Source organism: Equus asinus, chromosome 6 (genome assembly GCF_041296235.1).
Source record: "Equus asinus isolate D_3611 breed Donkey chromosome 6, EquAss-T2T_v2, whole genome shotgun sequence".
Classification (NCBI taxonomy): domain Eukaryota; kingdom Metazoa; phylum Chordata; class Mammalia; order Perissodactyla; family Equidae; genus Equus; species Equus asinus.
The window spans coordinates 102314067-102386155 of record NC_091795.1 but is presented as its reverse complement, the minus strand read 5'-3'; positions in this window follow the sequence as shown (position 1 = coordinate 102386155).

Below are 72089 nucleotides of genomic sequence, written 5' to 3'. Positions count from 1 at the left end.
CTGCAAAGAGAGTGGGAGAAACCACCAGCCAGGATCTGCACGTAATCTGTAGGATGGTACAGCTGGGGTGAAGTCCCTGGTTTAGAGAAATGGAGAGTTCAAGGGCTCAAGGAGCCAGCATAGCTGCAGGAGGGGAGGCTTTCCGATCAGAAATCAGTGTTTTAGAGCTCTTGCTTTCAGAGACAGCTGGAGGTAAATGTGTGAGTGTCAGTGGAGTTGAAAAAGACATGATCAGGATGGGGTGGAATGTCTGTGTGGATGCTGGTGTTTCCATGGTGACAGCAGAGCCATGCAGAAAGGAAGAGAGTGATGTTCAATTCCTCAGTGGATGAGGAGAGGTTAAAAGATCAGTTGGCGATGACTAGGAAGGTGATGGAGGTTGGTATAGGTCTTCAATATGCCCCCGGAAGACGACATATTTGAATATTATTGTTTGAAAATAGAAAGGAGGCATCCAGAGGTGTAGGCATCAGGTCCAGGCCGTGGAACATGGAGATTTGGGGATTCTGTACCTGAGAAGCCACTGAGAAGTGTTGTTGCTGGTGTACAAAGGAGGTCGGGTCAAGGCCAGGGGCAAAGGGAACGGCCATGGAGAGCTTAGGGTGAAGGGGTAGCTTAGTCATCATGAGGTAAAGATTTTGGCGGGAACGAGGGCTGGGAGAAGGCTGACAGTGGAGGAAGGACAGGAGGAAGAAGCACATGTCAACGAGAGGGGAACAGACCGTGGGTGCTTGGGTTCACATTTGCTGGGCTGGTTGTGTCTCTCAAGGACCAGAGGCATACTTGGAGCAGCAAAGCCCTCAGTCCCAGACACAGGCTCGGGACACACACGGCAACTGAGGATGCTGTCAGTTTTTTCTGAAGGGAGTGGTTCCCAGTGCCAGAGGACAACAGGTAGCTTTCAGGATTTCTCCACTCAGACAGCCCAGCAGCCGCCCCCATGAAGGAAGGCCCAGGCCTTCATGGGGAAGAAGCTGCTTTGCTAAGTGTCGCTGTTTCCAGCTGTCCGCTGGGGAGGAGATGAGCTTCTGGATCTTAGGACAGAGGTCCTAGTGGATTCCAGTGGCCCACATTGGCTGAAGGCACTGGGCTGGGAGTGGTGCTGCTCTGGAGGTCCAGAGAGGCTGGGAGGAAATTGTGCTTTTTTCGCACTGCTCACAGTGCATTCCCAGGGGTTGCCGTGCAGCCTTGGGGGATGCCCCCAGACTCGAAAGGGCAGGTATTTGGGAACTGCAGTTGAGAGAGGTTCGGGCCACAAGGGTGTTTGATGGCAGAGCTGGGATACAAAGCCGAAGTCCATATCGTCTTACATCATGCTGTCTTGTTGCCACACTGTCCTACTTTCTGATTAAAAATTAAGTTGAATTAAGTTGAAACCCTATCACCTGGTTATGAATACCTCTACCATCAACCAGTTTTTAGAAAAAAATGACTTTGTAGAGCTCCACAATGTTTTTCTTTTAGTAAAATACATGCCGGCTTAAGAGGGCTTTCCTTTCACAGAATCAGCAGAGCTGTGGGTAATGGAGAGAGAATGTGTTAGTATATAGACAGAACCTTCTGCCCTGAGTGGTTGATTGGCCCTGCTCCTTCTGTCAGGACGTGGCAAGGCAACGACTCAGTTTGACATTCCTGGGTGAACTGAACCAGAGCGAATGTTAGAAGAGATTGGTTTACTCATGAACTTGCGAACATGTCAGGGTTCAGAGGCCGTGAATGACTGCACGGATATGTAAAGAACAGTTCACCCTAAGCCTAATGTCAACACAGCCTGAGTGGGAATCCTGTAAAAACAAGCACACTTCTGTCTCCTGCATTCGGAGAGAAAAATGAAACAGTGTAGGAGGTGCTCCCTTCGTCACACAAGCTCCCATCCTGCACACTGCAAATCACACACACACACAGAGGACGCCGTGAAAAAATTAAATAGACAAGAAGCTGATAAGCTTTGTTGCACGTAATTGAGAGAAAATGATTCAAAACCTTTTCTTTTTAAGTTTGCTAAGAGGAGATCCTTAACTTTAACTCTGTGGAGGTCTGCAGATCCCTTTTCCTGAAAGTCTGAGTTATACAGCTCTCATTTTAAGCAGGCGCTTCTTAGTGTATACTGCATTATAATGTGATTTTAAAAATGGATCGATTAGATTCTATGTGGGAACAAGGGTCAGCAAAAGATGACTTGGGCCAAATCCAGACCATGGACTTACTGGGACTCATTCACTGTGTCTTTCTGTACGTATTGTCCACAGCTGCTTTTGTGTCAGAAACCAACTCCTTCACAAAGCCTGAAATACTTACTGTTGGACATTTATAGAAAATTCTGTTAACCCCTGTCCTAAAAGATACACTTTCTGGACATAAATTTTGAAGTGGACTACAGGTGAGGTGAGGGCCTCTTTCTAATATAGAGACAAGTTGGACAAAATATAATTCATTTAAATTTAATAAGTAACTAAATTCATGGGCATGTATTAAAAGCCTGATCAAATACAGTGATGTGGACAAAGATCAGAAGACACTGAGCACCCAAACCCAGAGACTGCATAACTGTTTTCTCATGGCAGGAAAATGTGACACCTACTATCTGAGAAATGGTTGAGAGGCTAGGTATCAAGATGGAGCACTGGATGAAAAACAGCCAGGGATGCATGAGAAGCAGCAACCAGGCGCATAAGGCGGTGACTTCTCTGGGATAACTGAATCAGGACAACAAAAACAACTACAGCATGACACAGCCATATGGCAACAGTCAACATGACACTGCACTCTGACAAGTCCACATGGTGCTGCACTAGGACAACCTGTACATGGTGCTGCACTAGGAGAATGTCTACATGACACTGCACCAGGACAATAGAATACATGACGCTGCACCAGGACAACAAGTCTACATGATGCTGCACTAGGACAATAGAATACATGACACTGGACTAGGACAACAAGTCTACATGATGCTGCACCAGGACAATAGTCTACCTGACGCTGCTCTAGGACAATAGTCTACATGATGCTGCACTAGGACAACGTTTACATGATGTTGCAATAGGTCAATAATCTACATGATGCTGCACAAAGACAACAGTCTACATGATGTTGCACTAGGACAATAGTCTACATGACGCTGCCCTAGGACAACGTCTACATGACGCTGCACCAGGACAACAAGTCTACATGATGCTGCACTAGGACAATAGAATACATGACACTGGACTAGGACAACAAGTCTACATGATGCTGCACCAGGACAATAGTCTACCTGACGCTGCTCTAGGACAATAGTCTACATGATGCTGCACTAGGACAACGTTTACATGATGTTGCAATAGGTCAATAATCTACATGATGCTGCACAAAGACAACAGTCTACATGATGTTGCACTAGGACAATAGTCTACATGACGCTGCCCTAGGACAACGTCTACATGACGCTGCACCAGGACAACAAGTCTACATGACGCTGCACTAGGACAATAGACTACATGATGCTGCACTAGCACAACGTCTACATGATGCTGCACTAGGACAATAGTCTACATTATGATGCACTAAGACAACGTCTACATGATGCTGCACTAGGACAATAGTCTACATGACGCTGCCCTAGGACAATAGTCTACATGATGCTGCACTAGGACAACAGTCTACATGACACTGCACTAGAACAACGTCTGCATGATGTTGCACCAGGACAATAGGCTACACGATGCTGCACTAGGACAATGTCTCCATGATGCTGCACTAGGACAACGTCTACATGATGTTGCACTAGGACAATAGTCTACATGATGATGCACCAGGGCAACAAGTCTACATGATGCTGCACTAGGACAATAGCCTACATGATGCTGCACCAGGACAACGTCTACATGATGTTGCACTAGGACAATAGTCTACATGACGCTGCCCTAGGACAATAGTCTACATGATGATGCACCAGGACAACAAGTCTACATGGTGCTGCGCTAGGACAATAGTCTACATGACGCTGCACCAGGACAACAAGTCTACATGACGCTGCACCAGGACAATAGTCTACATGACACTGCACTATGACAACAGTCTACATGATGATGCAGCAGGACAACGTCTACATGACACTGCACTAGGACAACATCTACATGATGCTGCACTAGGACAACAAGTTTACATGACGCTGCACCAGGACAACACTCTACATGACACTGCACTATGACAAGAAGTCTACGTGACACTGCACTATGACAACAGTCTACAGGATGCTGCACTAGGACAACAAATCTACATGATGCTGCCCTATGACATCAGTCTGCATGATGTTGCACTATGACAAGTCTACATGACACTGCACCATGACAACAGTCTACATGACAGTGCACAGTGACAATCAAGCCTATAGCCCTTGTTATAATCCCCTTCCTGCTCTGATGACACAATTGACACATGGACTTTAGAAAGCAAGCTGTCCACATCTGGAAAAGTTAGGCATGTTTACAACCCATTGCCCACAAACCCTACCCCTGCAGGAATTCTCATATCAGTGCACATGCGACATGGCCAGAGATGCTCATGGTAGCATGTTTGTGAAAGTGGGAAATGGGACAACCCAAATATCTATCAGCAAGGAAATCAATGAAAACATCAAGCTATAAACCACGAAATGTTAGACAACTGTTAAAAAGGAGTGATCTGCATTTATGTGTACACCTGTATGCAGGCATTTCAGAAAATGTAAATTGGTGGACACAGCAAGTTGAAAAGAGAGATAAACGTTATTGTTATGTCAACCTCAATACACATATTGCTTCCTGTTACATTTATAGCCGTAGCAGAAAGCACGTTATAAAAGGGTGCTCACCAAATTCAAAATACAGTGATTACCTCTGGGGAGGGGCTGTCAGGAATGTAAGTGGGGGATGTGTGCTGATATCAATATGGTTTTGTTTTAGTTTCCTCAAAAAGAAAATCAGAAGGAAACATGTTAAAATCTTTTCACATTTGCTACTTATTTTTTCTAAATAGGTATCATATGAATATTAACTTATCCTCTGTACTCTTCAGAGTGGTAAAAAATTCCTTAAATAAGAAAGAGAAAATATTTGTTTAAATTGATAGTGTTCTAGATAAATGAGTCTTCTATTATCATAATTCTATAACTCTCATTGATTTTATTTTATTTCGCATTTGCACGCACTTCACTCCTACAGCTAACTGTCCATTTTTATACCTTTTGGAAGGTATTGTTTGTTCTAAGGTGCTAAAATCATGCGCCATCATGCAGAACACCGTCTTCATGAGGTCACAGGTGCACTGCAATCATAAGCTGGTGTCTGAGGCCGGTCGTTCCCTTCTTCACAGGAGGCACATGGTGGCTAACTCATGGTCACTGCCCAGTGTGTCTGCGCGTGTGTGCACTCGTGTGTGTTCAAGTGTGTATGCACTTGTGTTTGTTTGTGGTGTGTGTGCATGTGTGTTTAACAGAATAGAACGAAATCATCTTGTAGAGCTGACTCAGTAGACAATAGAACTGGAAAATCTGCAATTAGATATACGCTAGGCTGATGCGGACGCAGATCGATAGACGTTCCCCAAAGCTTCTTGTAGCGTGAAGTCAGACTTCTGGTGCAGCGAGGTGGTCCCACAGTGGGGGTTTAGAAGGGAGGGCAGGACGAGGCAGGGAGGATGAGGAGTGAAAGCATGTGGTCTGGCCCCAGAATCACTGGAGTTCAGCAAGGAGGCAATAGCTCCCAATTCAAGAACAGACGACGAAGAGCCGGGCAGCTGGAAGCCCTGTTACACACCAGCTGTCCTGAGGGCCATCCCAGCCTCCACTCTAGAAACTCACCACCCTGCAGAACCCCCGCTGAGGGCCAGCGCAGAGGGAGCGTGTGTTGCTGGTGTCGGCAGATGGAGCCTGCCCTGAGCTCAGTGGGCCTGGGCAGCGTGACCGGCAGGAGCAATGATGTGACCACGATGCACTGGGACCCTCACAATAATGAGCAAGTACTGGAATATCCCCCGATTTAGAGAAGACTGTAGAGCGCACAGTCTGTCCTAAGAGAACATAGGGCATTTTTAAAAAGACCCGTAGCTGATATTAGGCCCTTCAAGGTTTGAAAAGCCCAACTTAGAGAATTTCTAATCAGTTCCCTTGCATTTTGGCAGATGTGCCTTTATTCTTCACGAGCATGTGGTTTGTGCAGCTCAAGTGATTTTTGCACAAGTTTTATGACTGAAATGATGTAGAGATCGTCATAGAACAGTTGAGAGACTGCAGACATCATTTATTTTACGTCTACCTTCTATTTTACAGAAATATGCTGAAATTCAAAAAAAAGTGTTGTGGGATTGCTGGACGGACTTCCTGGCTAAGAATATGAAAGCGAAAACTCAGTTGCTATTTTCATTCTTATGCTTTAGAAAAAATTATGGAACCAGAATGCCATTTAAATTGAAACATGATTGTATGTTAAACAGTCATCTTGAGTCTAAAGGGAACATGTGAATTCTTCATGGAAATGTGCATTTTATTCCCAGCTAATTATCTGTAGCTGAGCTTTTGAGAAAGAAAACCAAGTCGTAACAGCATCAGCGTCTGTGCGGCCTTTTGCCTTCTACGGACCAGCTGATGTTTTTGGCAACATCAGGATAGCTATTTCTGAAAGCGTGAGTTAAGATTATAAGGTTAATTCACTTAACATTAAATATGTATGTGTGTATATGTTTTAAATACATGCGCATGTATGAATGGATAGCTGAAGCTATATAAAATTAAAGTGTTTTTTCTTCACTCCTTTTCTTTCTTGCAACGGTGGATGTTTCTTGGTTGTAACCTGGTATTTTTATGTTTCCTTTCCGTCTTCGGCATTCTAAATTTACCAGATGATGTTTATGAGAAAGTTGTTCATCAACTATTTTGAAAATTTGATTCTAACACTGTTTTGCTTATTTCTTTCATTGTTATTTTTATAAAACAGTTCCTCAGAATCCCTCTATATCAATAATTATGTTTATATATATATCTTTCAGAAATAGATAAAATACTTTAAAAGTTTAATTTTCTTATATTTATTCTGGCACCAATAACTTAACGTGGCTCATTTAATTTTTGTAGTAGATAACAGAGGCACAGAAACCGATTTTACAAGGTAAGTTAGGAGTACTATTAAGGTAGAATTCTTTGATTCTTTTGTTCAGAACTAGAGACTTTGACAAGTTTTGATATGTCTTTCTATTCGTTGATTCTGTTTTAAAAATTATTGTATTTTCATTGAAAAATGTGTATACCCAACTTAAAATACAAGAGAAAATGGGACAAAAGACAACAGCAATGCCACAATCATGAGAGACTACAGCTAATACTTTGTCCCCTCTTCTACACACACATACAGATTTTACTTCAGAAAAGTGGAAAATGCAATGGTACTATATGTATTGGTCAGCCTGGGCTCCTCATGAAGTGCTGCAGACTGAGTGGCTTCTAAACAACAGAAATTTATTTCAGGGGGCCGGCCCTGTGGCCGAGTAGTTGGTTCGTGGGCTCTGCTTCGGTGGCCCACGGTTTTGCCAGTTCAAATCCTGGGTGCAGACATGGCACTGCTCATCAGGCCACACTATGGTGGCATCCCACATGCCACAACTGGAAGGATCCACAACTAAAAATACACAACTATGTACTGGGGGTCTTTGGGGAGAAAAAGGAAAAATAAAATCTTTAAAAAAAAAAAGAGAAATTTATTTCGCACAGATCTGGAGGCTGGAACTCCAAGATCAAGTTTCCGGCCAGCCAGGCTCCTGGAGCGAGCTCCCTCCTGACTTGCAGACGGCGGCCTTCCTGCTGTGTCCTCACACACAGAGAGCCATGGTGTCTCCTCCTCCTATTAGGGCCCTGCACTTATGACCCCATTTAACCTTCATCACCTGCTCACAGACCCTTCTCCAAACAGTCCACTGGGGATTAGGGCCTCAGCATATGAGTTTTGGGGAGACACATTCAGACATTCAGTCTATAACACTATACATACTGTTTTATAATCATTTTCTTAACAATATACTGTGAATAATGTTCCATGTCATGAAATATTTTTTACAATATCATTTGTAGTGGCTATGTAATGTTATATTATATGAACCATAATTTATTTGACTAACTCATTGTTTCCAATTGTTTTGCTAATAAAAACATTTCAGAAAATCATTATAGATAAATCTTTGGTTCATCATTCATTATTATTCAATATTATATCATTATTATATTATTTACTAATGAAACATAAGAATATTTTTAACATTTGTAATATTTACTGAAACTTTCAGCAATTTACTTAGGGGTGCCACTTTCCCAACAATCATTGGCCAACACTGAGGAATACATTTTTTAATGACTTTACAAATATATATAATAGTCTATCATTGTTTTACTCTCATCTCTGAGATTACTTATGATACTGAACAGTTTTTTCACATGCTCATTGGTTATTCATATTTCTTCTATGATAAAGTATGTTTATCTCTTTGACAATTTCTTAAAATTAAAAAATATTAAAAATGTTATTATGGTTTAAAAAGTTATATCATGTTTATTTCAAAATATTTAACAGACCAATATACCTCATGAATATCCATGCATAAGTTCTCGACAAACTCCAACAAATCAAACCCAACAACATGTAGAAGGAATTATATACAACAACTAAATGGGATTTATCCTAGGAATGCAAGGTGGGTTTAACATCCCCAAATCAATCAATGTCATACACCCTATGGATTGAATGAAGGAGAGAAACACATGGCTGTTTCAACAGACGTAACAAGGACAAGTCCTTCGAGCTGTGCTGTGGCTGGCTGGGGCTTCAGCTTGTGCTGCCCTTGCCAAGTCCACCAAGCCTCTGCTGTTGATTTAACAGACACCATGATGAGTCTTGACCACTGGCATTTATGGACCAGAGAACAAGATTGGAGCCTCCTTAAGACAGACTTGGGTCACGTGTTTTGTCCTGGACCTATTGTCTCAGATTGAGTCACTTTTTTTGCATACAGAATAGGCCGTGACTGACACCAGGCTCTAGGGAACAGACCTTACACTGTGGCCACAGGTTCTATGTCTCAACCCGGCATTGGCTCTGGTTCTGAGGAGCATTCAGGGAAGAGGCCGGCAGGCTGTGCAACACACGGGCCATCAGGAGCTGCTCGCTGAGGATGAACAGACGCGGTGCATGTGGCATGCCACTGTCCGTGGGAAGAGCGGATAGCTCTCTGGGATGCCACAGAATGCTTCTGCTGCTGCCCTGCCTCCGTCATCAATACGGATGGCCATCCTCAGGGTTATAGGGAAAATACCCACAGCATCTCCCGGACAGAGCCAACGGGCTGCTTCAAGCCAGATCTAAACCCAGTTTCCTTAAACCCAGAAAACAACCCTTGCCAAGGAGGAGGCCCCTCGCCCTGAACTTACTGATCTCAGAGAGGAAGAGTGTCATAATCTGAGCCGGCTGGAGAGGACATCCTCCACGTGTATCTAGTAACCACCAAAACAAGATAAAACAAGAGAGAACAGAAACCTGAGGACACAGGAGCAGGAGGAAAAGACAGAGGTCTGCAATTTGGTCCACTGAAAATCCAGAGGTTCCTAAGACAAGTTATGCAACACAAAAATAAGATAAAAGCGAGCTGACTGACTTCTGTGCCCCTAAAACACAGGATTTAATCAACATTTAGAAACCATTTCTTCACATCAAGAAAGTGAAAAAGCAATTCACAGACTGGAAGAAATGCTTGCAAGGTATACGTCTGATAAGGAACTTGTATGGAGGATGTGTAAAGGAGGGTTGCAAATAAACGATGAAAGCACAAATAAGCCATTCTAAAAACGAGCAAAGGGCTTGAGCATACATTGGTCCAAAGATGATATACCTAAATCTAGCAAGCACGTGAAAAGCCAGTCAACATCACCAGGCATCAGGGATGCATATCAAAAGCCCCAGGGCAGCCACAGTGAGGAGATGGACAATAGCCGATGGACAATAGCAGCGCCAGCGAGGATGCAGAGCTGTGGGGACCTCATTTCTTGTGGGAATGTCAAATGGTGCAGCCATTTTGGAAAATAGTTCAGTTTTGGTATTTTCTGAAACTGGTAAGTATAGAGTTACCATATGACCCAGCAAGTCTACTCCTTGTACCTGTTCCGGAGAATTGAAAACATATGTCCACAAAAACGTACAAGCATTGTTCATAATATCTAAAATGAGAAAACATCCCAAATGTCCACCAAATGATGAATGGATAAATAAATTGCATTACATCCACGCAATGGAATATCATTCTGCAATAAAAAGAATGAGTGAAGTACTGAAACTCACTACAATGTGGAGGAACCTTAAAACATTATGCCAAGTGAAAAAGGCCAGTCACGAAAGATCACAAAGTCACAAAAGATCATGTGAGCCCATTTATGTAAAATGTCCAGAATAGGTAATTCTTCTGAGACAGGAGTGCATTAGTGGCGGCCAGGATCTGGAGGAGGGAGGGATAAGGAGAGAGAGCTAATGGGCCGATCAAGATGTACTTAGTGGTAAGGGTGCACAATTCTGTGAATTGACTCAGAAACAAACAAACAAAACCCACAACTGAATTGTATATTTTAAAAGGATGGATTTTACAGTATGTGGATTATATCTCACTAAATCTGTTATTAAAAAGGGAAAAAGGCACTTAAAGATATAGAAAGATGTGCAAGCTCACTCATGATTTGAGAAATTCAATTGAAGTTAAAGTGAGATACCATTTCTTACCTAATTAACTGGACAAAAGTAAGACGACATATTGGATTGGGGAGGCCATGGGAAAATAAACACTATCACCATTGCTAGTCAGAATGGAGACTGTGACAACACGTGAAGGAATCTTTGGCAAAATTTATCAAAACTATGTATGCATTGATGCTTTGATTCAGCAATCCCTCCTCGAGGAATTTTCCCTGAAGATTCATCTCCAACAGCGCAAAATGCAGATGCACACGTTTACTAACGGCCTCACTGACACTGCAAAATGTGAACATCACCTGACTGTCCGTCACTGGAGAGCGCTTGAAGAAAGCCTGCCACCTGCACAATGGAGTGCTCTGTAGCGGGACGATAAAAAGGAACAAGGGCGATCTGTATGAAGTGAGTTAAAATGATTCCGGGATATACTACTGTGAGGGACTGGAATTGGCCACCAGAAGATGTGTCTCTTTGGTGTGAGGATTATTTTGGGCTGGTTACTTTTAAAAACTGCAGTCATGAGAGAAACTCTGAAAAGTAGGAGTTACACTTTGTAAGAGACATTTACGTTTGTCTATAAAGGTGTCTCCCTCTCCGTCCAGGACAAAGGGCGGAATGACTTTATCTCTAGAAACTCTCATCAATGTGGAAGGCAGGGACTTAAATCTGCATAATAACCTGACTCTTGTTTACTGTGCTTTCTGGTAATCTCCCATAACTGACTCCCATGCCCCCAACATCCTCTTTCCTCTTTAGCTGAGGAGGGTATTTAAGATGAGAACCTCCGCCATTTTGGTGAGTTGCTCAGTTTTTCTGGGCCTCTCCCATGTATACACGTTATAAAGCTTTGTTTAATTTTCTCCTGTTATTCTGTCTCATGGGGATTTAATTCTTTGTCTGGCCGGAAGCACCCAGAGTGGGTAGAGGAAATGTCTTCCTCCCCTACACTGCTAAGTGGAGAAAAGCAAGAAAAGTGTCTAAAGGGACAAATAAAAATGACAAGCAATAGGATATATTGGACTATATGAGGAAGCCATTTGGTTTAAACCTAATTCGGCCTGACCTTGTCTTTCCAAAAGGGCCTGACCGAGGCCGTTGAGCATGCATTGTATATCTGCTTTAGAGATTCCCTATGGCAAGAACAAAGGCCCTTGAGATAAAGGTGCAACTTCCCTGCCCCTCCCAATGTTGGTGTCTCCTTAAGGATTAAGCATCTTTCCTTAGGCCAGAAACTGATTGCTGCGCTCACCTGTGACCACCCAGCTCGAGACAATAGACTTGCCTCCTGCTATGCCCTCTGAGATAGCAGACCCACTACCTGCTGTGTCCATCAAGCGCTGTGCCAACAGCGCAATCTTGCGACTATTGTGGGAGGGACATTTCAATCATATGTGAAACGTCCTGCTTGGGGGTAGATAACCACTCTGTATACCTCACTTCTTTGGTGCCCTTTCTTCCTTTGGGAAGAAAGGCCCCGGGCCATGGTCCTCAGATTTCAGCTCAGAATAGACTCACCCAAATTTTCATTTATAGATTGGCTATGTATTATTTTCGTCAACAAAAGCATGCCACAAGTTGTGTAAAACAATTGAAAATGAGATACATTGATTGTATAAAACACACACGGGTGAACTGACAATCTCGATGGTGGATGGCAGAGCTTCCAGTGGACACAGCGGGAAATCTGGGGGAAGGACGCTGCTTCCAGCAGACATTTTGGCTCATTTCTTAACAAATACTCATTCACACTAATTTTGTACATTACTGTCTGTTGTTGGTTTTCCCAAGCTCTACCGCCCAGGGCTCAACAACTCGTCTTTGCATTTCTTTTACATGAATGGTAAACATTAATTACTTGACACCATATTTTGTTCAATCACAGCAATTAGTTTTGACCACACCTCCACTTTGATTTTCTTAAAGTAATCATACTGGGGTGAAATGGCTTGTTTGTCCAAACCTGCGCCTATCTCTCGCACACTCTAACCTGGGATGGTCTTTGCATACGTCAATCCTTCAGGCTGCAATAATCTACAAACCCCTTTGTGTTAAATTATTCAGACATATTCCTCACATTCACGTCTAAAAGTTGTCTCCTCCTGAGGTCACTCCCCAATCCTCTGACTGGAGTTGTGTGCCTCGGTGTGTCTACAGCTCCCTGCTCTCCTCCCGGCCCGGCGTTTACTCTGCATGAACCCAGTTCCCATGTGGGTCCACCTCCTCCATGCGGCATCTTCACTTGCCTGTGTCCATGGGTGCATCTGCAGCAATGGCCCACCCTTGGGGAAAGTTCAGTCAAATTTCTGAAAATGCTTTCCCTCTAATTCTTCAGCTTACTTTTCCAGGACATACCGTCCTTATATATAATGAACAATTTTATATTCCAGTAAAGATTTTTTTCTATTACAAAAAAGTCATCACAAACGGTTAATGTAATATCCTGATTTTTTTTAATGGGAAGAAGTAACAGGAAACTAAATATTTATTACACAGCAGGGGGATGCTCAGAACTTGAACAAAAGCCAGGTGATTCATAAAGTGGGGATTTTCCTTCATGTCACCTGCTCAGTTATCAGACTGGACCAAAAGCTGCAATTCCTTTAGGCCATATCTACAGATCTACACAGACATGGAAATTGCTTTTGAAAAAGATTTTGCATAGGCTGCCAAATTCTTTGGAAGAATCAGCCACTCCCACAAGAATTCGCTTGGTCAAATGTCCCAGCATAGAGCACACTCGGCTGTGGCTCGTTCTTGAGGAAAGGATGTCATTCTTCACCCTCGCCCTCCCCATGCTGTTTCTCTCACATGCACACACGTTTGGTCAGCAGCAGTGACTGTTGAGAGAAGGAGCATGATCAGGAAGACTGGAGCTTTATCAAGCCCTCTTGGACGCGTCCCCACCTCCACAAGTTGTGGAGAACCCAGAATGAGATCCTCGTGTGCCACTTCCCACACCGTGCACTCTGTCTTCTATTTGGACTATTTGATTGACATGTGACTATTTGATTGACGGCCTGTGTTGGTGCTGCCACTTACGAGTGGATTCCCCATTCCTAGCACAGCAGCTGCTAAAGTGTGGATGCTCCATACATACTATCTATACTATTTGGGAAAGTTATTTAAATTCTCTGAGTGATAGTTTCCTTGTGTGTAGAACAACAGCAGTAACACCTCAGTGAGTTGCTGTAGAGATGAGATAAGCCGCTAGCACGTCGTCCAGGCCTTTTCCCTCCCCGATAAAGCCCATGATGCTCGGAACCAGATCCACATTCTACGTGCGGCACTGAGGGCCTGCCCCACACTTGCCTCCCTCCCTCACTCCTGACTCTGACACCTGCGAGGTCCCTGGGGGCCAGTGCCACATCCCCCACAGCTCTAAGGCGAGCTCTGTGGTTCACTCTCCAACAGTCCCCCGCTCATGGCCATGGTCCTGTCAGGTCCACGTGCCTCAAACCATGTGGCTGTAGGTCTCGAACAGTGAAGACAGTGAGCTAGCTGGGGTAGCATGTGCCGGGTGGCCACGCTCCAGCTGTGTCACGCTCTCCCACCCGGTGGTCTCCTTCCTCCCAGTCCTGCATGAGGCACACCACAACCGCTGGAAGGGTCAGAGCCAGGACTGACCACTGGCCTTCTGATTCTTTGTGTGATGTTCACTTCGTTATACTTTTCTTGCTCTTTGTTCTTCTCATGGGCTGCTTCTACTTTGTGAGAAGGTGAATAATTTTACTGACACTGCACTATTCATGAACCTCTCAGTTGGTTTAATAATTACATCTTGATTGTAGTAGGATGCTGAAAATAATCTAAATGTCTTTCAGTAATAGAATGGATAAACACAGCGCTACATTCATGACATTTAATTATTAAGTGAACTAGATCTGCGTGTATCACCTCAGAGTGATGGTGAGAGAAAGTTAACTCACAACCACATGTTCCTCCTGGTGCCGTGACATGTTCTGTTCTCATCCCAGAAAAAAGTTCTTCTCTTAAGAGCTACTGGATGAGTTTAGGCTTTTAGGAGGACAAGAAAAAATGCTGTCCAGTCAGAATTTTCAATTTATAACGGTGGTGATGCACGTTAGTTTGATCTGTGACTAGACGACCAACTAATGACAGAGTAGACAAACGCTCCCACAAGCAACGAGAGAGCACGAATGGACTTCCACTGAGCTTCTCTAGACTCTCAGGACCCACGATTTCTCTCCGACTCCTGACAACTGTCAGGCCTGGACTTGTCCTCAGAAATAGAGTGGGTGAACATTTTCTTCCCACAGAGCAATCGTCCCATTCTATGGATCCACATGAAAATAGGTGCATTTTGGCCACATCATCTTCATTATTTGGCAAGTTGGTTCTTCAACTCTCGACACACCCACAGAGCCTCAAGATGCCATCCAAAGCGATCACCAAGACAACAGCATTTAAAAAGCACACACACAAATGACTTAGTAATGATAACAAAGGGTAACGTGAGCTCCGTCGAGGATGTTTTCTAGAGTAGATTCCAATTTACACTTTTTGTTTGAAAGAGTCCAGACTGTTGTCAGGGGAAGAGGACGGATGAGCAGCCGACAGTGTTGAGGACACATGTCACCAACATCAATGCAGGATTGTCATCCCACAACACCGTCAGACACAGGCCTGGTCCTCCTTACAAGGCTATTCATGTTCAGAAGTCAAAAGCATATTTTCTTTGAAAAGAAACTCTGAATAGTCTTAATTTTTAGTCAAAAAAATTGCAAGTTCCTGGTAGAGATCAAGAAAAGAAGAAAGAATTTACTCAGAGAGAAACGATAAATTTGTGATGTCTGCAAAAAACGGGAAAAAAAAGAGATAGAAATTACTTATAATTTTTAATGGAACCTGCTTCTTTGCAGACATTCTTTCAAATTCACATCATTTTTCTTCTTCATCGTCCTATGTTCACAATTCCAAGTAATTTTCACGTTGTTCACTCTAAGCCCATAATGACTGATGTGCAGAAGAAATTCTCTTGAGAGCTGAGTAGGGCATTCACCAAAAATATTATATATTATATGTATTATAATATTATATAGGCATGCAATGATTATTTAAATTATAATAGAATATATTATATATATAATACATACAATTAGCATAGAAAAATGTCTCATAGCTTTTTCCACTACTATTTTCAAGTAAAGCAATTTTCCATGGATTTACATAGTCTATGCCTTTAGAATTATTCTTTTGAAAGTTTTAAAGTTGTGAATCACCGTGTAAGAAGGGCTTTTAAAAACTTAGGGAAAAATCTCCGCTGATGGGCATCTCACTGGCGCACTGATTTGAGTGTCTTCCCATCACGTGCAATTTTGTCTTCTCTTCTTTCTTCTGTCATCACGCCTACCATAACCCTGTGATCTAATCAATAAACACCTACCGAGTCGGAGTCAGGTGAAATGTCCTAAGGCGGCTGTGTTTTCTTGGAGAAGGGAGCAGGCGCGCCCATCAGCTGGCTCCCCTTCAGTGACGACTCATCACCAGCTCCCTCCGGCCTGGGCCAGGCGGGCTCGGAACAGGACACTGGCCACCATGAGCACAGTGCCTGGAGACGGACCCCTGTCATCGGGCCATCCCACCCTTGTCCAGTGTCATGTGACATCTGGCCTCTGCCCTTCTCAAGCCTCCTGCAAACCATCGTGGAGAACCTGGCCCACGGAGGGCAGTGACTTTGTCCTGAGCTGTGTGCCGCACAGAGGAGTGGGGGGCATCTGTCCTGTGGGGCCCCTGCCTCCACACGCTGCCCTCCCTCTTTCCCAGGTGCTGACACACACCCACACGGTCCCTGCCTCACCCACACCGTGAAGATCCCTGAATCCAAGGCTTCTCTCCCTCAGTCGTGCGTCTTGCTCTGCATCCCTTTGTCATGTCATCATCCCCCTTCACATTGTCTCTCCCCTCAGCCCCTCCCCATCTGTCTGCGCCCCCGATGTGGGAGACACCACGAGGTTCTCATTTCTGGGTCTGATGCCGGGCATGGCAGGTGGCAGGTGCTCAGAGACTCTTCCCTTGAATGGACCACTGAAACCCAGAGGCCCATGGCCACCCAGGCCCTATGGACGCCTCATCTCATGTCGAGGCCCTCTCGTCCCCTCTGGGCTCTGAGTTCGCCTGCCCATGGCCTCCGATTTCCAGGGCCCTCTGCCACCAGGCTTCATTTCTCCATGTCAAAAACTGATGAAGAAACACTAACTTCCATGGGTGTGTAAAGAGAATGGGCTAAGGAGTTCCCAAGAGTCCTCCTTACAAGGGAATTTCTTCTTTGCGTCTGTGTGGTATGAGGGGTCCTACGTAAACTTGCTGTGGTCAGTATTTCACAGTGTATGTAAGTCAACCCCTTATGCTATAAGTGTCAAATGTATAGTGACGTATGTCAGTGACACCTCAACGAAACTGGGAAAGGAAACGCAGACGGCCCCTCATTGTCCTAAGGGGCGTCTTCCGGGGCAGGTAGCCCGTCTCTGCTGCTTCTCGCATGTCTGATCTGATGCTAACCGTAGGTTTCCATGTGATGCGAGGGAGTCAGATGTTTTCTGGAGGTGGGGGAGCGACGCCAACAAGTTCCAGGCAGTCGATATGTTCAGTCCGGCTTCGAATCACGCCGTTTAATTCGACACCTACTCTCAGTGTGCGGTGGGTCAACGCTTCCTGGAAGCATCTACACGGATAGAAAAAGCTCTGGAGAATAGGAGGGGGGAAATGCTCTGTGCTGGGAAGATGTCCAGAAGAGCATTTTCTGGAAACTGACTCCTGCCTTGTTCCTATTTTTAAGGGCAGAAGTGGCTCTTTGGAGAGACAAACGCAGAGGGTGTGGGCGAGTCTGTGCTGTGAGCAACCCTGGGCCTGGGCGGAGGCTGGGGCAGCTGCTCTGGGCAGGACCGCGCCCCGACACCTCCACCTTCACCCCCACCAGGCCCACCACCTCTCCCTCTCCCTCGTCCCCGATCTCAGGAAGACACGGACAAACAAACACACGGTAACTTGGTGAGGAGAGTGTCCCGCACACGCTGGGGCTGGAATAAAGGTTCTAGCCTGGTATCCGCTTCCCCCTCCATGACATTAGCATGTTTTCATGCCCAAGCTCAGTTTGGTTCAACTCAAAGAAAATATCACAGTGAAATTCTAGAACCTCACAGGAAACACTGATTAAAACTGTCCATCACGCGGTCTCTGAACCAGGTCTTGTTTAAACAGTGTTGGTTTCACGTCCTTTGATTGCATACGTGCATTGTGGGGCACATACTCGAATAGGTGACAGAATCAATTCTCATCTCCTTTCGATTTTTAGTCCCAGTATATACATAGTTCCAATAGGTTGTTCTAGGAAACTATTGTGACACTGAGGAGAAAAGAAAATATCATTTATATAAAAATTCATTAATTGCATCACATCTGTTCACAGAAAAGGATTGGAGGTGGTTTATATTTAAAATATATATAAAATAGATATATATATAACATGAAGATATATATTTATGTGTGTGTACAGTTAAAATGGGGGAACAAAGTTAAAAGAGATGTGCCGTGGAGAAAGGAGATGGTTGTGCCGAGGCTGGAATGACCCAGTCAGTGTGAGATCTCGGTGTCTTTAAACCTCTGGCATTGCTTTATTTGGTCTTCGTCTGGTTTGTTCCGAGACCCAGCTACAACCTCTGGCTCCAGTCTCTCTCCTTTCTGATCTCGGTGCCACGGCTGTCTTTCTAAACACGCTTTTGGTCAGACCATTTCTTGGTGCAAACTCATTCCAGGACACTCCACGTTCCACAGGGCGGCTGCCAGTCCACTGCATCTCTCAGACCCGCCACTCATCCCGCAGCCCCACGCTGAGAGTGCCCTGAACTCACTGAGTCCTCCCCGTTCTTCTCTCTCTGGGCAAACAGCTCAGCTTTTCCTATATCTTCTGATTTTAAAAAAATGCATTTCCTCACCTGAGTCTAGAGCCTCTCAGTAAAGGGCTCCTCGTAGTTTTCTGACACATCTCCCCCATGGGCTCTGAGCTCCTCAAGGCAAGGGACGTCTCTCATGTGCTTGCATCTCCAGTCCTCAGGGTGGCAGCTGTGCCAGTGGAGTTGGTGCTACATAGGTGTGTGTAGAGTAAATAAATGGACGAACGCAGACGGCAGAAAGAGAGAGAGAGAAGGAAAAAAAAAAAGAGACACAAAGGGTACCAGAGATTTGAGGAAGCCCATTGGTTTTTGGAAGAGAGAAATTCCTTTTCACGTTTTCCTGGCTCTAAGTTCTGGGGTGAGTGCATCATGTGGCCCTGCACATAGAGGACGCGTAAGTAGCTCCACCAGTCTCTCGGCAGACGTTTCAGCTCCCTTGGGACAGCTGTTTCTGACCATGACCCTCAAGTGTAAAAGTGCATGTCACATTGCAACTCAGTGACAGCATCTCTACAGGACGCCAAACTACCGCTGTCAAAGTGGGTTTCTCTCTGATGATTTAAATTGATATCAGATGGGACTCGAAGCCAGAGGAATGAATGATTAGCCTGTCCCAAAGGCCGGAGCCAACAAGAGATAAATAGTATTTCTTCAAGATACACAGGCTTGCAAGTGCCTCGGGAAGCACATGTTCCTTCCTCGTTGGCTAAAAAAGAGACGCCATATGCTTTAGCTATCACTGAGTCGGTCAACAAGAGAACTTTCCAGTATGTAGACAGAAGAGCTGGCTACCTCTTTAAGTAGAGTGTAAATCATGACCTTATTCATATATTTAATTTCTTGAGGGAGCAATAGTTTCAAATTTCCTTCTTACATTTTGAATAATTTCTTGTGCTAGTAACAAGAGAAGAGGATGGCCAAGTTGTTCTCATCTGGGTGCTTATTGCTCTCCCCTCTGGCGTCTCGGGCACGTGAGGGCCGGAGCAAGTCCGGTGAGCCGTGCCAGTGGGTGGGCAATGCTTTCCTTGTCTACTTATTAATTCTACTTCTTGTTCCAAAAATGACCGAAGAATAGAATAAAGTAAGATGCTCACCTGATAGACATTACAAGACTTCACGACATTTAAATCAAACTAAGTGGTTTTGAGAAATAAGCAAATGACGTTAAGTGTTTTCTGATGGAAACGCTACAGAGTTTTCTAGTTTTCTTCGTAATTCCTTCTTCAGACGGTCCTCAGCCTCACGGCCCAGAGTGTGACCCTGACTCTCAACTGAACACAGAGCACAGGGTGGGGGGCTTCTTGAGGAATGAGCGGATATTGATCCTCCGTTTTCATTGCTGACAGGCTGTTGGTCAGCTGTGCCAATGTCTACTGTCCAGACTCCGCCTCGTCTTGGCCTGGCTCCTCAGCAGCATCTAGGACCTTCGTCAGCCCAGGGCTCTGGCTAGGCCTGGCCCCTGGCCCCTCTCTCTCTGACCACACCTTCCACGTGTCTTCCCTCCAGCAAACAAGAGTCTAAACGCTGGTTTTCACAAAAGCCAATGTATAAAAAAGTGTAGATTCTTGGGGGAAAAAAGCTATAAATTCTCTTTGGAATGACTTTTAAATACAAACAGTTACCTCCTGTGTTCAGCTGGTGCGTGTCATGTGCAGAAAATCCTGACACGAACTTCAAGAGTGCAACACAGAGGACACTGAGTGTTGCATGAACAGTACTCGCGAGGTCGGCTTCCACGGTCTCTCTTTCTCTTGTTCTCTGACGTTTCTGTGCAACACGTTGAGCTCATCACATGAGCTCTGAATCAGAAACCCTGAGTAGATGGGCAGCTGGTAGGAGGGGCTGATGGAAATGCGGGTCTGCTTGGTTCTCTGCCTGTCTTATTCTCCAGTAAAGACAGAGGATTTTGTTTAAAAGCAAACTAGCTGACTTATTGGACTCAGACTGTTGTCTCTGTGGACGGGACAAGGCTCCATCATGAGAAAGGAGGACTCACTTACAGGCAACATCGTCTGCCAACGGCCATTGCTCCCACAGTTCTCACGCCATCCTCATGCTATTTCTATGAGCATGCACGTTCTAAAGGATTTTAAAATGCAGAACTGACAAATCACTTATATATTTAATTTACATGAAACCAAAAAAATTGTTGACTTTAAGAAACTAGACTGCATTAAAATTACCTGCTCGCAGAGTATATTATGTGTGATACTTTCAGGCCTACTTAAAGGAGGACAAAACTCATAAAATTCTAAACATCCTATTTATAAATTGCATTTCTATTTAACTTCACACAAAAGAAATATTACTTTGAAATTTTCTGAGATCTTCAAGGAAAATATTCTAGTTGACTTAGATCTTCTTGCACAGCAGCACACAAATCCTCAGAGACAATAACTTGGAGGAAATATGACCTCTCCATAGCATGCATGTTCATCTCCTTCCTCCCAAAATTACCAACTGCTCCAGTCGCTATTTTTCAGCGTATTTAAAGAGAATGAATTATTTATACAGGTGGTTGTTGAAAATGAAACACCCTTCAGAACTGAAACTAAAAATTGTAAATCTGAAAATGATGAGGGATTCGTAAGCCCAAATATTGTAGGGTTTTCCTCTGACTAGAGATCATGGTTTTTAATATTGTCAGTTTTATCATACTGTACAAGTAGGGTTTCTGGAATGCCTCGGCAGGTTCAAAATCCTCCAGAAATTTTCTAAGCTAACTAGCTCATAAAAAACCTAATCGGGATAAAAAGGTACAGCCACATAAAATTACAGTCTCATTTTAATTTGGAAAGTTTTCCCCATATTAACTTTAATATATAGATTGCTTTTTAGAAAACAAGCTCTTAAACTTAAAAAAATATCAATTTATCTGCCAAGTTGTTTTTTGAGGGAGTAATGATTTTTCTATCACATAAAGTTCATGTGCTTCCAAACGTCCCCTCGTGAAACAAGAACCTGCCTGATGTTTTGTGGGCAACTTACCGCAAAACCCATCTTCCAGGGCCTCGCCGGGCGGCCCCCACAGCCTGCCCGTCCTGCTGTCGAATGCTGCCAGACCAGCGTCCCTCTCAGCGACCTCATGTGAGGACAGCTTCTCCCCATTCACACCACGTGCAGGCTGCTCAGCGGAGGGCCCAGCCCGGCACAGCGGCTCAGGGACCAGGCTGCAGGTCCACCATCGCGTTGCCAAGTTGTCTGGAGCATAAGGCTGCGAGGTCGCCGTGAGAGGGGAGAATGCTGCAGGGACGGCAGAGGACGGCTCCTTAGTGCCGTGGCCTGGAGTTCACAGGATGTTTCCTCTCACAGCCCACGGACGGGACAGGTCAGGGGACCCCGGCTCACAGCACAGGGAGCAGGCGCAGGGAGGCACCTGGCAGTCCTGGAACCCATCCTCACCCACCGCCCAGGTGAGGGAAATACCTTCCTTCAGTTGCTTAGGCCCAACAGTGTGAATCCATCTCTACCCTTTTCCCTTTTTTCGAACCCCAAGTTTACTCTTCCAAGAGATCCCGGTGGCTCTACCTTCGAAATATGTACGGAATGGGAGCGAATCTCATGCTTCTGTGCAGACAACCTGGCATGAGCCATGTGGCGTCTCGTTGGGCTCCCGCGGTGCATGCTGCCTGAGTCTGTCCTCTCTCAGCACGAAGCCTGGTGGTCCACGTTGGGGAGTGTCAGGTCACGGCTCTTCTTGCTCACAGCCCCGCGAGCTCTCAGGGTGGACGCTGCCGGTGTTGTCCCAGAACCCCATCAGGGCTGCGGGTCGTGGCGCCCGGAGCTGTCTGAAGTCTCTCCACACCATTCTCCTGGCTTTATCCACAGCAGCTCTCCCTCGGCCCTGCTGGCACACGCCCACGGCAGGTCCCGGAAGCTCCTCCCCAGAGAGCCCCTCGCTCCCGTCTGGGCTCAGGTGTCCCACCCAGCGAGTATGGGCTCAGGTGTCCCACCCAGCGAGGCCGTCACTTAGTATGCACCCTCTCCTGCAGCCTCCCCAGCTGCCCTTCCTCTCCTTTCACCTTAAAAACAAACCAGCAGAAGCTACAGCACCTGCCACTTCCCACAGGTTGCCCTCCTTACACATGACGTGTGTTGACCGGCTTTTACAGTCTCTGCCGGAGGGACGTGAGCTTCAGGGGACACACGCTTTGGCCAGATTTGTTCAATGATGAATCTCAGATCACTGGAAAACAGCTTACAGTACTCAACAAATAAGCAATAATATCAGTTTCCCTGCTGAATCTAACTTTAGCAAATGAAAACATGGTTTCCATTATGCCCCCTGCTCTGTCCCATTCTGACCACCACACGAAAGCTAAAATGTTTGCACGATAAAGTGAACCACTGCAAGAGATCAAATGTATGTTTAAAAATGTAGATTCTCAGACCTCCACGTGCACAATGTGTGTCTTAAGCAGCCTCTGAAGGCAATTTACAAGGAAAGCATGATTTCCTCCCCTCTGGCCAGCCCCTGGCCCCACCCCCACACTGACCAGCGGTTCTACGACAAGCAGAGACAATCGTATTTGATATTAGCTGGATTGAACCGATTGGGAGACAGTTTCGCTGCCAAAACATGTATTCCCAAGTCACAGATGTGCACGGACGCCCCGTGGCGCCCCCCTCTCCGCACACAGGGTCTTCCGAGCTCAGCAGGACCTGACTCCACGTCAGTAGATGAGACTTTTCCATGAAACGCTTGGGGGTGTGAGCAGCAACGACACGTCACGTAGTCTTGTTTCAAAAACTCAATCCCTACAAGGTGTCTTCCTTCGTCCCCGATGGTAGCGTGGGATCCACTTTCCAGTGGAAGTGGTCTGGCCATCCACAGCAGGGCCCGGCTCCCCGTGCTGGCGACCACGGACTGCACAGGGGCGCCACATCCACCAACGCCAGCAGGACAGCCGCCCGGCCCAGAGCACAATCCTGCCCTCACACAGGCTGGCCACGATGTCGGCTTTGGGAAACTAAGCTTGTTCTGAGCTCAGTTTCCTCGTCTAAAGACAGCATCCACCGCATCCCACATCCAACGCGTCGTGAGTAAACGCAGGACTTTCTTCCAACGTTGCTGAGTCTTCTTACCCGTCTCCATTTAAACTGGCTTCACACTCCCATCCCTCTGTGGACCGCTGGCCTTCACCCTGAAGCAGAAGGCTGGCATTTCCCCCCGAGTGTCCCCAAGAAAACGGCATTGTTTTTTGGTAAGTGACTACACTGTAGGTTATCTGATGTCAATTCCCCTGTGGTTTGTTGATTGCCTAATTTCCAGCAGAAGGCAGAGTGGACTAGCCACCCCTGGACTGAGCAAGTGCAGGCTGGTGCTCAATCTGCGGGCTCCCTGTGGACCAACACCCTGGGGGCCTCATGGCCTCACCCTCGGCTCAGACACCCCTCCTCCCAGCCAGCTGGCTGGTGTCACTGGTGGGATCTGGTTAAACACCACCTCCAGTCGTGAGGACACTGCACATTTCAGCATCTCTCTGCACTCGCTCATGAGTGGTCCTCATTCCTCTGCCTGAGGGGAGAGCGACCACCGTAGGTTCCGGCAGCAGGGCGGCCATCGAGGGCTGACGCACCCATGGTTTATTTCCTGTGGGACAAGCCGTCCCTGCTTGGCTTGATGCATCCCATCCTGACGCTCCTGGTCTCATCACGGCTTGTCGTCCCCGCTCCTTCACCCAAATTCACCTTGAAAGAAACGATGAAGAAGTTTAAGTTACTTAATAAACAAGTATCTTTAAACCTATTTCTTGGCCAGGCACTATTCCAGGCCCTCAGAGAAAAGATTCGAGCCTGAGGAAGCCCCTCTGGGACCCGGTTTCTCCACACGAGCTCTGTCCTCCTCTTCCATAAGGGGCAGCTGTCGGGCGAGAGCAGCGAAGCCCACGTGGACACCCTGGGGGAACAAGGACACCTGTTAAAATGGATTTTATTTCCTTTTACCCCAAAGTATAGATTTTTAAAAATTAAATGCAATTACATGTGGTCTCAGGGAAAAGGCGGGGTGCCTTGTCTGCCCTGCTGCCAGAGTAAGGACTGGACAACCCGAGCACAGCACACGAGAGGTCAAGTTCATGTCTTATCATTGGATGTGGACGCCGACATCAAGACAACACTGTCACTCAACACGGGAACATGTCACACGACAGAGGACGCCGTGTGGGACGGGGGCAGCGTTGCCACCCTACTATGGAGCAGGCGCCCGCCTCTCGGAGCAGGAGTCTGTGGAGTGGGCCCTTCCCTTCCCAGCCCCGCTCTGCGGGGAACTCCGGGCGGGAGCCGACAGCTGCCCTGACAGCATCTCTTCTGACGTCCCATGGGCCTCTCCTTATGAGAGTGTCACACGTGGCTGGTCCCTGGGCCTGAGGGAGGAGGGGAGCATCTGGCCCCCAACAAGCCAATGTGGGGACACGGCCACCGCAGCCCCCACAGGCATCTCCAAAGAACTTGGGTCTGCGGGCTTCATGGTTTACAGAGCCGGGGAGGGGGACAGACAAAGCCAGCAGGGCCGCAAAATCCTTGCTGGTGTCTGCAGGCCCCTTGAAGGGAGGATCACCCGGCTCTTCCTGCCTCTGGAAACTTGGTCCTCTGTCCAGAGGGCCCTGTTCTCACAACCTGGACCCCTCGTCTCACAGAGAAGCTGCAAGAATCGAGTCACACCTGCCCCGGCCCCGGCACACAGCACGCGCTCAGGAGAGAGTAGCTGTTGCCGCCCATGGCCAGGGCACTACTGACGCCCCCCATGTGGATCCAGGACCCACGAGAGCAAACTGAGTGAGCGCCAGCAGTGGCTCCGGCCGAGGCCACCGCTCTTTGACCCTCAGCTTTAATGAGCACGTCGTCTAAATACATAAAAACATGCACGTTCTGGAGTCGGGACGCAGCATGGCGGGCACTTAGATATCTCACGGTCGGTTACTTGTGGTTCATACATAAAGATTTATTATAGAGAGCAATTAAAGATAAAATTATTCTGGAGTTCAGCTATGTTCAATACAAAATAGAATTCCAGACCATTAAAAAAAATCTTTAACATTATGGTGTGTATTTTCCAATTAACTCCGCAATTCCGGATTCTAGATATGTTTAAAAACAAACTTTGTTTTTGAATGTACACAAAGTCAAAAACATTAGCTAACAAACAAATTCAATTTAAAAGTTATCCCATTGTTTAAAGTTACTCAATATATTACGCCTGTGGTGCTTGTAAAACAATGAAATTATTTTTTTGTAGAAGCTGGCTCATAACAATGCATGTCGTAAATGTCGTGTTTACATAATTTTTTCTTTTTTAAAATTGAATTTGTCTCATAACAATACATGTTGTCAATGTGGTGTTTACATAATTTTTTCTTTTTCTTTTTTTTTTTAAAGATTTTATTTTTTCCTTTTTCTCCCCAAAGCCCCCCGGTACATAGTTGTGCATTCTTCGTTGTGGGTTCTTCTAGTTGTGGCATGTGGGACGCTGCCTCAGCATGGTTTGATGAGCAGTGCCATGTCCGCGCCCAGGATTCGAACTAACGAAACACTGGGCTGCCTGCAGCGGAGCGCACGAACTTAACCACTTGGCCACGGGGCCAGCCCCCATAATTTTTTCTTTTTAAAAGTTTAGTTTCAGGATTCTTTTAGCAATTCCATTTGGTCGCTGCAAAGCGTGAAAATCTTGGGCAAGAGTGTGGCCTTCATGTTCTGCTCGGGATTTCTTTTCCATTCAGTAATAGGAAACTGTTGGGTTTCCACCCGCACTTCTCTCGCTGTCCTGGGGTCTCATCAGGGAGACAGCCAGGGCTGGCGTGTCCATGCCTGGGCCTCAGACCCTGGTCTGCGTGGTCTCAGTGGGGGTCTCAGCTTTCACCCTGGCGGGACGTCCCGTTGTGCAGAAACCGCTCCTCATGGCGCCTGCCCGTTTGCTGGCAGAGTGTGGCTCCGAGTCTGCCCTCCAGGCCACAGCATCACCTGTTAATCTCTTTACATATCGAAAATGACATGATGTTTCTCTAACGGTTCTAGGATTTTAAGTATTTTTCCATAATACTAGTAAAAAAAGTAAAAATTTAATTTTTTAATTTAAATTTAAATTTTTAAATTTAAAAATATACTAAGAAATACAAATGATGTTTTTAGATACACCCTAATTCTCTTCAGATCTGAGTTCTCAGTCCTACTTTGTGAGTTGCTATTTCCTTTGGATCTTACTTAAATGGAAGTTTTGGTGGTGTCCACTGTTGCTTGCAAGGACCTGAATTTAAAGAACTGACAACAGCTCAGTGCTAATGGTCAAACTCTCGGGAGTGTCTGTTGTTCAGGAAGCTGAGATCAAGTGTCCCCTCCACGGTCTAGAAGGTATTCTTAAGTCAACTTTCTGGAAAGAGGCTGAATTAACAGAAAATCTACAAAAAGTGTTATTTCTAATGACTACAATTTAGGCTAAAAAGTTGCCATATCTCAGCACGCCCTTTTCCACTGAATCAGTCACTAACAGCCTCTCTCGCACACGCACAGGCACAGGTACCAGGGTTCACACGCCAGGATCGCTCGTTCGTTTACTCACTTGACTCTCTTCCAGGACACAGCCAGTTTCGGTTTTTCCCATCATGTGCCCCAGGCAACACAATGACAGCTAAAGAATATTTGTTGAATAAACGAATAAATGCAAGCAAATAAGAAATGAAATAACGGGGCCTCGTTTTCCACCCAATGTTCAAAGTGGACTTATGGGCGATACCAGCATTTCCTTAGGGTCCGTTGAGCCCGTCGTGGACGTGAAATGGAGGCCACGTGTCAGGCGACCCTCAGGGGCACGAGATCTCGGCTCCTCCGCTCCTCCTCAGGGAACTAAACAAGCTTTTGCAGGACGGCCGCGGGGTCTGAAGTTGATCTTGGGCTAATTTGGCCCCTGGTGACGGCATGTGTCTGCAGACCACTTCCCTTGGTTAAGCGTGAAGGCCGGCACACAGCAGGCTGCAGCGCCCACAGGGGGATGTGTGTCAACGAGTTTTACACGCATCATGAGATCCAGGGGGAACAACAAAATCAAGCAACACTGGCATGGATTTTGCCAAAGATTATACTTTGAGAACATTTATTTGGAGAACGAACAGCACTGCTGGAATTAGCCTACGGCTCTGTAGCGTCCTGCTTCCTCCAAACCCCTGAGGCAGAGGCTGTGATGAAAGCCAATTGAAAACGTAAAGAAGAAATAGAAATGAAACTTTAGTTAGAATACCTGAAGCTTGAACTCGGCAGCGTCTTCCATGATTTCTCCCTTCAGGCCTCTCTCGACAAAGTGCTTAAAATGAATCCCTGCTTCTTTCCTTCCCTCCTTCTGTTTCTTAAAAGTATGCTAGCTTAAACCTCTACCTTGTAAACTGTCTTTGATCTTATCTTTTAGAACGTCCCCTCAGAAATATTTAAATACAGACCATGTGCAGAGCTGTTGGGTATGTTTGCAAATTAACCAAAATTTACTACACAAAACCCTCCTGAATGCCAGGGCGAAAGTAACATGTGTCTGTTTTCTCTGTGGGTGGCTCCCGGCCGGTCACCTGCTGGACGATAGTATTCAGTGACACGAGCCAGCCATCTGCCTTAACGCCGGATCCCTGCAGTTCCACTGATGTAATTAATTACCGAGCAGCGGGCAGGCCGTGCAGTCCCACGTTTCGTTATGAGTCAGTAATCCACCGCGGCGAATGACGTCACTGGAAATCCCTCGAGACAGACTTCAGGTGCCCACCAGGCCGCTGGAACACTCGGGTGATTTGCCCAGGTCCGAGTTTTACGATTTCTTACGGCAATACTTCAGGAAATGATCGTTTGGTTCTAAGCACAGATAACCCATTTCTCCCGTGTTTCGGCACAAATGGTTGTAGAGATGATTATCTTTGTTATTAAACAAATGTTTGCCATGTGACCTGAGACGTTCAGATGCATGTCTGAGGTGTGCTGAGTTCATGGGAGAACAGAGGCCTGATCAGTGTCACGTGCACAGGGTTAGGAGGGGCTGACAGCAGGGCCTTCTGATCTTCATCCAAAAGGTGACCAGTACACTCTCCATCAGTGAAGATTACTTTGGTCACAATTAACAACAAACACGGTTTCTTCTTCAGATAGTGCAATAACTTCAAGGTAGAAGAACCAGTAACAGCTCAGGAAGAAACAGAGCCAGGCTGCCCTGAGGTCATGGAGCCCATGGGTCACTACAGGACACTGCCCTGGGGTCATGGAGCCCATGGGGTCACTACAGGACACTGCCCTGGGGTCATGGAGCCCATGGGGTCACTACAGGACACTGCCCTGGGGTCATGGAGCCCATGGGGTCACTACAGGACACTTCCCTGAGGTCGTGGAGCCCATGGGGTCACTACAGGACACTGCCCTGGGGTCATGGAGCCCATGGGGTCACTACAGGACACTGCCCTGGGGTCGTGGAGCCCATGGGGTCACTACAGGACACTGCCCTGAGGTCATGGAGCCCATGGGGTTACCACAGGACACTTCCCTGAGGTCGTGGAGCCCATGGGGTCACTACTGGCTACTATTCTGAGTTGTGAGCTTGCCTGGTCACTATTGGACACTGTCTTCTCTCTACGAGGACATGAGCCATGGCCTCTCTCCTGGACACTGCCTTGAGGTGAGTTGGGTCTGAGCACCTTTTGTCTGAGAGTCCATGTCTCAAGCTTCAAACTCTGTGGAAGGGGCAATTTTGCTGGATTTAATCAGTTGGTTATCCAGGGGCATGGCCACTCAGGGACTAGTGAGGTCTGCTACATCTCTTGGCGTCTGAGGATTTATGCACCCAGGAGCAAAACTTTGATTTCATGTCTTCTCTCTTGCACTCCAGTCATGTGTTCAACCACCAAACACATCTGCAAACTGCTCACCTCTCTTCATCCTCACCACCACGACCCTAACCATGGCCCACCATCCACAACCCGCCACGCAAGACCCTCCGGGTTAGCGTCCTCCTCTCATCTCACCCCTCACTCTGCTCTCCACTCAAGTACACAGTGACCCCAAAGCAGAGGCTGAGCTCTCATTCGCTCTGTCTTCCTCTGGACCTACCTGAACCGGCAAATCCATGCCTTGATGCACATTCTGCCAGCCCCGCCTTCCAACCATCTCCCTCGGGGCCCTTCTCCATCTCACGCAGCCATTTCAGGCCTCATGGCTTCGTGAACACTGGAGTGGGAATATTTCTTTATCTATTTAAATCAACAAAGCAAGGAGTCCCTGTGCCTCTCCCGGGTGGGAGGACACAGACACACACGAGTTGGAAGGTGGCGCGGTCCTTCTCAATCTCTCTCTGGCTCCATGGGCCACGGGAGAGTGAGCTGTGCGGCACAGTCTGAAGCCTGGACTGCAGTCTCGAAGACTCAGTCTGACTCCCAGCCCCACCACTGCCCCCTGAGTAGACCTGGGGGTTACTTAACCCTTAACTGAGATAAGACACCTTACTCACCTGAGAAATGGAGGTGCTAATAATAATAAAGGGAGCTTTATAAGGTTTCCTGGAGGTTGTAAGTAATTGGTCTCACTTCAATGTTCAACCCACAGCAAGGAAAGAAAAACACAAACACACCCCGGCGGTAACAGGGAAACATTCTCTCTTTTCTCTTCTCTGTTTACTCCAAAAACCTTTCCCATTAAATACTTCATGTTTGCCTGTTTGTGTCCAGAGAACTTTAGGTGTCGCCATTTGGAGAACATGGAGCAAAGACGGAATGAGGAACAGGATGTTCCTTGAAGACAACTATTCATGAGGCAACAGGTTAGAAGCTGCAAAGAAATAATGAATTATAATAATGTTCAATGTGTATTTTAAATTGATGGCTTTTAAAATCCTTCATTCTCCATGAGGGATTTTTTTAAATTAAGCAATTCATAACTCAAACACAGCTGTCAATCAGCCTCAGTCGAAATCAGCAGAGGCTCTGTGGTTCGTGCGACCTCCTGGCAGTCGCCCTGTGGGGATTTTGTTGTGTAAGAGGCTGGTATAATGAAGTCATTTTAGTAAGAGTCAAAACACGACTCGCTCAGAGTTGTACAAAAAAGTCGTCATTAGAAACAGAAATGAGACAGGAAAATTGATGGAGAAAAATAGCACAGTTACTTTGGAGATTTGGAGGAAGTGAAATGAGCAAAGAATATATTTAGAAATTAGAATTTAGGGTCGCTGGAGAATTAACTGGAACAATCTGTTACATCCACGTATTTAGATTTTAATGCATTGATTAATATTCATTCCTCACTAACATTGAACAAAACAGCATATCTTCCTATTGTTTGTTCCCACCACTGAGCTTGTAATAATGACCCGCATGTCACATTTTCTTTATTCATCCTTCTGAAGGACATTAGAGCTGTTTCCTTGTCTTGGCTGTTGTGAATAACGCTGCAGTGAATGTGTGGCTGCGAGTGTATCTTCGAGACACTGATTTCATTTCCTTTGGAAATATATCCAGAAGTGAGATTGTGGGTTCTATGGCAGTTATATTTTTAATTTTTTGAGGAACCTCTATACTGTTTTCCATAGTGGCTGCACCAGTTTACATCCACGCCAAGAGTGTAAAGGTTCCCTCTTCTCCACATCCTCGCCAACACTTGTCACCTCTTGTCTTTTTGATGATGGTCCTTCTAACAGATGTGAGGTGACATCTCTCTGTGGTTTTGATTTGCATTTCCCTATGATTAGTGATGTTGAGCATCTTTCCACGTACCTGTTGGCCATTTGCATCTCTTCTTTGGAAAAATGTCTTACACAGGTCTGTTGCACATTTTCTAATTGAGCTATTTGTTTTCTTGCTATTGAGTTGTAGGATTTTCTTATATATTTTGGATATTGACATCTTATTGGATATACAGTTTGCAAATATTTTCTCCCATTTATTAGGTTTATTTTCATTTTGTTGATGGTTCCCTTTGCTATGTAGAAACTTTTTAGTCCCACTTGTTCATTTTTACTTTTGTTACCTGGGCTTTTGGTGTCATATCCAAAAAATCATTTCCAAGACCAATGTCAAGGAGCTTTTGCCTTATGTTTCCTTCTAGGAGTTTTATAATTTCAGGTCTTAAGTTTAAGTCTTTAATACATTTTGAGTTGATTTGGTGTGTGTTGTAAGAGCCACTTTCATTCTTTTGCATGTGGATATCCTGTTTCCCCAGCACCTGTATTGAAGAGACTGTCCTTTTCCCATTGTGTGTTCTTGATGGTCAATTCCTTCTTGAAGTACATCCTGTTATAGTTCTTTGAGGGGTTATTAGTGAGGGTTAAATTAAATGTCTGAAAATGTGTTTAGCTTACAATCACTCTTGAATGATAACTTAGTTGGGCACAAGATTGTAGGATGGCATTTCTTCCTTCATAACTTACAAGACATCCTGATGTTGCCTTCTGGCCTCTACTCTGCTAATGAGAATTCTACTTTTAGCCTAAGTATCACCTCTTCATAAATAATCTGTCTTTATTCTCTGGTTCCACTTACAGTTTTCTCCTAGCCTTGGCTATTCTGGAATATCCCTACAATATTCTTAGGCATAGATCTGTTTTTGTGTAATCCTGCTCAGGACTTGACGTGATCCTTTAATCATATCTTTCTTCATTCTGGAAAACTTGCTGCCATTCTCGATTCCCTCCTTAAATTCTCATTTGATGTTTACAGAACCTCTTATGGTATCCTCTGTGTCTCTCAGCTTCTCTTTGAACTCCCATCCTCTGTGTCTCTGCTTTACATTCTGTAAGATCTCCTTGTAGTTTCCTTCCAAATTATGTAATTCTCTTTTTGGTTGTGTCTAGAATAAAGTTTATATTTACATTCAATTTTTCTACAAATGAGTATATATTTTCTTTCTAAAATATCTTTCTTATCCTTTCTTTTTTTGTCACCTATTTATGCCATGGGAATTCTATTCCTTTAAATCCCTCTGAATTCTTCTTGTCCTTATTTTTAAGTCTCTTTTAGGTTGTTGTAGCATTTCTAAAATTTGTGGAAAAAATCATCCTGTTATTTCCTTTGCTCTCTCTCTTTCTTAGTGGTTCATTTCCTTCTGATCTTTGTCATTCATTTTTATTGTTTCAAGTTCATTATGAGTTTAGCTTTGGTTAGTCCTCTGACCTCATGTTTATAAAAGTATGCCTACAGGTATTTACATTGGACTCTTCTGGGGTCCTGCAGGTTGGACCAGCTCTTTACTAGTTGTTTTGATCACTTTTTGGTTTCCGACCTAAGGTTCATATTGATAATGTGAATTTGGATTCCACTCCAGCATGTGGTGCAGGTGTGGGATTCCAATTTTCTTTTGGATTATGCTTCTATCTAGAACCTGAAGCTTATGGCTTCAGTATTCCCCCAGGAGGATAAAGTTTCTCTAAGGTAAGTTTTATTGCTGGACTAGCCCTCTTGAAATACTGTTCTCTGCTGGTTGACTCCATTTCAGGTCAATATGAGCACAAGGCCCACGTTCCTCTCCTTGGTATTAGAACCCCAGCCCAGTCTCCAGTCCAAATTCACGTCTAGTAACCCACATCCTGTTTTGGATTCAACTTCTGTTCACCACTCTGTGAGTTTCCTCCTCCTTTCTGACAACTGCCAACCTCTCTCTCTCTGTCGAGATAGTTATTTATTTTATATTTCTTATTATATTTTATTATATTCACTCAGAATGCTTATAATTTGAATTGGGGAGAAATGGATTTTTCAATTATAGCTCAGCTGACATACTGACAAATAAACGATTCAAGACTCATGATAGTGCTTAGTTACAAATATGTCTAACTAGGAACTAGTTAAAAATATATATCTAACTGCAAAAATAGGATGGAATAGAATTACAGTGCAGTGTGAAACATTCTCTCATTGTGATTTTAATTTGCATTTCCTCAGTGACCAAGGATGTTGTACAAATTTTCATGTACTCACAGGTTATTTGTATCTCTTCCTTTATAAAGTATCTGTTCAAACATTGTATTGGGTTTTTTGATCTGCAAGAATTCTTCCTATATTGTGGATACAAGTACTGTGTCAGTTACCATATTGAGATGTTTCCTTACTGTGAATATTGTGAATATTTTGACTGTAGCTAATGTTTCCTCAGTGACTCACAGTGCCAAGCACTTTTGATGCATTCGTTGGTCGTCTGTATATCTTCTTGTTTGAAGTGTTTGTTCAAGTCTTCTGCACATTTTTAATTAAATTGTGTCTTTGTAATTGAGTTGTAGGCTATTTATGCAGTCTGAATGAGGGGTTTTGGTCAAATATATATATAAGAATATCTTCCCCACTTTTTTCTTCCCTACTGATTTTCTTAAAGTGTGTTTTGATCGGATTGAAGTCTTTTAAAAAATTTGTGGGACTTCAGAAGCTATAGCTTTCCCTCAAAACATTGTGTTTATCTGCATCCCACACATTTTTATATGCTGTGTTTTCATTATTTTTAAGTTAGAAATACTTCCTAATTTCCTGTGTTTTCTCCTTTCATCCATGAGATATTTAGAAATATAATGTTTAATTTTCATATATTTTGGATAACTTGTTAACAATAATTTTTAATTTCATTTCATATGTAAAGAATATACAGTGTATGAATCTAATCATTTCACATTTCCCGAGACTGGTTTACAGCGTGTCTGAGTGAACATTTCACATCCCGTTGACGAGAGCCTGTTTCCTGCACTAGTTGACTGGAACATTCTATAAGGTTAATTAGGTCAAGTTGGTTGATTGTATGGTTCAGGTTTTCTTAGTGATTCTTTTGTCCAACTGTTCTCTCAATTACTGAGATGACAGTGAAGTCTTCAATGCAGGCAGTGGATTTGTGGGTTCGTCCTCTAATTCAACCAAGCTTTGCTTTGTGTAATTTGTGATTTTGTGTAAGACACATACCTTCTTACAATTATTACATCTTCTTGGCACATTGATGTGCCACTGTGAAACCGCCTTTTTGGCTCTGGTGGCGTTTGCTGGTCTTGCCTCGTCTGTGGCTGATATACCCGCTACAGCTCCTTGATAATTAGGATTTGTAAAGTATATTTTTCCATTCTTTACTTTGAAGTTATCTGCGTCTCCCTGTCAACAGTGTGACTCTTCTTAAAATAATGCAGTTGGAGTTTGTTTGTTTTTTCACTTTCACAGTCTCTGTTTATAATTGTGATTAGTTTATTTACATATAATTTAATTATGATATGCTTGGGTTTCAGTCTACCACCGGGTTCTTTGTTTTCCATTTCTCTCATCTCTTTTTCCCGCTTTTCCTCCTTCCCTGCCTCCTTTGGGATTATTTCAGGTTTTTAAAATTATATTTTGGGCATTTATTCTGTTCCCTGTTTGTTTATTTTTTAACACCTTTGTGTTTTATTTACTTTTCTTTTTAGAAGATCCTCTAGCAATTATAATATGCATATTTAAATTATCATGGTACACACGTATTATGACACTTTACACATGAGGCCTTGCCTTGTGGCCTCCAATCTCTCATGCTGTTGTTGTCATAGATTTTATTTCTACACATGTCGTAATTCCCAGAAGATACTGTATAATTTTTACTTTAAACATTCGGTTGCCTTTTATAAATACCAGAAAAGAATAAAAAGCCATTTCCCCCTGACATAGTTATGATTTTTGGCGCTCTTGAATCTTTTCTGCAGGCCTGATTTTTATAATTTTCCTTCAGCCTGGGGAACTGCCTTGAGCATCGACTATGATTTACATCTGATGGCAACATGTTCTCTGTCTCTTGTTGTCTGAACGTGTGCTTTTCTCACCTCACTTTGAAGGCTGTTTCAGCTGGTGAAGAATCCTGGTTTGACGCCTGTTGCTCTCAACATAAAGCCTTTTCTCCAACGCCTGCGGCCTCTGTGCTCCGAGGGGAAAGGCTGTGGGAGGCTGTCCATCGGCTCCACGGGGAGAGAGGAGGAACCATCCTTCATTTAGTCTCGTGCTCCCTGGCACGCAGTTCAGGTCTGTAAACGTGGAAGGCTCCGCACCACAGGTTACCTGTGGGTGTCATCTCTCTGCAGTTAAATGGCGTCACCTCATGTGAGAGACAAGCCCAGAGGCCTTGCAGCTCCAGGCGGAAAGCAGCCCGTGGGAGCGACACCAGCCCACTGTCTGAACCAGGGGGTCTCAGGCACACTGGGGCCTGGGCCCCTGCAGACGAGCATCCTCAAGCGGGTGCCATGTGCGTTAAGGAGCGCAGGTCCTAAGATGTCTGAGTGGTTTTCTACAATCTCCACTGTACTTGGTGCCCCAGGGCTGTGTGCAGAGAATGATGTAAATGCCTGCTCCTCCTGGAGGAGGGTGAGCTTCGTCCCAAACCTCTGACCCAGATGTGTCTCATGGGACGTGGTGTGTTGACTCTCAGCTCTAAGGGGTGATTTTAAATCGTTACTCTTTTCCTTAGGATCTAGACTCGAGGCTGGCCCTCAATGCTGGCACCGTGTCTCCTGTCTGAGGGCTGGCGGGATCTCCATTTGGAGTCCAGAGGAAGCTTCCGGACGGGGCTCGCTGGAACAGAAAGTGAAAACAAAAGAAAGAAGGAGCGCTCCTCCTCGCCTCCTTTTCTCTCACTCTACCCAAACCTCCCGGGTGCGCGAGCTGTGTCAGGGCTCCTTTGGGGTTGAAATATGTGTGCAACAGTTGGTAATTATAATCTGAAAATGGGTAATTATAGTAATAGCTACATCAAACTGAAAAACCATTTGCATACATTAATTTATTTGATCCTCAATGCCCTTACTCACGAAGCAGGTGTCACAGAGCAAGTTTTCAATCCTAGATCCTTCTTATTCATAAAACTGTGTTGTTTCACAGATTCCCTTCTACCTGACACACAAGTCGTGATTAATCTAGATTCAGTATTGACAAAGTACTCTTTTTCACCTTTCTTACCTCCTTCATTTTCTTCATTCACTTTACTTGGAGGTCAGAGCAAAGGCAGGATGGGAGGGACAAGCTGTGTTGGTCTCGTCCACACCGCATCCTGCAGAGGCTGCACTTGGTGTTTTAAAGGAACACAGCTCTGCCTCACCCCTCATCCTCTTCCTTTTTGGGGAAATCCCCAAACACACAATTCTCCTATGAGCTAAGTTGAACTTAGGGGTCTGAGCTGAGCTGGCACCACACAACCTCAGTCTGCAAACTAAATCTCAGTCGGCTAGAGTTTCCTTGGGGCACACCTGTATTCTCCTCAGGAAAGTTCTTTTTGTGCCAAAAACACGGTCGCACAATCACATATTCTTGAAGACACGGCTGCTAAGTGACTAAGAATCTCACTTCAAACTATGTTTTGTGATGTTTTTCACTATTGAAGTTGACCAGGGCAGAGGGTGGGGTGTGGGGCTGCAGGCATCAGTCAAGAGCAAGAAGTGGAGCCAGCGGACACGATGGTGTTTACAACGACGTGCCTGCCCTCCTGCTGCCACACTCTTTCTTTTAGGGAACTGACATCCTGGTCTGGGGTGGGGCCCTGGAGCCCACAGGGAGGCAAAGCTCCTCCTGGGTCAGAGAAGAGCCAGCACCTGGTGGGAGGTGCCAGGTCAAAGGAGGAGACGTCCCGCTGATCTGCGGACAGAGGCCTCTGGAGGGATCCTGCCCAGAGGAAGTGGGGGCAGGACAAAACCTGCAAGATGGAGAGGGAGGGTTGTCATGCTGGGGGAGGTGCAGGGCCAGTGCCGCTGACCTGGCGGGGCCCTGACCTGGCTCCTGCGGGTACGAGGTGGGAGCCAGGCAGCCGGCTGACAGCTCCCAGCACCCGCTCACGTGAACCAGGAGACCCGCTACTCAGTGGGGTCCAGCCGAGTCACCGTGAGGGGAGAAGAGCAAGTGCAAAGCCACACGTGTGCACACTGCTCCTCTGCTGTTGTTTACGCGTTTGTGTGTGCACAGATACCTCGTAGTTATTCTCTGAGTCCTGCAGTGTTGAACTCACTGTGATAAAGCAAGAAGATCCGTAAGTGCTTCACACACAACCGTGTGTGGTTTCCTTTGTTCTTAAGAAACTGTCTCATATTTGCACCTATTTATGCTTACTAGTCACTCGTTAACCAAACAGCACTGAGCGCAGAGCACCTCAAGGTCTGGCTCCTGGGGTCTCACCTCACGCAGCCCGAGTTCTCTGTTCTTTCGTCCCTGTTTCCAGATGAGGAAGTGGCTTCAGTGTTACGTGACTGCCCATGGTCACTCTGAGAGAGGAGAAGGCAGGGCTCAGAAACGGGACCTGTCACACCCCAAACTCAGTACTGTAACCACAATTATTAAAAATCCTAAAAGTAAAAGTCACATAGAGAAAACTTCTACGGAATTCCCCTAGTGTGGAGCAAGTTTCTAGTAAGACTCCATCCACTTGTTGTGACCACCTCTGTCCGAACCTACATCAAGAGAGCACCTGTAAGGTGCAAATGGGCCCACAAGCTTACAAGGAAGAGGTTAAAATCTGCTAGGAGGGACTGAGTCTCTTGATCCAGGGAAGCAGAGACATTCGCCACAGCATCTGTGTAACCTACACAGCTCCTGCCACGTGCCGGCCACCGCCATTCTGTGCCTTGGAAATTTTGCGTTCAGAATGTGCAAGAAAAGTTCCCCAGACTATTACTGATTGAATCAGCACTCCCAAAACATCCAGCCCTCTCTTTCTTCCCCTGAGAGGCACTGAGACATGAGGCCAAATTGAAAAGATCAATGAAAAATCGAAAACCCCATCCTCAGATGCAATCCCTGCCAATTATTGTGACACACAGATTGTTCAGTTTCGATATAAATGGTCAATGGGAAGCGATTTCAGAAGCATGTAATTGAGCCATTATTTCCTTTTCTATGGTGTTCAAGGATGACCAAGAGAAATAAGCCCAACAGGAGACAAAATGGGGCTTGATTCCATTGGCCCCATTGAGGAGGCTGCCAAGTGAGGATATAGGTCTGAGCGGCGGTCCCCACAGGCATCCTGAAGACAAGGACGCTGCGTCTTCTAAAGACGCCTTTGATAACAGCTCACACAGAATAAAATCAGTGACACTTCGGGAAGGATGAACCATACCTTGAGTGATTCACTAAGGAAAGACCTGGTGAGCGTCACCACTCTGCTAAGCACCAAGGAGAGTCCAAGATGAACGTGACATTACTGCTGCTCCCGTGGAACTTAGGGTCGTGCTGGGGACTTAATCCACGTACTCCAACAAGACCATGCAAGCTGAAATGCGGCCTGCGCCCCAGCGAGTGCGGAGCACCCTGAGAAGTGGAACGAAGCTCTCCAGGAGCCGAGTGAGGCTGTGAGGAGGCGGCAGCTGTGCTGACCCGGGGCTGTCTCAGCCGGGGCCGGACCTGCCGGAGAGGGCTGGACGTGGGAGCCCTGCTCCACCAGGCACACGCTGCCTGTCCTCGGGTAAATTACAGACTTCTCTGGCTTTCTCATTTATAAATGTAGCCAAGAGAAGTCCTCATTTAATGCGGATGATTTGAGCAATACCTTCATTGAGGTATTATTTAAAAATGTTTGGTACAACATAAAGTATATAAAAGTAAGCAGAAATGTCAGCTTAAAGAAACAAATACACAGGAGAAGTTGAAGAAGAGGCTCGTTTAGTGCAGGATCTTGGCTACTGACTCCAGAGTGTGGACGTCACTCAGCGGGCAGCAGTGAGTTGGTGAAAATTTATAACGAAAGGAGTTACGTGATGTAGGCTGTCACGAGAACTGACCTGGAATCCGTGTGAGGGATAAGCAGGTCCACTTACAAGTCCAGTGGGGAGAGACCCGTCTCGGTTAGGGTGACGGCAGCGGGGACAAAGGATGGGATGAGGTCTGGTCCACCGAGAGTTGTCCTTTGTGAACCGAAGGCAGGCTCCTGGCACGACTGAGCCAGGAGGCTCACGCAAGACGTCGTTGTCGGATCAGCCTGTGTCTGGACCGAAAGTGTGGTTCTCCCTCCCGGCCCCACCCTCACCCGGTGATTTAGGGAGTTGGTTCTTCATCCTTAACCTCTGCCTGGGGCAGCCAGGCCTCCACTTCTCTTCAGCTGCGGGGGCATGGAACTGCCCAGCGGCATCCCAGGGGCATTCTGAGGTCGCTGGGCCACAGATGAGGCTGAGGGCATCGTCAGGGCTGTCGGGGCGGTCGGTGACTCCTGCTGGAGGGGATGTGTCTCAGGACCTGGAATCTGTTCTAAGGAACATTCCATTGTCTGCAGTTCCGTGTTCTCCTGGCTCGGTTTAGCAAACTGTTCTTATTTTATTATACGGTCTTTAATCTCAGACAATTTAAAACATGCCATTTGCCAGGGCTGAGGGGTTTCATCTCCTTAGGTTAGATTAAACAACACAATCAATAAGCCGTTATTCAGAAAAAATGGAAAATGTAGATAACAATAAAGGCACAAAATAACCTGACCCCCGACACGGAGAGAGAGTGCCATCTTACTTTTGCCCGCGTTCGTCTGCACGAGGTCATCAGTGGGGAAGGGTCAGCAGCCCCAGAATCTGACCTCCCGCCCTTCCCTCCGAACACTCCCCCAGTCCTTCTTGCTGCCTCAACTTAACGTCCCCCTAGGACTTACCCGCGTCTGATGCACCACGTGTTTTAATTACTCATCAGTATCTAATAGCCACAAGGGCAGAGATTTATATCTGTTTTATTCGCTCTAACATCCCTCATACTTAACTCAGGGCCAGCACATCATAGGCAGTAAATGTTTGCTGAATGGGTGAGTAAAATGCAGGAATCGCTCAGAACACTCTGACGGTAACACCAGCCTTTTACCTGTTACAGCTTTCTAGTACTTTCTAGCACTTGGTAACATCTGGTAAGAAGTCATCTACATTCTTTCTTTCCTCCCAGAAGAGCTCACTATTTTCTGTGTTGATTCAACCCGAATCACTTCTGCTTTGGATCCTAATCAGACAGAATTCTATAGAAACTGCTCAGGGAGTCGCCTCGCTCACAGAGAAAGTGCTACCTGTGTCCCAACACCATGTGGATCCCGATGGTAAATTAATCACATTCAGAGGCCTTTGGACCGAGGGGCCCCAATGCCCTGGCACCCGCGTCAGCCAGCCCAGAGCTGAGCCTGGAAGTGCCTCAAGGTTACGACATGGAAACCCAAGGACAATCCATCACACGGCCCACCAGGCTGGTAGGACACGTAGCAGGAGTAACTTAGCATGAGTCAGCGCAAAACATCTCAACTGGTCTTAGGCGGCTGTTAGAGAAGTGAATTATACCTGTGGCATTTTGTTCAATTTTAGGCAACAAGTTTTAAAAGGGGAATGTAAAACTGGAACATGTACTAAAGAAAACAGGACGAAGAGCATCTTCAGCATCTTGTCCTTAGAAGACCACTGAAGGAACTGGATTGTTTCGCTTTGAAGTAAAAATAAAACCAAAGGGGCAAAGTGGGGGAGCAGTCAGAGAGAGAGAACCATTTACAAATATATACAGGGTGTCAGCTAGAAGGCGGACGAAACTATGAAACAACAGAACCCAAGGGGGGAAGTTAGAGATGACCAATTTTAGCTCAGAATTGTTCAAAGATGGCTCGAGCTGCCTCCCAGGGGACGAGTCGAAGCTGGATGTTCAGAAGAGTGGAAAGTCCCGGAAAATTCTCCAAATTCTACAAACCACAGACGTACAGATTTTGGCCATCTAACCAAAAGTTCTATTATGTACAAAGGATACTCCTTAAAAATACGAAAGTAGAAAATTAATGCCAAAAGAGAAAATATGAAAAATCTTCCTTACCATTACTCCCGCTGGGAACTACATGTTGTGTAGACATTTTAGGTGGGCTAGCAAGCACAGTGTGCCGTAAACGCTCTTCTAAAGAAGCGCGTTGGTTGGAATTAGCTGCACAGAATTTAGGAATACAGCCTTTGGGCTGAAAATTCAGTCTGGAGCAAATCTGGCTGAGCTTCGCTTTGGGTTCTGCTTTGCTTTTCACATCCGTTAAGGCAGATAATTGTATACGTAAACACCTCTTTCAACGACCTTGCAAGAATCACCAGTGGGCACTTGAATTCTGTGCTTTCTCACGTTGGATGGGTACATGGGACAATCACAGCAGAGAAGCACACCTCCCTCTCATCCCGCACTTGCGGTCAAAGGCCCAGGCTGCCCCTTTCATCGCTCGCTCTGCCTAGCTGCGTGGACAGCCCATGGTTCTGAGGCTCCCAGCACAGAGCTGCCAAATGCTGCACAACTCCATGACTCATAGACTTTTGCTACATCTGGGCGACCTGCATAAGTGGAGGCCAAATGTACTTTCATTCCTCTAGAAATGGAAAACAGGGCTGGCTCAAGATCATGTTCTTTGAGACTGAAGACAACTGGATAGATTTTGATGCTTAGATGCTGTGAATAATTCTGTGGACACAATCAGCATAATTGAGAGCAGATGTGGACTGAGCACATGGCATTATCTTACAGTCACCCCAGCTTTCCCCCTTTCCATATCTGCCTTTGCCAAACCATGTGACACCCAAAGCACGTCCAGACTCTTCCCCATTTTAGGAGCTCATCCTTGAGTCCGCAGCTTCCCGGCGCCACTGCACTTGAAAATTCCTTCTTTGCAGACTTGTGGACCCTCAGGGCACGGTTGGCTGGGGGAGGTACCACCCAAAGACACCCCCACTGCCTGAGGGGGCCCAGACCCTGTCCTGCCACGGCTGGTGGCCACTTTGCCTGCTTGCGGTCCAGAGCATTTGGCCTCTTGCCCACATGCTATGGCTGCTCCAAAATAACACTGTTTCTCCAAGAACAGAATAAAATAAAATAATTGCTGAGTTCTAGCTGTTGTTCTCAGTCTGTTTTCCACAGCAGTAGCACGACACCTGGCCTACTCACAATTTATTTTGCAAAATACAAGTCTCCATTTCTGTGCGTCTGTGCCAGGGCTAGGTCACTCCACTGCTTTCGGAGACTGGATATCTTCTAGAGAGCAGCTTGCCGGCTTCAGAGACCCGGGGACGGCCGGATGAGTGGGAGCCATCCCACCAAACACTCTCGTTCCAGTTACTCAGCGGGGTTTTTCACAGCAAATCTTTTCTTGTTTTCGTTTTTTGTATTTTTTTTTACCGTAGAATCCCTTATTAACATACAAATTCATTTTGAAGGTGCTGAATCCTGTCGTCTAAGACAGTTTCTCGAAGAACAGCCATAGGGAAGTCTGTGGGGCTGGAAGGGAGGAAAGTGTTTGGGCTGGAACTGTCGGGAATTGACAGTTTTTCTGAGAGCAAAGTGCTGTCCAGTTCTGTGTCAGTCCCGCAAATATTCGACCTGCAGGATGCAGCCTGGCCTTCTGGGGTCTTTTGTTCTGCAGTGAGAGACAAGAACATCCACAAACGATCAGAGTGACCTGTGGTCAGTGTTGGCAAAGCACCAGCAGCCTTGCTTCCTGAGGGTGGGTTCGGGCCACTCAGGCTGGACCTGGAAGGATGGCTGGGAACTTGCCAGGAGCAGAGAGAGCTAAGCATTTCAGGACGGTTAGCAGCAGCACAGAGACCCGGGGATTTACGAAAGCGCGGTGCCCTTGAGGGAGTGCGAGCAGCTCGGAGTCCAGCGAGCGAGTCGGGTAGAGAGAGATGAGTCCACAAGATGGGAGCAGCTGGATGGGAAGAGTGGAGCATCCTGACGGGAGGTTTGGGAGGGTCCTGATGGGACATGGAGTCTGCTGTAAGGTTTCCATGTGGGAGGACTAAACTGATGTTGTGTTGTGTTCAGAAAGATCACTCTGAGAACAGAGAGGAGAACGGTAGTGTTTGTTTGTTTGTTTTCTTTTTACATTTTTGTCAGAGAGAAAGAGTTGGCACAGTCAGACATAAGAAATGAGAACGATTAGGAGGTTTGGCAGAAACAAAGGCAAGAAGCAAGGAGCCTCCCCAAGTCAACATCAGTGGCAATGGGGGAAAGTTGTTTTTGTTTTGTTTGGCTGAAGGATGTTTCATCAGTGTGACTGATAATAACAGGTCACTTAGCCGAGTTCACGCCTTTACTGAGAGTCTGTCTAGAGTGCAGACCTGTCCCTAAGAGTCACTTCAAGAAATGCGTCCAGTGCCTCCCGTGTCAGAAAGCGCAGCTGCAGGTGGCCTGGCAGCTCCTGTGTTGACCAAGGGGCATCGTGAGAACGCCTCCTGAAGCCGCAGCAGGAGGAGCAGAGGCCTCCCTCCGAGGCTGCTTCCAGTTAGTCACGAGAGCATCTGCACAGACTGAGGAAGCCGGGCTGGAGTCTGTCTTTCTCACTACACTCTCACCGCACGCTGTGTTCCAGCTTCCGTCCCTTATTTTGAGGAAGGACGGAGCTGTATTTGACTGCAGGTTTTGTACGTGACCCACTGGGGGCCCCTTGAGTTTCTGCCTTAATTTATCTGATTTGGCTAATGGTTTGGGTTGGAAAAAAAAGATGGTATGGTGAGAGCCTGAAAATGGTCATTTACTTTCACCTTAAAACGGAGAGATACGAGTAAAGTTGCTCTTATTTCAACACAAATGTTTGATAAATAGAAATCTGAAGCTCTCCTTTAAAGTTCTGCATTCTTAAATTAGCAACGCCCAGCTGACACATAAAATTACACTTTCTGTTTTCTAAGTTTTTAGGAGTGAATAAATTGAGGGTTAGACAATATGAGTTAGAGGTATGAATATGATTGTAATTTACTACCAACAGCTTGTTAATCACCTGTCCAGAGTTAACATATTTGGGAATGTTATTGGTATTGTCTTTTTTTTTTACTTTCTGTAAACTCAAAGTCAAAATTTCTTGTAACAAATGCAGCTTAACTGATTCAGCGTGAGTTATCATAAAAGGAGCGGGGTAACCGTGTACAACATCAAGGGCTAGCATTGGATTTGGACTCAAGCAGAGTCCCAGAGCAGCAACGGGCTGCTCCAAAAAACCACATCCAAAAGGCAAGACTAAGTAAGACAGGTTTTGAAGCATCAGTGGAGGGTTATCCAGCTAGTTGAGCAGAGGACAGAAGCCAGGCGGAAGTCACTTAGAAAATCGGGGACCTGCCGTATCTCCACGTCCTTGGGCACTGAGCACGTAGGGAAGAGTACGGCAGTGTTCTTGTCCTTAAGGGTCTTGGGATCTGGAGCAGACACATCCAGGGTACCACAGAATCCCCAGAGGGTGCACATTTCTCAGCCCGTGAGAGCGAAGAGGACGGCTTCCAGGAAGAACAGCTCGACTCGTCTCAGAGGGTGATCTGGATTATCCCATCAAGGAGAGAGGCACGTTGAGCCTCCAGGGCACCCCAGGCAGAAAAAGATGTGCAGGTAAGCTTCAGGAGGCCCACACCTCCTCCTTGGGAGGCAGTCGCCTTGCGCAGCCCACACCCAAGGAGGGGGAGTCATGCCCCCCTCACTGAAGTCACAGCAGCTGCATAAGTTATTTGGAATTCTTCTGCATGGAAGACTTGTCCTCTTCTCCACTATTTATTTATTTATCCAGTCATTTACATCAGTATGGATTCATAGATATTGTTTTATATTTGGGGCTATAATTCAATACTAATTTATTCAGTTTGTGCTCAAATTCTTCCAGCTTTGGCCACTGGCGCTCTTCAGTTGGCTCCTGTGCTCCTTTCACGTACCCCAATTGACGTATGGTTGGGTTTTGTTTGTTTTTGGCCACTTTACTTCCTGGAACTACAAGATGGTCCAGGCTCATCTTGTGTCTTTCCTGCCCTCGTCCTGGAATCAGCCATTTCTCCAAGGAGCGCTAGTTCCTTTGCCCAGAAAATGGCATGAGAAGCCAAGATCTGGGAGCTAGACCTGTGAGTTGCAACTGGGGTGTTGTTCCTCTTAGGCATCATCGGCTGACAGAGCAAAGAAATATGTGTGTGTCTACGACCCATGTGGAAATACTTTCATTATTTTTTATGTAACTATTTGTGTCTGTATGAAGCTAAACATGAGTTCATACTGATGTCTCCAACTCTAATCCATCACCACCTGGATGGTTCCAGCCCTTTCCCGTGCTTATCTGGGAATTTCACGCAACAGTGAGGCACCTGGCTCCCGCCGCCCGTCTCCATTGGTGTAATTGTTCAATTGCCCTCCGTATGCGTCCTGGTGTTGGAATTATTGACTTAATCTCCCGTGAGACAGAACTCATCAACCATGCACGTGCTCATGCGGTTCCTTTGCCTTTGGTCTCACTGACGCCACACTTCCACGGTTCTCAGGGCAGCACTTTCCTGCCCCTCCCGTGAATTTGGTCCACATGTTTGCAACAGACGTAGGTTCTCCAGCCACAGCGTGAGTTTCTTCTTAGGATGCATTTCTTCCTTTTTTATGTTTGTGGTTCTGTGTATAAAAACTCAGCACCAGACTTAAAGTTACATAGATTTTTCTCCTGTTTTTTCTCAAAGTTTTATAATCCTGCATCTTACATTTACATCCATGACCTATTTTGAATTAATTTTTGTGAAAGGTGTAATATCTGTGTCTAGATTTAGGGTTTTTAATGTTTTTTCTTATAGACATCCAATTGTTCCATCATGTTTTGTTGAAAAGATTATCTTTTCTTCATTGAATAGCTTTTGTTCTCTTATCAAAATAAGTTTATATTTATATGGGTCTATTTTTGGGCTCTCTGGTTTGTTCCATTGATCTGTGTGTCTATTATTTTACCAACACAATTCTTTGTTGATTGTGTAGTGTGTCTGAGGTTTGGTAGTGTCAATCTTCCGGCTTTGCTCTTTTTAGTCAATGTTGTGTTGGCCGTTCTGGGCCTTCTGCCTCTCCATGAAAAGTTGAGCATTAGCTTGTCAATATCCACAAAATAGGCTGGTGGAATTTTGACTGTGTTGTGTTGAATCCATATACACAGTTTCTCCCCTTTGTGTATGATGTTAGATGTAGGTTTTTATAGATGTTCTCTGTCAAGTTAAGGGCATTCCTCTCTACCCTAGTTTGCTGAGCATTTTTATCATGAATACTAATAAATGCATCACTCAATATGATCAGATGATTTTTTTCTCTCTAGCCTGTTCATGTGGTGGATTATATCAATCGATTTTTGAATGTTGAACCAGTCTTGCATATCTGGAATAAATCCCCCTTGGTTGTAGTGTGTAATTCTTTTTATACATTATTAGATTCAATTTTCCAAAATTTTGTTGCAGATTTTTGCATCTGTGTTCATCAGAGATATTGGTTTGTGGTTTTCCTTTCATGCAATGTCTTTATTGGGTTTAGATGTTAGAGTAATGCTGGCCTCATAGGATGAGCCTTCCCTCGCTTCCGTTTTCTATTCCTGGTTGTGGAGAATCTGTCCACAATCCAGAGCAGAGGAGCACACCTGCTAAGCCTCAAACCGACTGATGCTCCATTGGACAGAAGGCTCCCTACGGTGGACCTGATGACCTGTGGCCCTGGGCACCTGAAATTTGGCTAGTGTAACTGGAAACCCAGATTTTAAATTTTAATTTGGTTAACTTAAATTTAAATAGCCACACTTGCCTGTGGCCATGATGTTAGACATCATATTAGTCCTTAGGTTAATTCCAGTTTAAAAAAAATATGATGCCAATTATCTTATACTGAATGGGAAATATTAATACGAAGATGAGTCAATTATATTGGAAGAGTCACAAATATCCAGGGAAGCAAGCAGAAATAAACTAAGTTAGTAAAAATAGGGAAAGACATACAAGTTGATGAGACCTGGTGAAGAAAGAAAAAAAATGCAGTGGGAGAAAATGCGCACCTTACTGAGCTCACGAACTAAGACGGGAGGCCCCGCTGCCGGTGCATAGACGGCCTCACTCTGCCTTCCCTACTGAGACCCTCCTGTCCTCACGTGTCAGTCGTTCACGTATCATAGTGACATAGTGAGGAAATTCACACGCAAAGGAAGCAGGTCTTGCCTGCAGGTGGGGTCCTCCGGCGTGAGTCTGGGGATGATTCTGCACCAAAGCGTGAGACCACAACGTCAGAGAGGAGAGTTATCTGCAGGGGCTCTGCGAGCTTCCGCATTTGGGAACGTGGCTGCCGCTGGGGACCTGCTGCGCGTCTGGAGCTTTGGTTGCGGGCATGACGTGTACCAACTGTTGGCGCATCTGCAGAGCTGCTGGCATTGCTGCCAGCAATCCCTGAGAGGCTGGTGCATGAACGGCAACTCACCCCCCACTGGTTTTTTTTTTGCAAAAAGTTTATAAGGAAAAAAGTAATCTTAACTTTCACAGGGAAAGAATTATCTAAGGTGTTGTTACATCCCATTGTTTAAAATCTGTCGCTGGGCCTGGGGACTCTGACAGGTGCACCTTGCTGAGACGTGAGCTCCAATTACTTTACGTTGGAGGCAGAGAGAAGCCATAGGGCCGGCGGCAGCTGCACCAGTAAAGCCGGGCTGGTGAAGCTCAGAAGTAAACAAGAAGCCGTTGCACACACATGCACGCACGAGCATGTGACTTTAAAAAGCTTCCACAGCATGCTTTTCTATTTTATCTTTATACAAGACTGAAAGACAGGTTAGAATTATTTAACATTTCCACTTTACATATGAGGAAACTGCAGCTCAAGGAATTTAAGAGACATGTTGAAAATCACCTAACTATTAACTAGAGTCCAGTCTGGAGCCCACAGCTCCTGACGTCGCTCCACACTGCTCGCCCTGACCGCACGGCTTCATCTGGGAAGCTCTCCTGGCCTCAAGAGCCAGCAGCCCTGGAGGCGCTGATGAGGACATTTGCTTCATCCTTTCCCGCAAACATCCAATGTTTGTTTCAAGGTTCTAGTTTTTTTCCACCACCCTGGCTCTGGGAGTAATTACAAAATTTAATTTTAAAAGAGACACTCCCTGTCAGTAGGGGTCTTAGGAAACTGCTCTTAAAAAATCCACAAAAAACAAAAACTGGTAAATGAGGAACTTCTGCAATTTTTTTACTTAACTATATAGTAATAGTTTAAGAATGCTGCATATTGCAGTAATTTAATTTGTGTTACTGCCATTCTCTTGTCAAATTCAAAGGTAAGTTTTCTGTGAGTTCCCGACATGCGGTCATTGTAGACCAAACTCTGGAAGAACTCCGCTGGACATACTTGCTGATGCCTCCTGTTATGTGTGCTGTTCACGTGCTTCAGGCATGCTGACAAGCTCAGGAAAGCTGTGAACAGACAGGCGGCCCACCAGAGCACATTGCTGAGCTCGTGGAGGATGCTCGTCTACCAGGAAACACGAGATTCATACCAGGATCCTGCGCCTGCTCCCGCCAAGCCTGTGCTGCCCAAAAGGCGTGTCTCTCTTAGGAACACGTATCTTTCAATTATTGCTAAATGGGGTCAAAAGAAAACGAACTGAACAAAGAAACAAAGAAAACCTTTACCTCGTGCATGAAGACGCCTGTGACACCATCGCAGACGCGCCCGCCATCCAGGGCAGAGCGACAGGCCACAGCGTGGGGCACGCCATCTCACCATTTCTGTCCTTATCAGAGGGGTTTGCACTTCACTCGAGGGGGAAAAATGGTGTAGATTACAGTTTAGCCCCAGAACTGTGTGGACTGCTCACCGTCTGCTGCAACGCAGCCCACAGCATGTGGCCGCCAGGAGTCCGCAGCTGGCATGTGTCAGCGACACAGCGGCCCTCGCATATGGGGGGCTGGGAGCTGGTGGCAGGCTCACTCGTGCACTTGCACAAAATCGGCCCGTGTCCAGAGGCTGCCCGGGGACCCCCCGCCAGCGCCACACGTGATATTTACAGAAAGTGTCATAGAGTGGACTCCATGTGCCACCGCCAATCGAAGGGACCCACTTCACCTTGGTGGAGGCGAAGGGAGAGGGACCCACTGCGCCTTCTAGAAGCTGCCAGGCCACAGCGTGGGGTCAGAGGGAGAGCATGGGGGAGGGCGGGGCTCCACTGACCTCTGTTGCCTTTCCATGGTTCTCTGTCCCCCCACGGATATGAGAAAGCGTTTGGGAAGCAAGACATCCACCTGTCACCCTCCCCATTGCCACGGGTGCTCTGGTTCCCGCACTGCAGAGCTGGCTTCTGAAGGCCACAGCCCTGGTTTCTGCAGCGCCGAGAAGGACTGGATGAGTGACGTGTGAGGGTGCTGCTGCCTCAGGTCCTGACCAGGGACCAGCAGGAGAGGCGACGGCCCTGACATCAGGAGGAGGCGGGTGGCTGCTGCCCCGGGGGCAGCGAGGAACATCCTGTGCTCGATGGTGTAGCAGCCCTGGTGAGACATGCATGGCGAGCAGGTTTGGGTCCCTTGGGGACGGGCTGGGCCATACACTCAGGATCAGTGTGGGTGGCAGCTGAGGGCAAGGAACCCACAGCGGAAGGTGTGGCACTGAGAGCAGGGCAGCCACAGGGGCTGCAGAAGTGGAACCGGCCTTGTCTCGTACCCTCACTTAAGGGCAAGGTGCCCCAGAGCTTGTGTGAAGACGAGGGTCCGTCCAATGCACATTCCGGGCCGTGGGCGCACCCAGCCCTGCCTCAGGGGCCACCAGGGCCTCACCCACAGCTGTGCCTGGTGCGGCCTCCTTCCTGCAGCTCTGGACACGTCTCAAGGCCGAGTCGCTGTGGAGTCCCTGTGGGGTCGGCAGGCCTGGGTGGAGGCCGCATCACCCAGCCTCTCCCGTGGCCAGTCCTTCCTCTCTCCTCCCGCAGGTGTCGGTCGTAAGAGCACCTGTTAACAAGCCTCCTGCCGATAGCCTCCATCGTTCAGTCAGCTCTCCAGGAAGCTTCAGAGTCAAAGCACAGGAGATGCTGAGCACCCTCGTGTCTGGGTGGCTCTCCTCCTCCCGTGTCCTCCAACGCTGGGGACGCACTGACGTCGCATTCCTCTCAGAGGAGCCACGTCCACACCAACAGCTGCGATGGTGGAAAGCCAGACGCTGAGGTGGGGAGAGTCATGGCCCACACAGCTGGTGAAATGAGAGTCTCTTTTCCCTCTGCTAGAGCACGGACCACAGAACCGTCAAGTCGTAGACTTCCTCATCACGACCACAGTGTAATAAGCTCACCTTGATGTGAAAATAGAGCCCATTTCCCTTAGGTTTCAGGTGAAACCTTCATTCTGGCCAGTCTTAACTGGCTTGAAGCCACTGTGACACGAGTTGGACGAGGGGTCCAGTCAAGCTTTCGATTGTCCCGCCTGACGTCCTCGCACGACTCATGAGCTAGTGGGATACAGTGAGGGACTCGCTTTGGGAGCCGGGGCAGCGGGGGGCAGACATGTGGAGCAGCTCCACGGCAGCCTGGAGTCATCTCTGAAAAGGTTCAGAGTGAACGAAAGTCCTTTAGAAATAGAATTTCAACAGTTACCAAGGATAAAATATCCTGCGTCACCCGGGAACCAAGTCAATAACCAGATTCAACACTCACTTTCCCTGTTTCCCTTCTGGTCGGAGGTCCTGGGTGGACCCCTCATGAGCGAGGGCTGGCCCTTCCTCCAGGGGCAGGAGCTGGAAGAGGTTCCACACTCATGGAGAGCCCACTGAGGAAAGAACTTCCAGTTCCTTTCTCCTAATGAATACAAAGATTACCATACATAAAATGTGGTAAGAAATGAGCCCAGAACCAGGTGAGAGCAGGTCCCGGGAAAGGCAGAAACCGCCCCCTTTACAGAGAGACGCCTCCCGTGCTGCACGTTGCATCTCCAAGCTCCTTCTTGCTCTCTCACCAAGATCTTAAACCTGAAAGAAAAGTGGATTGGGAAACTCGGGCGCTGTGCTGTCTGTTAGTTTGGGAGGATGTGCCAGGATGAGGCCCCAGTCATGACGGCAGAGCCCAGAGGGGGTCTTCAGAAACAAGGTCTCAACTCAGGCAGAAACATCTGTAGCCTGGAAAAGAGACAGAGAGTTGTGTCCAACCATGTCCAAGGAGATCCCCTTCTAGCGATGGCTGCAGGCCAGGCTGCTGGGCTGGAAGCACTGAGGGAAGCTGGCACAGTGTTTCTGAGAATCTGGCTGAAGGCATTGGAGAGTGCTGAGGGCCGAGGGCATATGCATGACCAGGATCCAGAAGAAGGAGCCAGGAGGCCAGAGCCCAGCATCCGAGGGCAACTGTCCACTTGACGGCATTGCCAACTCTGAGAAACTGAAAACCACAGGAGAGGTCTCTAAAGTCTAGAGGAGCAGGGGCACCGTAATTGGGTTTTGGTTTTATCGTGAAGCAGAGGCAGCGGAAGAGAGTCGAGGTCATGCGTTAGGATCGATCTTCAAATGTCCAACTTCTGAAAATGAGGGTGAGCAAGAAACAGAGAAAGTCCCAATCATTCCGTCCCGAGTTGTGTTGAGACGACCTATCCTCTAGACCAGCGTACATTAGAAGCAAATTTAAATTATTGTGAAGGAATGATTCAGCCAGAGCCTTAAATTGATCCTAAGATTATTTACATAAAATGTCAACATTCAACCAAAAATGTCCACACGTATAAGAATAGATGAAACGAAGTGTCAGACCCATGGGGGACCCAGGTATTGAGATGATCAGACATAGACTTTAAAACAACTATGATAATACGTATAAGTATTATTCTAAAGTGGGGAATTTTGACAGAAAACTGGAAACCATAAAATGGAAATCATGGTGCTAAAAATAGAATAATTTAAATTAAGAACTTAAAGCATAAATGTAATACCTATTACTATTAAGAATACTTATTATTACATATCTATTTAATCCAATAGATTAGACACAGCTGAAGAGGGAGATAGTGAACATGAAACCACACAGAATAAGGTAAATAAACAAAAGAATGGAGAAACAGACAACAGCATAACCAATAGAAGGATATGATGAAAAGGCAATACATGTGTAATTGGAATCAAAGACAGGAGGACAAATAAAATGAGGAAGAAGAAATATTTGAAATAATAGGTTAGATTTTTCTAAAAGTTATGATTGATTCCAGAAGTACAACAACCTCAAGCAAGATAAGATAATGCAAACCAGGTCTTCACAGCACATTATAAAACAGAAAACTGAATCAAAGACAAAATCTTAAAAGTAGCCAAAAAAAATATCTATTACCTTCAAAGAAGCAATAACATTGAGACTGTCAGAAACAGCGGAATATGAAGTCCGTGGGACCATGTCTTCAAGGTGTTGACGAGAAGCTGGTGTTCACTTGGATTCCACGCCCAGTGAACAGGGCCTCCAAGAATAAAAGCAAAATAAAGACAGTTCCAGCAACAGCAAAATGTGAGAATGTGCTACAGCAAGTCCACACTAAAATAAGCACTGGGGGGAGTCCCACAAGTGAAAGGAGAATAAAGCCAGACGGAAGTGTGAGGATGAAAGATAGAAGGACGGCAGTGGAGATAGCAGATATGCGTGTAAGTCAGAACAGATAGCAGTTTATGTAACAATGCTGATAATAGCTTGTGGAGTTTTATATATGTTATAAATATACATTGCACAAAAATATAATTATATATAAAATTATATTGATATAATATTCTAACATCGTAGTACTGCATTGTTATATATAATATACAATTATAATATGTTTTGATATATGTATTTTTATAAAATTATACAATGACATTAGAAAAAAGTCAAGATAGCAAGAAAATCTGGTCAACTGTTAAAATGCCAGAAGACCTCTGCACTATTTGGCAGATACTAAAAGTCCTAGTTTATAGCGGATGCTGATAACTCAAGAAGATGTGCAGTACCCTCACCGTGATAATTACTCACAGCACAAGCATGTATGTTTAACAAGCTAATAGAAGAAAAATAAGCCCAGTTAATCTAAAATAAGTTAAGAAAGGAGAGGAAAAGAAATACAGAATGGAAGACAAATAGAAAACAAATAAAAAGATGGTAGATTTAAATCTAAATAAATTAGCAATTACATTAGATGTCAATTACCTAAATTCTCCTATTTAAACAGAAAAATTGTCAGAATGGATGGATAAAAATAATCCAATTTTATGCTGCTTATACAGATTTGATTAAAATAATTCAATTGTATGTGGCTTACAAAAGACATACTTTCAGAAAAATGATATAAAAATTTGAAAGTAAAAATGTGGGAAAATACATACCATGCAGAATCAATCTGGAGTAGCTCTACCAACACCAGACAAAGCAGGATTTAAGCATAGACCATTACCAGAGTGAGGAGGAACATTAAACCATAATAAAAATTCAAAGTGTAAGGACAAAACGTGCATACTTCTAGTAATATAAACTCAAGATACACACAGAATAAATTTTCATTATAACAAAAACACTATTATCAAAAAGATAAGAGAGAACGAACGTTGGCGAGGACATGAAGAGAACGCTGGTGCTGCTGGTGGGAATGCAAACTGGTGCAGCCACAGCGGAAAACAGTATGGAGGCTCCTCCAAGAATTAAAAATAGAACCAGCACATGATCCAGCAACTCCGCCACCAGTATGTATCCAAAGGAGATGAAGTCAGTATCCCAAAGAGATATCTGCATTCCTGTGTTAACAGCAGCATCACTCACAGGGTCCAAGATAAGGAGACAAGCCAAGTGTCTGTCAATGAATGGATGGATTTTAAAAAATGTGGCATATGTGTTTATATAGACACATAATGGAATATTATCCAGTCATAAAAAAGGAGGAAATCCTGCCCTTTGTGACTCCCTGGATGAACCTGGAGGGCATTATGCTGAGTGAAATAAGTCAGACACAGAAAGACAATACTGTGTGATCTCGCTTATGTGTGGAATCTGAAAAAGCAGAATTCAGAGAACCAGAGAACAGATGGGTGGTTCCCCTGGGTGAGGCATGGGGACACGGGGAGAGGCTGGTCAAGGCGGCAGACGGCCAGTCCTAAGTGAGTAAGCTCTAGGATCCAACATACAGCCCGGGGCTACAGTCACCCACACTGTACTGCACACTTGAAATTCCCTAAGAGAGTAGGTCTCAAGTGCTCTCCCCACATCCACAAACTAAAGAGAAAGGGACTCTGTGAGGAGATGGATGTGTTAAATCACTTGATTGTGGTAATCATTTCATAATGTATCCATATATCAAAACATCGCATTGTACACCTTAAATACATACAACTCTTGTCAATTATTCCTTCATAAAGCTGGAAAAAATAAAGCAAAAAAGTAACGGAAAAATCTTCAGTTATACCATTTGGTTTTGAAACACCTCTCTCATAAGTGATAGCAAAGGCAGACAAGAATTCAGCAAGGACATGAAAGAGTCGAACATCCATAGACAAGTCAATGTAGATCACCACGTTAACAGACTAAAGAAGAACTGTAAAAATTGATGCAGAAAAAAGTATTTAATAGAATACTATATATATACTCATAGTTGATGACATCAACGGCAAAGATTTGTCAAATGAGGAATAAAAGGAACGTTCTTCAGCCTGAAGCAGGACATGTGCACGAAACCCACAGCAACGTCAGGATTAACCGTAGAGCAGGAACCTCCATCTGCCCATCTCAGAGACCAAGGAGGAGACAGGAAAGTCGTCCGTCACTCTGATATTGAACCAGCCAGGGGAATAAAACGAGAATAAGAAATAATGTACACGAATCGGAAAGGAAAACATCCATCTACCTTTAAACATAGATAACCTGATTATGTATACAGAAAATCCAATAAAGCAAACAGATAAATTAAAAAATTGATAACTGAATTTAGCAAGACATTGGATAAAGATCAACATACAAAAACCATTTTATTTCTAGATGTCAGCAGTAAACAATTAGAAAGCAAAATTTAAAACATACCTTTTCAGTGACATAAAAAGTCAAATCTTAGCAACAAACCTAACAAACAATGCATGAAGCTTTTATGCAAAAATTTAGAAAATATAGAAAAAAATTAAGGAACTATTTGAATTGAAAGACTCAATCATTTTAAATATGTCCTTTTCCCAGTGTTTTCTGGGTTTACTATAAAACCTTAGCATAATTTACAAGGTTAAGAAAACCTTGTAGGGGAACAAATTTGGAATAGTTACAGACTTGATATAAAACTACGGTAATAACCAGGGAGGAGTTGTCGCCGCACGGACCAATAGGAGGCAGGAAAAGAATGAGTCGTTCAGAAAGAGACCACGAGGCGTGGACACAGCACTGATGACAGCAACAGCCCTGCAGAGCGACAGGGAACACACCTTCGCCATAAATGGGCGTGAAGTTGTTTGAATATCCACGCGGAAAAGATGTAAGGTGGTTCCCAGCTCACACCATAAACAAATCCATGCTGGGGGGAGTAGATCTAAATGTAAAAGGTAATATAATAAAGCTTCTAGAAGATTAACATAGTCATTGTCTGGTTGACCTTGAGGTATGGAAACCTCCATTAAACTGGACAAAGAGCAACAACCACGAAGGCAAGTGTTGATAAGTGGGCTAGATTAATATCATTATCTTTGGTCCATTAAAATATCATAAAAAAGCAAGACAGATTAGCAAAAGGCTTTTTCAAAAGCTCAAATCCATGTTACAGAAAGAACTCTGACATTAGGATAAGATACAGATGGACACTCCACAGGAAATGTGAGTGATGAGGTTGAGTGGGTGCATCACAAAAGGAGACAACCTAAACAGACGATTGAATTTTAGGAAATGCGTCCAAGCATATTATTCATCTAAGAAATGCCAGGGGCTGGCCCCATGGCTGAGTTTTCAAGCTCACACGCTCCGCTTCCGCGGCCTGGGGTTTCGCTGGTTCGGATCCCAGGGGCAGACATGGTGCTGCTTGTCAGTCAGTGCTGAGGCAGCGTCCCACATCGCACAATGAGAGGCACACACAGCTAGAATATGCAACCATAGACTCGGGGGCTTTGGGGAAGAAGACTGGCGACAGTTGTTAGCTCAGGGCCAATCTTTAAAAGAAAAAGGAAATCCCAGCCACAACCACAGCGAGAACATCGTCCACCACCCAGACAGCAGAAATCAGAAGACTGACATTACCAACCGTGTGATTCATTTTTATAAAGTTCAAAAATACTCAAAACTAGTCTATGATGACAGAAGGCCAGGCACTAGTCACCTTTCGGGAGGAAGGGGCATTGGGCAGGAAGGTGCACGAGGGAGCTCTGGGGGTTCTGATAAAGTTTACCTCTCGCCCTGAGTCGTGGGGTATTTGTGATGTCAGTCCGCTGTTCATCGTGCCTTGTCCTGAACACGCTAACATGAACAACATGTAACGGAACAGCTGGGTGTCGGGCGGCACGGGGAGCACACGACGGGACAGGACTTTCTCCTAAAGCCGTCATCGGACCCTTGATGCTGACTATGAAGGCGTCAGCCTGCGCTCAAACCTCATGTTGAGGACACAGATGCCCAAGAGTCAAGCGCAGCCTGCCGGGGTCAGTGCTGTCGGGGGGTCAGGAAACCAGTGACCACAGAGTGGGATTTGGTGGCAGCTGGCCCTGGAGAATTCCCGCTGGACATCTGGCGGTGAGCGGATCCCAGGGAAAGCTGACTGATGGGGATGAGATACAAAAGCAGGTATCTGTACCCAAATAGGAGCCTGAGTGGCGACCACAGTTGAGGGAGAGGAGAGACTCCAAACTCCAGCGACATCCTACTAGGCAAGGAACCTGGTGGGGCCCCGGGCAAGTGTGGGACGCCACAGAAACTGCTCGTGAGCGTGTGGCCCGTGGAGGTCAGCGGTGGATGGACAGACGCTGGACGCCACTGTTCGGGAGAAGAACACCAGTGCTTCTCCCAGGGGACAGGAACTGGGAGCAGGCTGCAGTGGGTCTGGGCTATGGACGGTGACGAGAGTAACGTGTGGGTCCTGAATGTGGGCCGTCACGCAGTCTTGGTCGGCAAAGAGGAAGAATAAAGCTTTCTCAGCTGATGCTGCGGAGCTGGGCACGGGGCTCCCTCCTGCTGTGGTGTCACTGGTTGCCCCGGGGTGTGCCGTCTCCCCTCGAAACCGCACGAGGGGCCTAGCTCCACCCTACGGCAGAGCACTTGAGTGCCTTTGGCTGGGGCGTGCGCGGTGTTGCAGGGGTGGGAGCTGCGCTCAGTGGTGGGTTTCAGAGCCACAGCCCTCGTGTTCTGCGCCCAGCCCCCTAGTTAAAAACCAGTGCTCTCTCCACGTGCCCTTCTGCAGGTGGGCGAGCCGATCAAGGTGCTGATGATTTAAGGTCTAAGGAGACTACCAGGAAGAGAGGGATGATGGTGAGGTCGTCTCACACGGGCCAGAGCCCCAAGGTCACGTCCATCAACTGAAATCTGGATTGGGGCTGTAGCGCTGAGACTTAGTTTTGCAGGTGTCTGTGAGGGGGTGGTGTCTGTGTGTGTTCGTGTGTGCGGTGCATCCCCACGTGTGCAGCCACACGCCTCTCGGGAGGTCCTCCAAGGGCTCCCCCAGTCGAGAGTGCAAGGAGCTGACGAACGGCTCCCTGTTTAGATTCTTGCTCTGATTTCTCAGCCCCGGTTAGTCCATCCATCTGCTCACCCTGGAGCCGCCTCCCACGTGTGGGTAGGATCCCGAGCTGTTACACACACGCCCCCCCACCCGCAGCCCTAAGTTCTGGTTCACCGTTCCCCAGAAACGCGTCTTTAGGTGATGGAATGGGCGAGACTTTCTGCATCTTCCGTTCAGACAGTTTCAGTCAGTTTGGCAGACGCACGATGCATTCAGCTGTTTCCCAAATGCTTTATGTTTCACTGTGCTGATACACTGTTATGTCAACGACTTGTTTACTTTTTTAATATCAGGTGGATTTTGCGCATCACGAGGGCATCCCAATAGGACGTAAGATATTGATTTAATTTCTTAGGTTGCTTATTTCCTGCTAGAAGATGTTGTGGCCGTGATCCTGGTGGGAGAGGAGAGAACTCAGTTGTAGGGTTGTAACTACGGGACCAGGACTGCAGGCCGTGTCGGACTCCGTGGAGACCGGGCTGAGCTGTGTGAGGAGATCATGGTGCCCGGCTGGGAACAAGGGCGCTGAGTGGGGGTGGGAGAGATGCTGGCTGCCCCTTTGACGGGAGTGGGCTGCAGCCTCCACAGACACTAAAGGCACAAAATAATGTTTGACTTTAGAAGTTTTTTTGGCAAAATAATTGCATTTATTACCACAATGATTCAAGACCATCAAATTGAACTGCTGTGCGCAAGCACAGTATATATATTCTAGCCTGAAAAGAAGGAACTTAGCTTTAGTAAATTGTTAGAGACGTCAAAAGACGTATTTCATTCTCAAAGTATTATTGAGGTCAGTGACTCGTTGCTCAGGCTGGTTCAGAGCAATCCCTGCAGAAATGCATGTGTTTTCCTGACTCTCGTTTGCAAGGAGCCGTGAGCGGGGCCTTCCACCCGAGCGCTGTTTTGGCTGAGGCTCTGAGTCAGCAGCAGCCGTGAGAGGGGCAGCGTTGCCGTCGTGGGAACCGGATGTCGTGGTGCAGTCACTGGAACAGCCGGACGGTGGTGCCTCGTCTGCTGAAGCCTATGGTCGGGGTCAAGGCTCCTGCTTGGCCACTGAGCGCGCTGCCTCGTCTATATTGCATTAAGATCAATTTCCAACTTTCTGCTGAAGTCAATAGATGAGTCAGCCCATAACTCACTGTCTCCTCACCTTGTTAATTCCGTCACATCCTGGAGGATTCATACCTGAATACTGATGGGCCCTTGGAAGCTGTGAGACATGGTGTTTTTAGAATGAGGTCATTTCTCTTTTCTAATACCTGACTTATGAGAAGTCTCTACTCGAAATCTGCAACAATGCTCAAGCTGGCAGGACAGGACTGTGCGTCCCGTCTCCTGCAGCTGTGGCCCTGGAAAGCTGTGGCTTCGCGTGACGATTCGATGGGCCCTGGGGTGCAGAGACCCCAGCTTTGGAAAATCTGGACCCTCGAACGTCCTGGCTGAGTGGTGACAAGGGAGCTATGTCCCCAGGCCCATTGTTCTTTGTAATACGATGATGAGGCCAACACCATGCACCTCAGCGGCAGCATGGGGCTGCCCTCACCCGCCCCGTGCTCTAGCTCTTGAAGTCTTGGTGATGGAGACGCTGCTGAGTGATGCAAATAAGCAGCCTTGGCATGACTTGTCCAGTAATAGAAAAACGAAATGAACACTCCACTGACCTTTCCTGCTTGGGAAGGGAGCTGTGGCCCCCAGCCTGCCTGGAGATGGCTATGCAGACGGCTGGCTGTCCGGGCCTGTCTCCCAGCAGCACAACTTCAGCGGCCCCGTTGTGGGTGATTCCAGCAAGATCAGCACGGCAATCTCCCTGCACGGTCTGTTTGGTTGTCAAGAGCAGAGCCCTCTACAGCCAGTTAAACAGACACAGAACTACGTTTGAATGACGCAGAGATGAGGCAGAGACGGTGAGGGAGGGCACCGAGCTGGGGCACCGTCTCCAGGAGCCTCGGCTTGTCTGTGTCCTTAGCTTCTGCCTCGTCTCTGCGTAGCTGCCTTGCCATTTATCTTATGGCACCAGCCTTGGCAGCAACCTTAGACTGGCCCGGCATGGCTGCCTCCCCTACAGCTCTCATCCCCTCCCAGAGCAAGCACCCAGTGCAGCCCAGCGTGACCTGTGGCCAGCTCCGCATCCAGAAGGGCCTGGGAGGCAGGAGCGCTCAACAGTGGGAATCACGCTCACTTCTGGGCCTGGTACAAGTGCCGTTTCGACACATCCTGGCTGTGGCTCTGAGAGGCCTCCTCAAATGCTGGCGCTCGGCTTCCCAGCAGTAGAAAGGGTGTGTGATGTTCACTGTAGGAGGGAGCTGGCGTCCAAAACATAGCAGCGTGAACCCAGGCCCCAGATGCTGCCGCCATCGGAGGAAGCCCCTGGTTGTCACAGTGCGTGGATAACACGTCATTCAGATGCACCCCTGGTGGCTCTGATTCCAGGAGAGAGGAGGAAGTTCTGAGACGCTGTGGTGGTTAACTTTGTGTGTCGGCTTGACTGGGCCCCAGGGTGCTCAGTATTTGGTCCAATGTTATCCTGGGTGTGTCTGTGAAGGCGTTTTTGCAAGAGACTAACATTTAAATCAGTGGACTGACTAAAGCAGGTTGCCCCCCCCCCCCCGCAATGTGGGTGTGCCTCATGCAATCAGTTGAAGGCATGAATTGAATGAAACATTGATCCTCCCGTGAAGGGAGAGAATTCCTCCTGCCATGTGGCCTTGAGCTGAGGCGCAGGCTTTTTCCTGCCTTCATACTGGGACTGAGACGCCAGCTCTCCTGGGTCTCAAACTTGCTCACTCACCCTGCGGATCCTGGGAAGTGTCAGCCTCTGTAATCACGTGAGTCAACTCCTTACAATAAATCCCCTTCTCTGTGTGCAAACAGCTCACTGGTTCTGTTTCTTTGGAGAACACTGACCAGTGTGGATGCTGTGCACTTGTGGAGATGGAAGGGCCTCCGTGGGGAGAGAGGACACGGAAAGTGGAGGCGGCGGCTGACCTGGATCCACACCCGGAGTCTCGCATGGTCCAGCTCGGCTGCAAGTTCCTGCACGTCCTGGGCTCAGGGCCCGCATCATCCAGGTTCAGGAAGCTTTGGGGGGCTTCTCTTGTGAGCTCTGGGGGCGCTGAGGCTGAAGAATGTCTTATGCTCATGAGAAGCATCATAGGAACAGATGTTTATGTTAAAGAATACAGATAAGCTTGTGAGCTCCACAAGGAAATCCTGTACGTGACCCTCAGATAGGGGCTGGTGAAGAAAATGATCCTGGGCGGCTGCCCGGCTCAGAGACGGCCTCGGACATGGCTGTTGTGTCAAGAGGGTCTTTTCCTCTGAGCAGCCTCTGCCCACCTGTGGCCTGACCGGCCTCTGGGCGTCCCCAGGAACACCTGAGACATTCAGACGTGGCCTGTGCCTCCCTGAGACCAGTGAGGTCAGGGAGGAGGCACGGAGCCTCCAGGCAGTGGTGGCGAAGCGTGACTGCAGCAGCTGGCACACGAGGTTCCTGGATGTCGGTTTGTTGCAAATGTTTCCCCAGAGAGACTGAGCGAGGCCTGGGCCCAGGACAGGATGAGTCACCCGCTTCCATGGCAGGCCTCCGATGCTCCTAGCAGGGGGTCACCGCGCAGGGAGCGCCCGTTCTCCCCAGGCAGCATCGAAAGGACCAACGCTGAGAATTCTGTGACCCGCAAATTGTGGATCCACGCGAGGCGGGACAGGAGCCCCACCATCTGCAGAGCAGCGTCGTCTGTCAACACAGCCGTGCAGCCTTGGGCCGGAACAGAGAGGGCTGGGGGTGGAAAACAAAGACAAAGTACATCTACTCGAGTCCTCTCTTCCTTAGTTTCAACTTTCACAGCTCCCACTGGTTTCCCTTTTAACCAGAACCATTTTAATATTCATCCACATAAACATTCCCACTGCAGACTCAGGCTGGCAGCCCCATGGCGGCTCCAGGCGCTAAAATGCCAAGAAGACGGCGAGTCTCGGTGGAGCAACTCCTTCCAAAGGGACCTGACGCACATGCAAAAGCTGCGCTCGGATGAGGCGGCTGAACCGTCCAGCCCTTGAGTCCGTAAAGCCTCAAAATTGCTAAGAGCTTGCAAAGCGGGTGGTGCCGCCTCCTCTCAGGGGCGGGCCAGGCGACCTCCATATTCCTCTTCTCCAGGTAAGAGGCAGAGCTGGGACTGGGGCCTGTGTAGACACCAACACAGCATCCTCTTCTCCACACATCAGTTCTTCTTCAAAACTAAATTATGAGCCTAAGCAAAGTCCATCAAAATCCAGAGAGGCATGTCCACTGAGTCCACGCCTTTAAAAGTGGATTAATCCAGAATTCCCGCTCTTGCTTTTATTCTCTGCAAAATAGTTGGTGTCATAGAAGAGATATCTCCTGCTGGTTAATGGAATAGAAAAATGTGAACGCTTTCCCATTCATCCAAAACTCTGATACTTTCGCCTCATTTTTACTTAGTGCCCACAGAGTAGATGGCAAAAGCGTAACATAAACATAAGCTAAAGAAATGGGAATGTTTTCTCCTTGGGTCTTAAAAGCTCGAGTTTCCACAGAACTCATTACAAATTCGAATTTAGTTTCCACCCCTCGGGTCTACGGTGCCCAGGAAATGGCACGGACGTTCTCGCTTCTGGTCCCTGTGGAATGGGGCTTCTCCCCATCTGCTGCAGAGGCTGTTATTGTCCCAGCTTAGAAGGTGTTGCTCCAAATCGCAAGGAATGCAGACAACTCGGTCCTCTCGCCACCTGCTCAGCGTGGAGGCAAGTGTGGAGCATGCGGGTTCACGTGAGCGCCCCGACAGGAGGCTTGAAGGGGAGTCGGAACCTGCAGGCAGATGCGCAGTGTGGCGAGTCGACGGGAGGCTTGAAGGGGAGTGGGAACCTGCAGGCAGATGCTCAGTGTGGCGGGTCGACGGGAGGCTTGAAGGGGAGTGGAACCTGCAGGCAGATGCGCAGTGTGGCGAGTCGACGTGCGTGTGTTCGTCCAGATTAAACTTCCAAAACAGGTAACCCCACAGCAGAGGGAGATTTGGGTGAAAACTTCCAGCCGTGGCTCTGAGACGAGAGCTCACATCACTGTCATGCGTCTGAACCTCCCCACGGGGGAACCAGCAGGCCGTCCGCACAGAAGGCCTGGTGAGGCTCAGCGGCGAGTTAGATGGGGAGATGCACAAGCGCCGAGAAAAATCCCGCCAACTCTGCCTGACCAGGTGCCAGTGGCCGTGTACGCAGTGCCCCCTCCAAAGAGGAAGCAAGTTCACACACCACCTCCTGGGAAATACGGCAGCAACGGAGCGCACGGGATCCCTCGCCATGGCTGGGTCCTGCCGAGACCCACACGGGAGGCAGCATCGCACACGCCAGGGAGAACACCATTGACGCGGCATCTACTCAAACAGTTTCTTATGAGACAAAGTAACACGTTCACCCTGAAAAAGTGCTGGGACGAGGTTTTATCAAACCGCGTATGGTAACTTCATAACTGAGTGGGTTGAGGCAAGAGAGGGAGGCGAGTTTCCCTGAAACAGGTGCCCCGCTGCTTTGGGAGGAACGGCCAAGGCGAGACCCGTCCCAGCGTGCTCTGCTGGTGAGAGAGAGACGGCTGTCTCCATCAAGACCGCACTGAGCTCACGGAGGCTCCATACTGTGTAATTGCAGCTATATGACGTTCTGGAAAAGGCAGAACCGTGGAGACAGTGAGAAGGTTGTCAGGGATGGGAGGAATCGGTGGAACATCAGGGGATCTTAGGGCGATGAAAACGCTCTGTGTGATACTATAGTGGTGGACACGTGTTCTGGCACATTGGCCCAAGCCTGTGGAAGGTACAACATCGAGAGTGAACCCTAACATAAACTGTGGAGTCTGGGTGATGAGAACTTGTCAATGCAGTTTCACCGATTGTAAGAAATGCCCCACTCCGGTGGGGACGTTGATGGTGGGGGAGGCCGTCTGTGTATAGGGACTGGGGTATATTGAACTCTCTGTACCTTTCCCTCAGTTTTGCTGTGAACCTAAAAATGCCCTAAAAAAATGAAGTCTAACATAGTGGTCTGCTGTATGAGAACAGGTTACTGCACACACATAAGTTGTGCGTATTATCCAGTCACACAACACACATGTACACAGACACGTGCACGCCCACACGGGTGAGTAAATCACCATTTGCTGAGCCTCTTCAGTACTCCCTCAGCCAGGTCGCCCCGGCCCTGCTCCTACATCTGCTCAGAAACAGAAGGAAAGATCCACAGCTACATTTTCCTTAAAAAATAGATCACGGTTCTCTTCCACTTTGTTTGGGGCCTTGGCTAAGTGTTTTCAGGTGCAGAAGTTCCCCGAGTCCAGGGCCATTGTCCTCCATGCTCTGGATTCATCGCAGTGCCCATCACCGTGACTCGCGGACCGCGCTTCTGTCGCGCTCGTCAACGTCCCATCTGCTGATGCCGAGCCTCTAAATGGAGCTGCTCGCATTGTCCTGGCGCCATTTTGTTCATTTGCACATTGTTTGCACACATTGTTCGCACGCAGCTGGCCACATTATTCACACGAGCCCAGCTGGCAAAGCAAAAATATAGCAAGCCCACGTTGATAAGCTATTTATTCCCGGCAGCCTTGACTAGCGAGATGCTAAGAGGAAATTAAAACATGACCTGTGAAGAGTCAACACTGGGCAAGAGGAGAGGGAGCGAGAAGCGAGTCCTCGTGGCTGTGCACCTGCCCAGTGTGCTCAGCGCAGGGAAGGCAGCAGCCAAGGGGGCAGTGCACAGCTCCTTCCTGACCCAGTGCTCTTGGAGCTACAGTGCTGAGCTAGGTGGAATCTGGTGGACGTTGTAATGTCTGGTTGCAGACTTGTGCCCTCAGACCGTCTTCCCCCAGCAGCCTGGGGGTCTGTGACCCTCAGCAGAGCTCAGGCCGAGGTCACAGTGCTGGGTGTCCCCACTTGGTTCTTCACCTGTTTGACATCTTTGAAAAGTGGTTCGTCTTCTTGGTGTGTATGTTTTTTGCCCGTTTTTACTTTTGTTGTTGTTCTAACTCCTTTGGACAGACAGGCACAATGACTGTTACGGAGTGATCGTCACTGACAGGGGACGCTCCCCTCCACGGTGCTCCTCACGCCCCCAGCATGTGCAGATCTGAGGCGTTCTTGCCCAGAGCGTGCGCTCAGCGGTCAGTGTTGCTCTCAGGGAGGAATTAAATCATGCAGGTTCCAGGCTTTTGCCTGAGGATCAGGGACGGAGAGGGCCCTATTCAACAAGCCTCTGCTGCTAATAAGGCATCTTTCTCTCTTTTTTTCCCCCAGTTATTTTTATTGTGGCAAAGTATACAGAACATAAAATTTACTATCTTGACCATTTTTAGGTGTGCAGTTCAGTTGGTGGGAATGTAAATTGGTGTAGCCACTATGGAAAACAGTACAGAGTTTCCTCAAAAAGTTAGAAATAGAACTACCATGTCATCCAGCGATCCCACTGCCGGGTGTGTGTCCAAGGGAAACAAGATCACCATCTTGAAGAGATGTCTGCACTCCGTGTTCCCTGCAGCATTAGTCATAGTAGCCTGGACAAGGAAACCACCTGAGTGTCTCTTGGTGGACGAATGGATAAAGAGAATGTGATAGATATATATATGGAATATATACATAAAATGGGATATCATTCACCCTTAAAATGAAGGAAATCCTGCCATTTGCAGCAACGTGGATGAACCTGGAGGATGCTATGCTGGGTGAAATAAGCCAGACACAGACAGACGAATGCTGCATGATTTCACTTACATGAGAACGTCTGTCTTAACCGCTTTTGTTGTGGTAAATGCACGGCATATTGACGGAGACCTGGTAGAACTGACTCCACGGAGATATTCAAACTAAGTTTCATGGAAGTCTCTGGTGCTTCTCCAAGTTTCTACCAAAGACAGTGACGTCACCCACGCACCGTAGCCTTCCTAAGAGGTTCTGTGACAGGAGTTCTGAGATCCCCATGAGACTTTTTCACACTGATCAAACCCCACCAAATGGTCCAAAGGGTGCTTTCTTTTTATCCTCATCAACCACGAGTCCTTGGTAACCACCCCCGGCACCAGCTTCCCAGAAATCACTTCAAAGTGTCCTGTAGGTGAGCGTGGCGAGTCTGCGCCTTCTTATCACAACAAAAAGACAAAGGACTGTGGGATTGAAGAAACGTGTACAGACTGGCCTGTAACTAAGACCTGGGTCATTAATCTCTGACAAAACCACCCTCTGGATTTTCCGGCAATGGACGTGAGCGGTTGTAACTTCAACAGCGCCTCTTCCTTGAGGAACATCCCTCTCCCGTGCGGAGGAGGATCTCAGCCGCCTCCCTAGGCCATGCTGTCCCCTCGTCCCACCTCTGCCACCCAGCGATGAAGCGGAAAGGCGGCCCTTGCTCCTTCCTGCCCTGTCGCTGCCAGTGGTCCTCAGCCCCCGAGCGACAGCACGTGTCCGAGGCCCGCGGCTCCTCCGCCCGCCGTGGAGTGGGGCCCTCCGATTCATTTCTCCTCATTCTCAGCATCTTTGGTAAACCTCTTTCTCATCAGCTGCCTTAGAGAGGGGTGGACTCTGCACGGCTGTGAGGTCTCGTTCTGAAACAGGTCAGATACCGGATAATAGTCTATATTGTAGACTGTGGTGTGTGAACACATGAGAGACCTTTCTCTTATTTTGAGTTGCACATTTTTCCCAGCCCCAGAGTCCTGGGGAAGAGGATGCAGGTGCTGGGTTGGCCAATGGCTGGAACCCGTGCATTGGTTCCAGACTTTTTCTGTGTTGCAGGCATTGTTTCTCTGGCGGCTGTAACTGGGCTGAATGCGTTTCCCGTCCCTCGTGGTGGGAGATGGATGACGTGTGCACTGTGCTGAACTCTCCAGGAAGAAGCGTCTGGACTTGGGCACGTTGGCGCTGGGCCCTGACCTCACGGGCAGAGCCACAGCTTCATTGCTGACTTGACCTTCTGTTTATGTGTTGTTCTTGTGTCACTGTTTCACCTTTTCTTTTTCTGAAATAGACTTAATCTACAGAAGGGGCTCAATCTAAGCGTCCTGCGCTTCCGCGGTAGCCTCCTCCATTTGTCCACATCAAGCCGGGTTGGCCAGTCTCCATCCTCTTGTTTCCTTCTTTAATTTTTCCTGCAATAGATTTTCCAATTTCAACACACATGTGTTTATAGTGCTGTAGTCTTATTTTTGTTTTTGCTGCTTTTGTTCAGAAATGTCTTATACTAGTTTTTACTAATCTTTGATGTTACTGAAAGTTCCCCAAAGTGCCCTTAAGTATCATTCATGTATTAGTTTCCTATGGCTCCCTAACAAATTGCCACACAGTCAGAGGCCAACACCACACATTTACAATCTCACAGTTCCTGTGGGTCGAGTTCCAGGTGCGGCTGAGCTGGTCTTTTGCTCGGGGTTCAGGAGGCTGCAGCCAAGGTGTGGGCTGGGCTGCCTTCTCATCTGGAGGCCCCACTGGGGAATAGCCCGCTTCCCTGCTCATACAGGTGCTGGCCGACCTGTTTCTTGGGCTCTGTGACTCAGGGCTGTGGCTGTCGACGGACTGTGATCTGGAAGTGACCTCAGCTTTTAGGGGTCACCTGAAGCTCCTTGCTACCCGGGCATCCCTTCTATGGCCCTTGTTTCTTCATCAAGCAAGGAGCACCTCTGGCTCCAGTCTGCTCAGATGGAGCCCTGTGGAAGGAACCGAAGCAAGGGAGGGCACCCATCACCTCCACGCTTTTTCTCGGTTGGAAGCAAGTCACACTTTCTGCCCTCACTCAGGGGTGGGGTCACACGAAGGCGTGCACGCTGGGCAGAGGAGAGTTGGGGGTTCACCCTAGACTGTCTGCCACACTCATCAAATCTCCACAAACAACATTAAAAATGAAAAATGTTTACATGATCTCTTAAAATACATAATACACAATGCAAAAATTACTTTTTAAAAAAGTTGGCAATGAACAACAGAATCAGCAATAAAACAAGCAGTGGATACACAGGAGCTTTCTCGTGAGAGGAGGGATGGTGCGCGGTGGGGAAGGGTGCTCAGTGCAGCCACTGACCAGCCACAGTCCACGGGAAGCCCTTAATCTCTCCCACCTCAGTCCACGTTTGTGGAAGGAGCAGAACAGTCCGTGATTTGTGGAGCGTTGGCAAAGGGGATGGACTCAGTGCGTGCAGAGCAGGTGGCACAGGGCGTGGCCCAGGGCATCTCTCAGTATGAAGTGCTGCTGTGCAAGCCGGGTGTCCCCTGAACTTCTTCAGGCTCTTGAAATCTAAACTAGGTCATTTTTCAGCCCAGGGGGGATCAGAGGCCTCCCCCAAATTCCTGTGGTTTCCTTGGGAGGCTATATGTTCAAGCGGTGTCTTATTCCGGGTTTCCATTGCTTCTGAATTTGCTCAGATTTAGAGAATCCAGCGAGGAGGTGTTTATTTCCAGCTTGTCACACACACAGGTAACCCTGTAGCACAGGACGGCCTTGTTCTTGACAGGCGCTCGGAAGACCCCACAGCTGGGGACTTGCTGGCTGCTCACCCAGCCTCACACCAAAGCACAGCCTCCCTGTCCTCTCTGAAGCAAAATCCAAATTGACCCTTCCCCCTCTGTTTTTTTCTGGTGAGAAAGATTGTCTCTGAGCTAACATCTGTGCCAGTCTTCCTCTATTTTGTCTGTGGGTCACCCCCACAGCATGGCTGCTGACGAGTGGTGTAGGTCTGTGCCTGGGAACCGAACTCATGAACCTGGGCCACTGAAGGGCAGCACACGAAGTAACCACTACACCACCAAGCCAGCCTCTGATCTCCTTTTCTTATGCTGAGTATTTTAACTATATTTTTGAACTCTAGTGCCATTCAACTCTGATGTCCCTGGATATCCTTCCTATTCCAAGTGCCCCTGTATACTATTTTCCCCAACAAAGGCATTATTATTATTAAATGAATAAAATAACCAGTAGGAATGTAAGAAAAGGCTTACTGTCACTAGATTTCCAAAAACAAAAATTAGAACGACAGAATGCTCTTTCTTTTCCAGCGACATTGGCAAAAATAAAAGAGAACACGGTGCTCTGGATGACGAAGGCCAGGGCACCATCCTCGCGTCTGTCGGTGGGTGTCCGGGATGAGTTTGTAAAAGGTCCATCTGAAAACAGGTACTCGTAATTTTTAAAATTTGCACCACAGTTTCAGAAAACTTTCGTAAGGAACAAAATTTGAGAAGCAAGCAAATATATGTGTTTGAAGATCATCTTTACAGCACGTTTATAAAACTAAAAAATTACCCTGGAAACAAAATGCCTCTCCATTGGTGGAAGGACGGCCAGATCAGTTACGACGAGTCCACCTGGTGGAATTCTCAGAACATCAGCAACGGCGACACAGGCTGACTCGGGAAAATGCTGACGACATACCCCTAAGCGAAGAAAACAGTTTACAAAAGAGCGAATACAACCGTACCCTATTTTTGAAAAGTGTAATGCACACAAATTGACAAAACCTACAGTAAAAACATACAGTGACAGTTATTCCCGTGTGATGAGGTAACGGGAGATTTGATCTTAGTTTAGTTTGCTTTTATTTTCTTTAATTTTCAATAACGAACATAAATTGCTTTTATAAGAAGAAAAATTATTTATCTCTTAAAAATATAAACACACGTGGCAACACGGTGCACTAATTGTAACATAGTGTATCAATTTTCTGACATTAGCACAAACATCAAAAAAATCTGAGTCCTCACTGTCATGTCAGAATCTTCTCCTATTTTGTCTAAAAGAATGATAGAAAGTATCACTTTTTAGGAGGGGCCAGGGTGACATTAACTCACAGCTCCTTTCTTATTTCGGTTTTAGGGTCAAGGTGACACCATATTTCTGCAGTGGCCTTAGGGATTTTAATTTGACAGAAATCAGAATTTAGGGCTATCGAGTGTAATTGTTTTAACTGGAATTAGCTTGTCGCATCAACTCCAAATCCGCAGCCGTGGTGCACAGCCCGAACCTTTGCAGGAGGAACCACGGGCCTGCCTGTCTTCATTCTGTCCTCGGGGCTCTCTGCTCGGGGGACTTCATCCATCCTCTTTCAAGGAGCCTTTCCTGGTTATTGTGTCCAGGACGATGCCAGGAACCGTAGAAGAGGCCAAGAGGTAGTTCTGTCCCTCCAGGAGTGTAGGGCTGAAGAAGACAGACAATCCTGCATCCTACGCCACCAAGACGGCTTAGGGCAGAGGGAAAGTGTCCAAGTGGTCGAGGGGCTGAGAAGGGGAAGCAGGGTGTCAGGAGGTCCTGACGGGCTTGGAGGAGGAGCTCGGACGGACCATCGGGGACAGACCCAGAGGCTGGGAAGGTGCTGCTCCGGGGGCGGCCGATCTGTGAGAAGAGGGGGCGATGCCCAACAGCACAGGCATCTGCCCCTTGCGCTGCACCTGTCCCTCCCAGGGCGCAGGCTCAGCCAGCAGTGCTGGCATGCGGCGGCCAGGGCCCCACGCGGAGAGGACGGAGTGCTGCTCTGTCTCTTTTTGGAAAGACTCCTCCCTCTGTGACAGGAAACCAGAGCCCACGGTCCTGGAAATAATCATCTTCTGTTCTTTCAAGGTCTGTACTTCGTCAAGCCAGTTATGGTTTGCTCCCATGAAAACTATCCGAAATCTCGCATTTGATGAAAGGTTTGAAAGAGCCACTTTGAGATGAAATACTATAAATTCGCATAATGTTTAGAAGTGGAGCTTTTCCCTTAAATTGTGGATGGAATTTGCAAAGATTATGGTCTTTTAGGTTTTACAGAGTGTTCTTCACTCTTTCAAAGGAGGGGGAATTTAGCGTCTCCCGTCCTTGGCGCCTCGCGCTGTTCTGCGGCTCCCCATGCACGGGGGGGCACCAGGCCGGTCCTCTGCTCGCCCCCTGAGCTCCCGGTTCACCGTCCTGGGATGAACATCGGAGGCTGGGAGGTCAACGTTGGGGGCGGATGGAGACTGTTTCCAACATCATAAACCACAGACAGACGCTATTACTGAGGGGCTGCTCTTCCCCAGAGGCGGGGGCTTCAGAGGTTCCTCGGGCCTGGTCCCCACACAGGAGCTGCTGACTGGGGAACAGAAACTCGCTGGAAATGCATTTAATCGGGAATCTGCCTCAAAAAGCTTCAAGAAACTCATCATTCCTCGCTCTCCTTTCTGTCTCCTCAAGATTTCTCTTGAATCATGTTTAATTTTGGAATATACGCAGATCTGTAGAAACTGAGTTTTTGTAAAACATTTGGCAAAATGTGGATTTTTTGCATAACTACTGGAAAGGTTAAGACAAGGAAAAGTCATTCAACTCCCCTGTGTGCTGTTTTTGTTTTGTTTTGTTTATTTCTTTCTTATTTTAAAGATTATTGGGGAGAACAGTTTCTAATCTGTTATCCCGGACGCCCTGTGGGACATTTTCGTTGGTGAGAGCACAGATCGTACTTGAGAAACCCGCGTTTTGACAGCGCGTTTATGATGGCAAAACCTTTCCAGCCATGGTGTCTGGTGGACGGGCTGGTGACGCGGGCTTGGGGGCCGGGGGAGCGAGGCTGACACAGCACAGCAGACATGTCCCCCACCAGCACCACTCCCCCCCCCGAGCACCCACGTGTCAAGGGGCAACTTCGCTCAGCCTTGCTCAGGATTTTGAATCTCGCTGTGATGCAACTCCCTGCCCACTCTGAAGTGGCAGAGAGGCCCCAAGTGAGAAAGGAAGGGAGTTAAGGCCGATCTTAAAGCCGGAGCCCCCAGGATGCGGTGAGGTCCTGACTCCTGGATGCGTGGCTGAGGGGTGGGCGAGGGAGTGACGCTGCTCTGCACGGGTCACCCCTGAGGCAACACGTCCTCCCTCTGTGGCCTCCCTCCAGGGCGCAGAGCCCAGCAGCCAGCTGCTCCCAACAGCTCCCGCCTGGAGAAGGTGCGCATCCACGGCCGCCCAGGTGATGCTGAGGCAGGGGGCTGACTGCCAGGACATTTATCTACAACGGCCTCACGTCCCGGCGGCAGCTGCCTGAGGCCCCGGGCCGCCTAACCAACGTTTTCTCCTCTCAAAACCCTTGTTCTCTTTAAAGTCAGATGTGCTGGTTCACGGGGAGGA